The sequence below is a fragment of the Aedes albopictus genome, chromosome 3 (genome assembly GCF_035046485.1).
Source record: "Aedes albopictus strain Foshan chromosome 3, AalbF5, whole genome shotgun sequence".
NCBI classification, from domain to species: Eukaryota; Metazoa; Arthropoda; class Insecta; order Diptera; family Culicidae; genus Aedes; species Aedes albopictus.
In genome coordinates, this window is record NC_085138.1 from 153,774,061 (window position 1) to 153,846,149 (window position 72,089).

Consider the following 72,089-nt stretch of genomic DNA (forward strand, 5'->3'; position numbering starts at 1 on the left):
TTTCTTTTCTACTTTCTACCAAAGCTGTGGCACCACCAATGAACTGGGAACAGGATTTATAGTGTTGGGCAAGATGCGACAACGTGTGATCGGGTGGCAGCCGATCAACGCAAGGATGTGCATGTTGAGAGTTAAGGGCCGTTTCTTCAACTACAGCATCATCAACGTCCACTGCCCACACGAAGGGAGACCCGATGACGAGAAAGAAGCGTTCTACGCGCAGTTAGAGCAAACATACGATGGGTGCTCGCCGCGTGACGTGAAAATCGTTGTCGGCGACATGAACGCGCAGGTAGGAAGGGAGGAAATGTACAGACCGGTAATCGGGCGAAATAGCCTGCACGCCGTATCGAATGATAACGGCCAGCGATGCGTAAACTTTGCAGCCTCCCGTGGTATGGTAGTCCGAAGCACCTTCTTCCCCCGCAAAGATATCCACAAAGCCACCTGGAGATCCCCCGACCATCAAACAGAAAACCAAATCGACCACGTTCTAATCGATGGTAAATTCTTCTCTGATATAACCAACGTCCGCACATACCGCAGTGCGAATATAGATTCGGATCACTACTTAGTCGCTGTATGCATGCGCTCAAAACTTTCGACAGTTATCACCACGCGTCGAAGTCGAACGCCGCGGCTCAACATCGAGCAACTTCGTAACGTAGAAGTGGCTCAAGACTACGCGCAGCAGTTAGCAGCGGCCCTACCAACGGAAGAGCAGCTTGGCGCAGCTACACTTGAAGATGGCTGGAGGGACATCCGATCCGCCATAGGTAGTACCTCGGCTACAGCACTAGGCTTCGCGACTCCGAATCACAGAAACGACTGGTACGACGGCGAATGTGAACAGTTGAAAAACGAGAAGAATGCAGCATGGGCGAGAATGCTGCAACACCGTACGAGAGCGAATGAGGCACGTTACAAACAGGCGCGGAACAGGCAGAACTCAGTCTTCCGGATGAAGAAGCGCCAGCAGGAAGAACGAGATCGCGAAGCGATGGAAGAGCTGTATCGCGCTAAGGACACACGAAAGTTCTACGAGAAGCTGAACCGCTCGCGCAGAGGCTTTGTGCCACAAGCCGACATGTGCCGAGATAATTACGGGAATATTCTCACGAGCGAGCGTGAGGTGGTCGAGAGGTGGCGGCAGCATTACGATGAGCACCTCAATGGCGACGTTGCAAGTACCGAAGGTGGCGTGGTAACAGATCTAGGAGTATGTGCACAGGACGAAAGACTTCCGGCCCCTGACCTTCAAGAGATTGAGGAGGAGGTTGGCCGGTTGAAAAACAACAAAGCCGCTGGAGCAGATCAACTACCAAGCGAGCTTCTAAAATACGGTGGAGAAGCACTGGTGAGAGCACTACACTGGGTCATTACCAAGATTTGGGAGGAGGAAGTATTACCGGAGGAATGGATGGAAGGTATCGTGTGTCCCATCTACAAAAAGGGCGACAAGTTGGATTGCGGGAATTACCGCGCGATCACACTACTGAGCGCTGCCTACAAGATACTCTCTCAAATCTTATGCCGCCGTCTATCGCCGATTGCAAGAGAGTTCGTGGGGCAATATCAGGCTGGATTTATGGGTGAACGCGCTACAACGGACCAGATGTTCGCCATCCGCCAGGTGTTGCAGAAATGCCGCGAATACAACGTGCCCACACATCACTTGTTCATCGATTTCAAATCGGCGTATGATACAATCGATCGAGAACAGCTATGGCAGATTATGCACGAATACGGATTCCCGGATAAACTGATACGGTTGATCAAGGCGACGATGGATCGAGTGATGTGCGTAGTTCGAGTATCAGGGACACTCTCGAGTCCCTTCGAATCTCGCAGAGGGCTACGGCAAGGTGATGGTCTTTCGTGCTTGTTGTTCAACATTGCTTTGAAGGGTGTAATAAGAAGAGCGGGGATAAACACGAGTGGGACGATTTTCACGAAATCCGTTCAGCTGCTTGGTTTCGCCGATGATATTGATATTATTGCTCGTAAATTTGAGACGATGGCGGAAACGTACATCCGACTAAAGAGTGAAGCCAGGCGAATCGGACTAGTCATTAATGTGTCGAAGACAAAGTACATGCTGGCAAAGGGCTCCAGGGAGGAATCACCGCGCCCGCCACCCCGAATTCATATCGACGGTGATGAAATCGAGGCGGTTGAAGAATTCGTGTACTTGGGCTCACTGGTGACCGCCGACAACGACACCAGCAGAGAAATTCAGAGGCGCATTGTGGCAGGAAATCGTTCTTACTTTGGACTCCGCAGAACTCTACGATCGAATAAAGTTCGCCGTAACACGCAGTTAACCATCTACAAAACGCTGATTAGACCGGTCGTCCTCTATGGGCACGAAACATGGACCCTACGTGCAGAGGACCAACGCGCCCTTGGAGTTTTCGAACGAAAGGTGTTGCGTACCATCTACGGCGGAGTGCAGATGGAAGACGGGACTTGGAGAAGGCGAATGAACCACGAGCTGCATCAGCTGCTGAGAGAACCAACCATCGTCCATACCGCGAAAATCGGGAGGCTACGGTGGGCGGGTCACGTCATCAGGATGTCGGATAGCAACCCGACTAAAATGGTTCTCGAGAGTCATCCGACCGGTACAAGAAGACGTGGAGCGCAGCGAGCTAGGTGGATCGACCAAGTGGAGGACGATCTGCGGACCCTACGCAGAGTGCGAAACTGGAGACAAGCAACCATGGACCGAGTGGAATGGAGGCGGCTACTATGTACAGCAGAGGCCACCCCGGCCTTAGCCTGACCGGTAAGGTAAGGTAAGATTTTCTTAATGAGCCCTTGGAGGAATCCCTGGTGGAATCATGGAACGAATATAATATTCGGAATATTATAGAAATACCTGGAATGATAATAGGTCTCCTCCAGAATTTATTGAAAGAATTCCTCTTGCAATAACAGCCACTAGCGTAGGCAGCCTTTTCTAAGAAAAGCGGGATGACGGAGAGGACTAATCCTCCTCTTTCATCTGTCTCTGTCTTGTGCTTATTTAGGAGAGTGACAAGTATGCCAACGCTAGTATTTTCAGGTGAGATTTCTTCGAAATTAACTGCTGTGATTTCTTCAAGGATTTCTACGAGGATTATTACAAAAATGATCTTAAAATGTTCCCAGTAATTCCTATTGGAAATCAACTTTACATTCTTTAAGAAATTCTTACTGGTATTACTTCAGGAATATTGCTGGGATGTATTTATAAATTTCTGGTAGAAACCTACAGGAACTTTTGCTGGGATTACGCAGGTATCTCTCGCTGCAGATCATCCTGGAGTTCTTTCAGCTGAAAATGTTTAAGATACCCCAGCAGTAATTTCTAGAGAAGTCAAAGTAGTAATATCTGTTGCTATTCTAAGACATAGTCCTGAAGAAATTCTTGAAGAAATCTCTGGAGACATAACTAGAGGATTTTCTATAGGACCCCTTAGATAAATCTCTGGAGGAATCCTATGTAAAGGAACTATTGCAGACACCTTTGAAGCAATCCCAGCAAGTATATTTAAAATAATCCCATCAGGCATTTGTTGAAGGATTCCAAGATAATGTTTTCATAAATTTCTCTTGGATTGTCTCCAGAATGCTTGTTGGGTTCCTCTAGGAATTGCTACTGGGATTGCTGATACCCTCCAGGATTCTTCCAGGGAGTCCACTTGAAGTTCCTCCAGGAATTCTTCCTGTGATTTGTCAAGTGATTTCTCCAAGTATTTTTTCATGAATTCCTCCACGGATTTTTCTAAAACATCCTGCAATAGTTCTTCCAGTGGTTTCTCTATAGACACTTTCAGAAATTACTCTCGAAATTCCTTCATAAATTCCGCCTGTAGCTCCAATGATTCCTTTATAATTTATTCTTCAGATTGCTCCTGCAATTTATGCAAGGATACTTCCAAAAACTCTTCTGTCGATTTCGCTAAAAATTCTTGCTGGAATTCCTCCAGCGATACCTGTTATGGATTTCTTCAGAAACTAAGTACTCCTACTAGGAATCCTTTTCAGATTATTTTGGGAACTACTACTGTGATTGCTACTGGACTGCTGCTGGGATTCTTCTATAAATTTCAGGCTGGAATCCTCCAGGATTTTTTCTAAGTTTCCCACCTGCAGGAAATCATCCAGGAATTTCTGGAAGATTCTCAACAGTAATAATTGGAGATGCTGAAAATGCATGAAATTTTTCAAGAATTCGAAAAAAATTCAGAGTTCCTGAAGGAATTTCATCAGTAAAGACTGGAATACAATAAGAAATTCCTAGAGTTATTTTTCACAAATTCTCTGAAGAATTCATAGCAGAAATTTCTGAAAGAATTACAAGAGATTCCCTTGAGGAATCCCAGGAAGAGTTTTCAGAGACACCCTAGCAGACTTCCCAAATCTTTTGAGAAATCCTCTTGGAATTCCTCTAGAAATGTCTGATGGGTTCCTCTGGAAATTTCTGGAATTTCTCCATGGATTTTCCTAGGATTCCTCCGCAATTTGCTCCGGTCATACTTTTAGGGATTTTCCCAAGGATTTCTCCAATAATTTATCTCGGAATAACCTTAGAATTCCTGCACGGATTCATTCATGAACTTCTACCAGGATTTCTCCAAGTATTCTTGCTGAGAATTCTTAAGCACTCCTAGATGGCATTTCTGCAGTTTTTGCTCTTGGGAATCCTCCTGAAGTATTTCTAGCAGGAATTGCTTGAAGAATTCTAGCAACACTTCTTGTAGGATTCCCACCACGATAGCACAGTACCATTTCAGGACCACTTTCAACAGGAATTCTCAAAGAAATTTTCGCCGAAAACAATCGATGAACCACCAACACATCAATTCGCGGCGATTGAACCATCAATATCAAAAGAAATTTGAAGAGAATTTCCAGAATACGAAGAGAAATTCAGAGAAAAATCACTAAAGGAATTCGGCAAAAAAAGCCCTGGGTGAATTTGTGAAGAAATTATTGAATAATTTTGAAAGAAATTCCTGTAGGAATCATATGAAGTAATCTTGGCGGAAACTCAGCACGCATTCTTGAGTAATCTCCATGGTGAATTTTGGAGGTACTTTTTAAACATCCCTGTAGCAATCACAGAAGGAACTTCTGCAGGAATCACTCACTCACTCATGTATCCTCTGGGGGTACTTCGGGCCAACGTAAAAGATCTCCATCCTGGGCTGCTGCTGACTTCATCCTTGACCTGGACCCAGGTCAGGTTCGCCTTCTTTGATTTCCTTGTTGAGGCTTCGTCGCCACGGGCCCCTGGATCTGTCTCTGCTGCGATGTCCTGCCGGATTCCAATCCAGCGCTTGCTTGCAGATTTCGTCTCCATTCTTTCGTGGTGTGTGGTCGACTTCCTCCATTTACGTTCTTGAATTTCTGTTGATATCGGTTTCCAATGACATCGTCGAAGGAGCTCAGTACTCGAAATCCGGTTGTGAGGATAACAGGCCCGAATTATAAACCGCAGACATCGGTTGATGAAAATCTGTAGCTTTTGTATGGTCTCTGCTGACAGGTTTCGCTGGCGTACAACTACATATATTTCACGTTGGAATTGAAAATTCGAGTTTTGATGCGTTGACTGATCTGATTGGATCTCCATATATTTCATAGATTCGGAAAAGCAGTCCTAGACGTCTTGATCCGTGTTGATAGCCAACGATTTGGTCTTGCTGACGATGATGGAGCGTTCGATCTGGTCGTCGAGCTTATTCTGCATGTTAGAGCGTCGTTGGTCTAGTAAGCTCCATTACAATGGACTGCCAAACTAGCCTACGATTTGGTACATACTCAATCGCCCCCACCATGATCTTGTCGATTACGTTGAGAAACAGCGGTGATAGTACCAAACTACCCGGATGGGGTCCGACAAAGCTCCGTTGTGCAGGACTCTGCATGTAAAAGCCTCGTACTGCGCTTCCATGAGGTTGACAATTTTATTCGAAACTCCTTTGCGTCTCAGGGCGCCCCACAGATTTTCGGGGCTCAGACGATCGAAAGCTTTTTCGTACTCAATGAACAAAGAGGGACTCTTGGAATTCGTTAACTTGCTCCAGTATAATATGGAGCGTGACAATATAGTTAACACAAGATCTTCCGGCACGGAACCCTCTTGCTGCCGCCTCTGTTTTCTCCTGAATCCGATTCAGGATAACTTAAAGAAATATCTGGAGGATTCACAGCAGCACTTTTGTTAGTATTTATCAAAAAGAATTAATCAAAAAAGAAAAGACTGCCTACGCTAGTGGTTGTTATTGCAAGGCTAATTCTTTCAATAAATTCTGGAGGAGACCTATTATCATTCCAGGTATTTCTATAATATTCGTTCCATGATTCCACCAGGGATTCATACGGCATGCCTCATTGGCTAGTTGTGCCAGTTTACCCTGCAGGGCTAGGGTTAATACATTCCAAGTTCCAATTCTTGTCCGTTATTTCGCGCTAAAAGTCGTTGCCGTTGAATCAGTTTGTAATCTATTCTAGAAGGATATCCAGGGTAAAATCCTTAACATCCATCTAAGATTTTCTCAGAAATTCATTCTCCAAATTGCTTCAGCGATTCCTTCAGATGAACATTTTGAGATTCTTCAAATATTTCTTTCTGGCTTTTTTTTTTCTGAGATCCCTTATGAAAATCCCTTAGAACTCATCTAGCATCTCATCACAACTTCCATCCAAGAATCCAGAAGTAGTGAGGAAGATCTTGTTGAGAAATACCTGAAGAAATTTTTCATTGAATTGTTGAATAAATCTAAGTGCAATCTAGTAGGAATAACCAAAGAAAACATTTTAAAAAAATCAGATATATCCCTTTTGTGACGAACCAGCACGATTGTGCTATTGAGCGATAACAGTTTTCTCAACTGTTCAGACTTTGTTTTATGTGATGTGAACTGTTCCAATAATTCAGCCTTTACTTATATTACGTTGCCTGTGAGATTTACACCAACAAGGTAAACAAAAAGTGGACAAAAACCGTAAAACATGAAAAAGTTTTATTTGTCGCATATTTTTTTTTATTTCCTATTTAGGGTATGTGTGCCATAAGTAATCTCACGCTCCCATATTCATCCTATTCGAAAACAAGCGATTACGGCACCGATTGATTCCGTTCATTTTGTTTTCATGGGTGCTCACTTCTAACAAAATATACAAAAATTAAAAACAAAACAAACAGCGCTTCAATCTCTTGTTTTTCATAGAATGAAATTTGGAGCATGCTTAATAAGGGAACCAATACCCTATCTAGGAAGTCACAGTTATAAATGAAAAGATAAAGGGTAGTTTTTTCAAATGAGGAAAAATAACTGTTTTTTTGTTGTGAAATCTAAGAGTTCTGGCTGGAGAGCCAAAGTAAGCCATTTGTTTATAAGTTTTTACTTTTTTGCGCTCACTCACGAAAGAGATATATGTTTTGTAAAAACGAATGGTTCTAAAAAAACAAATACAGCATAGTATAAAAATTCCTGAAGAATATTGGAAGGACCATCTTGGGGAATTTATTAAAAAATACCTGCAGAATTCCCAGAACGAATTCCTGAAAATATCTGGGGCTTTTCGGGCACGTTTGGAAGTTAACCATCAATGTAAACTTCTTTTTCTGATCAGCCTAGATAGCTGTGTAATGTCGGTAGCGGTTGTCTCTATTGGTTAAGAATAACACTACGGACCGCCTGATCCAGTGGTAAGAGTCCACTAAACAGGTTGTTGCAATAGAGATTCAGTTAGGACCCAGAATATAATAATTATTAGAATTAAGACACAACAAACAAAATCAATAGAAAAATAGAATCACCGCTCGCTCCGTGTAAGCTGATCCCAACTGAAAGGCCTTTGTTGCGCGACGGCGCCACTGCCTGCAAAGCTTCAGGATTACACAACTACACCTCGCTTGCTAAACCAAGGGCTCGTAACTTGAATACGACCTCATTCTCTTCGCTCGACTGCAACGAATCGCACGGTCATACGGTCCCGAAAACCGCCATCGTGATCTTTGGGAATCAGAAAACGTGGCTGGTCAACCGACACGATTTACGGCGCCCTAAGAGTTGGGACAGGTAAAACAGCTAATACCAAGTGCAGCATATCGAGATTTCATTCCGTATCTTTACTCAGGAAGTGTCGACCAATTATCCACATTGAGAAGTGCTGGATTCAGATCCCCAAACGCCAACACGCCGTGGAAGACTCGGACGAATCAGCTACGGCGAGGTGAGAATCCAGAGACAAGTCACTGAGATAACGGGATTACTCTGGCGACCATGTTGCCGCCTGAATTCAGTGGTGTAAGAAACTGATCTTCCTTTCTCCGACTCTAGGGGGTCGTCAATTGGCCATACGACAGAAATAGAGGACGAAAGAACCAGTCAGGTTGCCACGTGTCCAGACACGTGCCGCGGGAAGTCAACTCTAGATCAACGAAAGCTCCACAAAGGGTGAGTTGCAGGGTGAGCAGCTGAAATACAGCAACTAATTTCGGCGATATTAGGGCTTTCGTTCATTTTCATTTATTTAGTTCACATCAAATTCATGATACTACTGAATCAACAATTTGCCGCCATAATACTCGATTTGCAGCTGCAGCTCTCCATCCTCGGTCACGCCCAACACTCGCCAGATCACGCTCCACCTGGTCCGCCCATCGTGCTCTCTGCGCTCCACGCCTTCTTGTGCCAACCGGATCAGTTGCAAACACCAGCTTTGCAGGGTTGTTGTCCGGCATTCTTGCAACATGCCCTGCCCACCGTATCCTTCCGGCTTTGGCCACCTTCTGGATGCTGGGTTCGCCGTAAAGTGCAGCGAGCTCGTGGTTCATTCTTCTCCGCCACACACCGTTCTCCTGCACACCGCCGAAGATCGTCCTTAGCACCCGTCGCTCGAAAACTCCGAGTGCTTGCAGGTCCTCCTCGAGCATCGTCCATGTCTCGTGTCCGTAGAGAACCACCGGTCTTATTAACGTCTTGTACATGGTACATTTGGTGCGGGGGTGAATCTTTTTTGACCGCAGTTTCTTCTGGAGCCCATAGTAGGCACGACTTCCACTGATGATGCGCCTTCGTATTTCTTGGCTCACGTTATTGTCAGCCGTTAGCAAGGAACCGAGGTAGACGAATTCTTCTACCACCTCGAAAGTATCCCCGTCTATCGTAACATTGCTGCCAAGGCTTGTCCTGTCTCGCTCAGTCCCACCTACCAGCATGTACTTTGTCTTAGCCGCATTCACCACCAGTCCGACCTTTGCTGCTTCACGTTTCAGGCGGGTGTACAGTTCTGCCACCGTTCCAAATGTTCTGGCAATAATATCCATGTCATACGCAAAACAGACAAATTGGCTGGATTTCGTGAAGATCGTACCCCGGCTGTTGAGCCCGGCTCGTTGCATAACACCTTCCAGGGCGATGTTGAATAGTAGGCAGGAAAGTCCATCACCTTGTCGTAGTCCCCGGCGAGATTCAAATGAACTGGATAGCTCACCCGAAATCCTTACGCTGTTCTGCACACCGTCCATCGTTGCTCTTATCAGTCTAGTCAGTTTCCCGGGAAAGCTGTTCTCGTCCATAATTTTCCATAGCTCTATGCGGTCGATACTGTCGTATGCCGCTTTGAAGTCGATGAACAGGTGGTGCGTTGGGACCTGGTATTCACGGCATTTCTGGAGGATTTGCCGTACGATGAAGATCTGGTCCGTTGTCGACCGGCCGTCGATGAAACCGGCTTGGTAACTTCCCACGAACTCATTTACTTTAGGTGAAAGACGACGGAAGATGATCTGGGATAGCACTTTGTAGGCGGCATTCAAAACGGTGATCGCTCGAAAGTTCTCACACATTAACTTGTCGCCTTTCTTGTGGATGGGACAGATTATCCCTTCCTTCCACTCCTCCGGTAGCTGTTCGGTTTCCCAGATCTTGACTACTAACTGGTGCAGACAGGTGGCCAACTTTTCCGGGCCCATCTTGATGAGTTCTGCTGCGATACCGTCCTTACCAGCCGCTTTGTTGTTTTTGAGCTGGTGGATGGCATCCTTAACTTCCCTCAGCGTGGGAGTTGGTTCGTTCCCGTCCTCTGCTGCACCAACATAGTCATTTCCTCCGCTGCCTTGGTCCTCCGTGCCTACATTCTCTTCGCCATTCAGGTGCTCGTCGAAGTGCTGCTTCCACCTTTCGATCACCTCACGTTTGTCTGTCAGGAGGCTCCCTTCCTTATCCCTGCATATTTCGGCTTGCGGCACGTAGCCTTTGCGGGATGCGTTGAGCTTCTGGTAGAACTTGCGTGTTTCCTGTGAACGGCACAGCAGTTCCATTTCCTCGCACTCCGCTTCTTCCAGGCGGCGCTTTTTCTCCCGGAAGAGACGGGTCTGCTGCTTCCGCTTCTGTCTGTATCGCTCCACATTCTGTCGGGTTCCATGCTGCAGCATTACCGCCCGCGCTGCATCCTTCTCCTCCAGAACCGCTCTGCACTCCTCGTCGAACCAATCGTTTCGTCGACTCCGTTCTACGTACCCGATTGTGCTCTCGGCTGCGTTGTTGATGGCTGCTTTCACTGTACTCCAGCAGTCCTCTAGAGGGGCCACATCGAGCACACCCTCGTCCGGCAACGCTGCCTCGAGATTCTGCGCATATGCGGTGGCGACATTCGGTTGCTTCAGTCGCTCTAGATCGTACCGGGGCGGCCGCCGGTAATGTACGTTGTTAATAACGGAGAGTTTTGGGCGCAGTTTAACCATCACCAGGTAGTGATCGGAGTCGATATTAGCGCCACGATAGGTCCTGACGTCGATAATGTCGGAGAAGTGCCGTCCATCAATCAGAACGTGGTCGATTTGCGATTCCGTTTGTTGTGGTGATCTCCAGGTGTAACGATACGGGAGGCTGTGCTGGAAGAAGGTGCTACGAATGGCCATGTTCTTGGAGGCGGCGAAATCGATGAGGCGTAGGCCATTTTCGTTCGTCAGCTGGTGGGCGCTGAACTTTCCAATCGTCGGTCTGAATTCCTCCTCCTGGCCTACCTGAGCGTTTAGATCCCCTATGATGATCTTGACGTCGTGGTTTGGGCAGCGGTCGTACTCGCGTTCGAGCTGCGCGTAAAATGCGTCTTTGTCATCATCAGTGCTTCCGGAGTGAGGGCTGTGCACGTTTATTATGCTAATGTTGAAGAAACGGCCCTTGATTCTCAACCTGCACATTCTTTCGTTGATCGGCCACCAACCGATCACGCGCCTCTGCATGTCGCCCATCACTATAAAAGCTGTTCCCAGCTCACGTGTGTTGCCGCAACTCTGGTAGATGGTATGATTACCTCTAAACGCTCGCACCATAGATCCTGTCCAACACACCTCCTGCAGCGCTACGATTCCGAACCCGCGGTCCTTCAGTATATCGGCGAGTATGCGGGTGCTCCCGATGAAGTTGAGAGATCTGCAGTTCCACGTACCGAGCTTCCAATCGCAAGTCCCTTTTCGTCGCTGTGGTCGTCGCCATTGGTATCGGTTCGCATTCTTCTCTTGTTGATTTTCCGGTGCTAGTCTTTTTTACGGCTGGCTCGCAGGGCCTGACACCAACCCACTAACCCAGGGAGCTGGGCTTACCTTCCCGGAAGCTACGGGTTCTGCATTGGCATTTCATCCAACTACAGTGCTAAATAGCTGGGCTCGAGCGCCAGTCTTCGCCGGGCGTGGTGTTTTTAATGGGCGCCCAGGAGATAATATTTTACCTGAGCTTCCACCCCCTAGGGTTTTCGTTTGGATGCCCTATTTAATGTTCCTAAGCAGCGGAATGAGATGAAACTTCCTCAAACCAACAACATAACTAAACCCATAACTTTCATTTTAGATGATTGTATTGTAGCATCAAATCTAAACTTTCCTTACAATTTAGAACCAATTCGGTTCGTTGGCTTTTTGTAGGCCATGCAGTTTCTTAAAACTAAAGCGCTTTTCTTAACATTAATTTACTCACGGGCCCGTGAACTACGTGACAACCTTCCCGCTCGCTCCACGTGCTGCGGAAGATGCTCTCCTCGTGCTGCTTGCCCCTGCGGCTCCGTGTCCGCCTTAGTTGAGGTCACGCCACTATCTGGTAGTGCTCCGGGTGGACCACTCCGATCCCTTCGTCTCTCCGCCTCCTTGTTCGTGCGCGACTCTATGTCTTCGGATCAGACCTTGTCCTTTCCACTCCCGAAGCGCCCGGTACCTCGACTCTCGACCCTAACTGTTCGCGTACGATGGATCTTCTTGGGCCGGTGCATCCGCACCGCTGGCGTGTGGTTCGTGCCGGGGTTCTTCCTCGAGTCTTCACTCCGTCGTTTCTCTTCACTCTGGCTCCTAATCGCAAAAGAAATAGGGCATCCAAACGAAAGCCCTAATATCGCCGAAATTAGTTGCTGTATTTCAGCTGCTCACCCTGCAACTCACCCTTTGTGGAGCTTTCGTTGATCTAGAGTTGACTTCCCGCGGCACGTGTCTGGACACGTGGCAACCTGGCTGGTTCTTTCGTCCTCTATTTCTGTCGTATGGCCAATTGACGACCCCCTAGAGTCGGAGAAAGGAAGATCAGTTCTGGAGCAACATTTGAAAAGGGCATACAAGCATTGGTAAACAATGACTTCAAACGTCGCTCCTGCGCCCCCATCAGCTTATTCACAAAAACTTAGACCGTTATCAGATAGAGCAAACATCGATCTTTCGAATAACGGTGTTCATTTGCGTGGGCGGGCTGCTGATATGCCCTACGGAGCGTTTTCGAAAAAAGACACAAGACCTCTTGGGCCCTTTTCAAATGTTGCTCCAGAGTTTCTTACACCACTGAATTCAGGCGGCGACCATGTTGCCCGAGTAATCCCGTTATCTCAGTGACTTGTCTCTGGATTCTCACCTCGCCGTAGCTGATTCGTCCGAGTCTTCCACGGCGTGTTGGCGTTTGGGGATCTGAATCCAGCACTTCTCAATGTGGATAATTGGTCGACACTTCCTGAGTAAAGATACGGAATGAAATCTCGATATGCTGCACTTGGTATTAGCTGTTTTACCTGTCCCAACTCTTAGGGCGCCGTAAATCGTGTCGGTTGACCAGCCACGTTTTCTGATTCCCAAAGATCACGATGGCGGTTTTCGGGACCGTATGACCGTGCGATTCGTTGCAGTCGAGCGAAGAGAATGAGGTCGTATTCAAGTTACGAGCCCTTGGTTTAGCAAGCGAGGTGTAGTTGTGTAATCCTGAAGCTTTGCAGGCAGTGGCGCCGTCGCGCAACAAAGGCCTTTCAGTTGGGATCAGCTTACACGGAGCGAGCTGTGATTCTATTTTTCTATTGATTTTGTTTGTTGTGTCTTAATGCTAATAATTATTATATTCTGGGTCCTAACTGAATCTCTATTGCAACAAAGTGACCCCAATCTCATGGTGTTATGCGACTTTATGCTTACCGTGCCAAGGAATGAATGATTAGGGGGGTCTAATAAAACCTAACCACGAACGGAGCCTGTGGAAAATTAGGGCGTCCTCCACAGTATTACGCCCTTACTGCGCTACCCGGAGCAATGGTGCAGTGGACCTTGCGTTTCTCTGAGATAATCAGTTGCCCTTCCTAAGTCTCAATATAGTTTCGCTTAATGCGTTTTCGCCATTGGCGTTTTTCTATTGACACCGATTTGGTTTGTCGTTGATGTTTCCTTTTTGTGCTGTGATTGTGAAGAGTGTAATCCTGTCTAGTTCGGATAAGCTACGGCTAGAAAACCTCAGATGAATTTTCAGCGTAAGAAACGAACGTAGTACAAAAAGTTCATTTTCATAGGGTAACTTCTGTATAGGTTACCTTGTGAGCCCAGTTTTGCTTCTTCATTATAAATGAAGTGTTGTGCCTCGAGCATGCTATATCTTAGAATAACGATAACAGTATGTTTCAACCTTTCCTTATGGATGCCTTCAAGCGTGCTCTTGTTTCCAGCATCTTTCCACTGATATTTGGAAGTATTACTACGATGATTATATCATCTGAAGTAGCTCAAACATTAGTTTGAGATGCTTCAGTTTGATGGATTACTTAAGAGTACAGTTAATGGATAACTTAACATAGAATTGCACCTAATAATAACTTAACATAGAATTACTCTACATGACCAGAATTTGTCACGAGTTGACTGATTGGCATGTGTCAGATTAGGAGTCTCCATTTGACCTTCTTTGCACTTTTGAGTGTTCCTTTGCAAAATGTGCATATTCAGGCGTCCCTGCTCAACAAACTAAGGAACCTGTACTAATTGGTTGTGACCACATTTTATGGATAACTCGCTTCCATTGCTAAGTATTCCAAGAGAGTTTAATTGTGGTTTTGTTACTACAACGCCCTCCATTGTGGTATACCATAACTATTGCTTTGAATGAAGCTTGTCCTCTGCGGTGTGTGCGGATCGCAAGAGGTATTCCTGAATGGAACTCTGATCTGTTCAGGTTCAAAATATCTTCGGATAAAACATTCTTTTGCATAGTTACGAATCTCTAGCTTCCGCTTGAGAATTATAGCTATATAATCCGCTTAGTGGGCCCTATGAAGCTCTGCTTACTTCAAATCTTTAGGAGCAAATGGGGTTTTGTCCTATTTGGGAGGGATTTGGGTATTTCAAACATGTTTTGAACTCTTGAAGTTTTGTATGGGATATTTACAGGGGATTCTCAAAATAACTGGGACATGTAAAATTTTCAATTTTCAAGAAATGTTCAACCAGCTGTAACTTTTCGAAAAGGTCAACAAATATTCTCAAATTTTTACTTTAAGTTTATCAACTAGTTGTGTATCAGTGGTCCAGTTTTGGAAAAGATTGGGCTATTCTACACGAAGTTAGAAATATTCTAGAAAAAGGTATAATTATGCGATAGCCAACTTTGAGATGTTATATCTCCGGATTCAACAAACCGAATGCAATGAAATTTTGATCATTTATGACTTATATAATTAGCTATTAAAAACTTTTGACTAAACTTAAAATTCTTTACACAAAAGAATATTATAACGATTAGATTATGTTTCTAATATAACACCAATTTATCCAAAATTTCATCATCGTTTCAAAATTCGAGATACATAGTAATTATAGTACATTTAAATTCCCTCTAATTGACTTGAATACATTTATGTTTCGAAGGAAAGCAACCAAATGGGCAGCATTAAATTGAAAAAGTAATGGGATGCCTATGAAAAATAGATAAATTTACTAAAAAAGCATAGAATAAATGAAATCGCTATAACTTTTTCTTCCTATTATTAATTTGAAATTTGAAACATTAGACTTATGTTTTTCAAAGTTCATTATAATCGTCACAAATGATATAAAATTTCATTGCATTCGGTTCATTGAATCCGGAGATATATGTAATAGTTCAAAGTTAGATATTGGATAATTATACATACCCTTTTCTAGAATCTTTCTAACTTCGTGTAAAATAGCCCAATCTTTTCCATAATTGGATTACTGATACACAACTAGTTGATGAATATTTAATGCCCTTTTCGAAAAGTTACAGCTAGTTGAACATTTTTTGAAAAGTGAAAATTTTACCTGTCCCAGCTATTTTGAGTATCCCCTGTACATGGCGTGAAATTACTTGATAGTTTTATCCCGAAAGGGTGCGTGCGTTGTATAAAGATGGAATGAGATTCAAATTTATCTGGTTACCTCGTTCTTTCTGAAATGCTTGAAACGCATTGTCGATTATCACATCTGTGATGTTCGTCTGGCTGACATGCCTATTCATGTGAACTCGCATGACTCCCAGTGACTCTTGTAGTTTTCGAGAAAGTGAAGTACTCGCTCAAACGTAGTTTTTGCTTGGGTGATTTCTCGAATATTGAGGATGGTTTCGATGACGTGTCATTCAATGTCATATTGAAAGTCGCATGACGTCACAAGCTACCTCCAATGTATAGGCTCTCTTTACGCTTATGCGTTTTACAGTGTCCTTTTTAGGGCACTGTTTAAACCCGTTGTGGTATGGGCTATGCGTCCATTCCCTCTTCTAGGGTACCCCTTCCTATTTCATCACCTTTCCCTTTCCTAATTCCCATCCCTTGACCCATTCTCCCTGAGGTAAATGATGAAATAGGCTTATATGTATGGCGATGGCACAAATGTCCCAAATGAAGGATATCGTGCCTCTGAAGCCGGCTTTCTGATACCTGATGGCTCGTAGCATTTCCAGAGACTCCCCCTACACGCTAAAATGCTACGTCATTTATGGATGATCTCTTAGACCGGCATCTCTCTGTGGTCAGGAATGCCTGATAATAGCCCTGCAAATTTGGGTCTCCAGTTAGCCTAGTGGTCAAGGCTATGGATCGCTAATCCGGAGACGGCGGGTTTGATTCTCGTTTCGGTCGGGGAAATTTTCTCAACTCCCTGAGCATAATGTATCATTGTACTTGCCTCACAATATACAATTTCATGCAATGGCAGGCAAATTAATAACTGTGGGAGTATGCCACAAAAGTTCAGCCTATTGGACGCAGTGGCTTAATTTCCCCAACAGGCGAAGAAAAAAAAACTGTGGGAGTGCTCAATGAACACTAAGTTGAAGCGAGGCAAGCCAAGTCCCAGTGGGGACGTAGAGTCACAAAGAAGAAGAAGAAGAATCTTGCAAGTTTGGTGTTTGCCATACAAAAAGACCTCTATGGGTTATTAGGACTGAAAGTAATAAGTAGTATACAATTAGATTTCATTTTTCCAACAACTCATTCTATAGTGTTCGTATATTTTCTGGCTTTGAATCCATATGGAAACATTGGATGAAAAAAGTGAAATGATACTGATGATCAAATTAGAATCGATTTACTAACATCGATATCTTAGCCAAGTTTCCCAATCGTCGGAAACAATTGACAAACATTATTCTGAAACCAGTTAGTTCCAAAAACTGCTTGTGCATCATACCACAGAATATTCAAACCCATTAGGACACATAACGGCGAAGCGCAGGTGCAATCAATATTATCCCCATCGTAACAGCATCCTGCTTGCATACACATTCAGGACAGCAGCTTTCGAGGTGCCCCAACCCCCCGCGTACGGTATGATCTCTCCAACGGTCATCAACCGCCAGGAAAAAAATCACTTCTTGTGCAAACTGTTATCTCACAAAACTTCCCCTCGCAAGCGAAGCACTTTTATCAATCCGCAATATATGTGTACACAGTACATGTAGGTATGTAAGTATGGAAACCAGTTCCGCGCGAACCACCAAAACCAAAACCTATAGTTAGTGGAGGAGCATGTGCCGAAAGGCTGAGAGCAGAGTTCAGTTGCGCGTGGCTAATAACAACCTTCGTCGAAGAGCCGAGCTGCAGCAGTCAGTGAAACCGAAAAATCTCTTCCAGAACTCGCGGGCGCAAGGTGTTTCCGGGTTTTAGCAGCAGCAGCAACAACAGCAGCACACACCTCACTCTCCCGCTGCGTTTGATGCCCGCGCAAATGGTCCGAAAATGTACCCAAAGTGTACCTATACTTGGTGCCGAACATATATTTATTCGATATCTGATACCGCTGCTGCTGCCGCCGAAGCTGTTCTTGCTGCGTGGAAACTGAGATTAACCTTCCGTAACTTGCGCGGTTGACTACCTGCGTCAGCACCACGCTAATGCTGAGTACAAAAAGCGAGATTTTTTCAACGTGTTGTACAAAATACAACAGCGCGATCGTTCGAGGGTTAAAGGCACAGAACCAGGTCTGGGCCTTTCTTTCACCTGGCACCATGAACCATATTTCGCCCTGATGTTGCTGCTGCTGCTGTGGGAAATGCGTTCGATTTTTAATTGAATCGAATAACAATAATTTTGACTCAATAGCCGACAATGGGGATTTCATGCTTTTCCTTTGCGGAGATCATGCATCGTTCTGATTTCCGGCCTTACTTTCGATCGACATCCTTCCCGGGGCGATTCGGAAGGGCAGGGATGCCATATGTGAAGACGTTTGGAGAAATCTATATATAAAAATGCAGTGGCATACGTGGGACCGCGCATAACTTGCGAACGGAAGGTCCGATTTTGGTCGTCTTAGTTTTGTTCTGTTAGTTTTCACCCAAGCAAGGTTTCTCTCTCTCTCTTCTTGGCGTTACGTCCTCATTGGGACAAAGCCTGCTTCTCAGCTTAGTGTTCTATGAGCACTTCCACAGTTATTAACTGAGAGCTTCCTCTGCCAATGACCATTTTGCATGCGTATATCTTGTGGCAGGCACGAAGATACTCTATGCCCAAGGAAGTCAAGGAAATTTCCTTTACGAAAAGATCCTGGACCGACCGGGAATCGAACCCGTCACCCTCAGCATGGTCATGCTGAATACCCGTGCGTTTACCGCCTCGGCTATATGGGCCCAAGTAAGGTTTATGAGGCCTAAAACATGGACAAATTGTGAGTTTTCGGAAAATCGACTTTCTATACCTCTTCCACCGGCGACTTAGGCTTGGCTAGAAACTTGAAACGTCAAAAAAACGCAGTAGGTAAGACAAAGTTTGCCGGGTGCAGCTAGTTTATTATAGAATCTCTGAAAACGTGTGAATCACATTTGAAATTCTTGTATTAACATTAAGCAATTTGGGCTGCAAAACGGTGAGTCGATAAGGAGAGCGTCCAATATAGCTCTGGTCCTCACAAGTTCCTACCTCATGCTTCCACGGGTCAAGCGATGACAAAGACCGCCAGCTAAGAGTTGTGTGCTTAGCTGGTAGTGCAGCCTGGGCACTGTTGTCCTTCTGACTTCAGCTAGATTGAGGAGGTACGATCCGAGTGTCTGTTCACCAAGGAGGTGCGGCTCAAACAGCGTCTGTTCTGGCATCCAGCGGCTGAGTAAGAAACGCTGTACCACGCCCAGCTAGATCCAAGGTGGTAGCCCCATCAGCGTGGTCGTCTCAGTGTTGGTTGGGACGTTAAACAGAACTGGCACGATGGCCCTCCGGCGAGACAGGAGTGTTGGCGTAGGCCCAATAAGCCACCCGTAAAAATCCCCATTGCGAATAACATAGGAGAAAATACGACTCGATACAATCGGCAAAGACCCACGCGACGAAATAAGGACTACGATTGGAAACTTGGAACATGGAATTGTAAGTCACTAGGTTTCGCAGGATGTGACAGGATAATCTACGACGAACTACATCCCCGCAACTTCGACATCGTGGCGTTGCAGGAACTTTGTTGGACTGGACAGAAAGTGTGGAAAAGCGGGCATCGAGCGGCTACCTTCTACCAAAGCTGTGGCACCACCAATGAACTGGGAACAAAATTTATAGTGTTGGGCAAGATGCGACAACGTGTGATCGGGTGGCAGCCGATCAACGCAAGGATGTGCATGTTGAGAGTTAAGGGCCGTTTCTTCAACTACAGCATCATCAACGTCCACTGCCCACACGAAGGGAGACCCGATGACGAGAAAGAAGCGTTCTACGCGCAGTTAGAGCAAGCATACGATGGTTGCTCGCCGCGTGACGTGAAAATCGTTGTCGGCGACATGAACGCGCAGGTAGGAAGGGAGGAAATGTACAGACCGGTAATCGGGCGAAACAGCCTGCACGCCGTATCGAATGATAACGGCCAGCGATGCGTAAACTTTGCAGCCTCCCGTGGCATGGTAGTCCGAAGCACCTTCTTCCCCCGCAAAGATATCCACAAAGCCACCTGGAGATCACCCGACCAACAAACAGAAAACCAAATCGACCACGTTCTAATCGACGGTAAATTCTTCTCGGATATAACCAATGTCCGCACTTACCGCAGTGCGAATATAGATTCGGATCACTACTTAGTCGCTGTATGCATGCGCTCAAAACTTTCGACAGTTATCACCACGCGTCGAAGTCGAACGCCGCGACTCAACATCGAGCAGCTGCGTAACGTAGAAGTGGCTCAAGACTACGCGCAGCAGTTAGCAGTGGCCCTACCAACGGAAGAGCAGCTTGGCGCAGCTACACTTGAAGATGGCTGGAGGGGCATCCGATCCGCCATAGGTAGTACCTCGGCTACAGCACTAGGCTTCGCGACTCCGAATCACAGAAACGACTGGTACGACGGCGAATGTGAACAGTTGAAAAACGAGAAGAATGCAGCATGGGCGAGAATGCTGCAACACCGTACGAGAGCGAATGAGGCACGTTACAAACAGGCGCGGAACAGGCAGAACTCAATCTTCCGGATGAAGAAGCGCCAGCAGGAGGAACGAGATCGCGAAGCGATGGAAGATCTGTACCGCGCTAAGGACACACGAAAGTTCTACGAGAAGCTGAACCGCTCGCGCAGAGGCTTTGTGCCACAAGCCGACATGTGCCGAGATAATCACGGGAATATTCTCACGAGCGAGCGTGAGGTGGTCGAGAGGTGGCGGCAGCATTACGATGAGCACCTCAATGGCGACGTTGCAAGTACCGAAGGTGGCGTGGTAACAGATCTAGGAGTATGTGCACCGGACGAAAGACTTCCGGCCCCTGACCTTCAAGAGATTGAGGAGGAGGTTGGCCGGTTGAAAAACAACAAAGCCGCTGGAGCAGATCAACTACCAAGCGAGCTTCTAAAATACGGTGGAGAAGCACTGGTGAGAGCACTACACTGGGTCATTACCAAGATTTGGGAGGAGGAAGTATTACCGGAGGAATGGATGGAAGGTATCGTGTGTCCCATCTACAAAAAGGGCGACAAGTTGGATTGCGGGAACTATCGCGCGATCACACTACTGAGCGCTGCCTACAAGGTACTCTCCCAAATTTTATGCCGCCGTCTATCACCGATTGCAAGAGAGTTCGTGGGGCAATATCAGGCTGGATTCATGGGTGAACGCGCTACAACGGACCAGATGTTCGCCATCCGCCAGGTGTTGCAGAAATGCCGCGAATACAACGTGCCCACACATCACTTGTTCATCGATTTCAAATCGGCGTATGATACAATCGATCGAGAACAGCTATGGCAGATTATGCACGAATACGGATTCCCGGATAAACTGATACGGTTGATCAAGGCGACAATGGATCGAGTGATGTGCGTAGTTCGAGTATCAGGGACACTCTCGAGTCCCTCCGAAACTCGCAGAGGGTTGCGGCAAGGTGATGGTCTTTCGTGCTTGCTGTTCAACATTGCTTTGGAGGGTGTAATAAGAAGAGCGGGGATAAACACGAATGGGACGATTTTCACGAAGTCCGTTCAGCTGCTTGGTTTCGCCGATGATATTGATATTATTGCTCGTAAATTTGAGACCATGGCGGAAACGTACATCCGACTAAAGAGTGAAGCCAGGCGAATCGGATTAGTCATTAATGTGTCGAAGACAAAGTACATGATGGCAAAGGGCTCCAGAGAGGAATTACCGCGCCCGCCACCCCGAATTCATATCGACGGTGATGAAATCGAGGCGGTTGAAGAATTCGTGTACTTGGGCTCACTGGTGACCGACGACAACGACACCAGCAGAGAAATTCAGAGGCGCATTGTGGCAGGAAATCGTGCCTACTTTGGACTCCGCAGAACTCTACGATCGAATAAAGTTCGCCGTAACACGAAGTTAACCATCTACAAAACGCTGATTAGACCGGTGGTCCTTTATGGGCACGAAACATGGACCCTACGTGCAGAGGACCAACGCGCCCTTGGAGTTTTCGAACGAAAGGTGTTGCGTACCATCTACGGCGGAGTGCAGATGGAAGACGGGACTTGGAGAAGGCGAATGAACCACGAGCTGCATCAGCTGCTGAGAGAACCAACCATCGTCCATACCGCGAAAATCGGGAGGCTACGGTGGGCGGGTCACGTCATCAGGATGTCGGATAGCAACCCGACTAAAATGGTTCTCGAGAGTCATCCGACCGGTACAAGAAGACGTGGAGCGCAGCGAGCTAGGTGGGTCGACCAAGTGGAGGACGATCTGCGGACCCTACGCAGAGTGCGGAACTGGAGACATACAGCCATGGACCGAGTGGAATGGAGGCGGCTACTATGTACAGCAGAGGCCACCCCGGCCTTAGCCTGACCGGTAAGGTAAGTAATAAAAATAAATTTCCAAAAAACATCCTAAAGGAGTTTCTGCAAGAATTCCCAAAATGTTGAAGCAAGTCCCATCAAAATTCCTGGAGTTGTTTGTAAATAAACTAGTGGGAGCATTTTTCGAAAAATTTCTGGATATTTTTCCAAATGAATTCATGACAGTATTTCTGAAATAAATTACATTCAGCAACTATAGATTTAAACACTTAAAGGACTCCTGAATAGGATGATTCCCAAAAACTTACGCAAAGGAATATCTGTAGCAATGGTTGATTTTTTTCTGATGGCTTCGCTGGTATCAGGTATCAGAAAATCTATTGGTTTATTGGGGTTTCCACACACATTCTCATGTTTGGTAATGTATTGCAGATTCTACTAGGAAATCATTCTGAGGGTTCACCTGAAATTTCATCCGAGATTCCTCCAGAAGTTCCGTTCGGGATTCCTCCAAGACTTCTTTTCAGGATTCCTCGAGTAATTTCTTGAAAGATTACTCTGGAACTTTCCGCCGGAAATCATCGAGGGGATTCCTACAGGAGAACCAACCAAATTTTTTTTCATAAGTTTCTATTCAGATTCCTTCTAGGCAAGCTTCCAGGAGTTTCTTTCATGATTTTTCCAGGAGTTCCTACTGGAATTCTTTCAGTAGCTCTTTCCGGGTTTCCTCCAGAAGAATCTTCCAGGAGTTCCTCGCAAGATTCATTCGAAAGCTCTTTGCGGGATTCCACCAGGAGTTCCTTCCGATATATCTCAAGGAGTTCCTTCCCGGATTCTTCCAAAAATTTCTTCCGGAATTTTCCAGGATGGAGCTTTAACCTAAATTCCACCAGGAATGTCATCGGGGATTCCTACTGGACTCCATCCCGGGATTTCTTAATAGGATAGTTCCTTCCAAGATTCGTCTGCAAGTTCTTACCGGCATTTATCCCGGGACTCCTCCTGGATTTCCTTCCGGAAATCTTCCGGGAGTTCCTTCACAGATTTCTTCAGAAGTTTTTTCCGGCGTTTCTTCAAGAGTTCCTCTCTAGATTTTTCCAAGAGTAGCTTCCAAAGTTCGTCAAGAAGTTTCTATCCAGATTTCTCCAGCACTTCTTTCCGGGATTCCTCCAGGAGTTCTATCATCGATTCCTCAAGATGTTGCTACCAAGATTGCTCCAGAAGTTCTCTTAGAATTTCTCTAGGAGTTACTTCCGTGATTCATCCAGTAATTTCTTCCGAGATTCATTCAGAAATTTCTTCCAAAACTCATCCAATAGTTTTTCCGGGATTCTTCTAGGAAGTCCTTCCGGGATTCCCCCACGAATCGTGGAAATTGATAAAAAAAAACTGCTTACCTTACCGATCAGGCTAAGGCCGGGGTGGCCTCTGCTGTACATAGTAGCCGCCTACATTCCACTCGGTCCATGGCTGTTTGTCTCCAGTTCCGAACTCTGCGTAGGGTCCGCAGATCGTCCTCCACTTGGTCGACCCATCTAGCTTGGTGCGCTCCACGTCTTCTTGTACCGGTCGGATGACTCTCGAGAACCATTTTAGTCGGGTTGCTATCCGACATCCTGATGACGTGACCCGCCCACCGTAGCCTCCCGATTTTCGCGGTATGGACGATGGTTGGTTCTCTCAGCAGCTGATGCAGCTCGTGGTTCATTCGCCTTCTCCAAGTCCCGTCTTCCATCTGCACTCCACCGTAGATGGTACGCCACACCTTCCGTTCGAAAACTCCAAGGGCGCGTTGGTCCTCTGCAAGTAGGGTCCATGTTTCGTGCCCATAGAGGACTACCGGTCTAATCAACGTTTTGTAGATGGTTAACTTCGTGTTACGGCGAACTTTATTCGATCGTAGAGTTCTGCGGAGTCCAAAGTAATAACGATTTCCCGCCACAATGCGCCTCTAAATTTCTCTGCTGGTGTCGTTGTCGGCGGTCACCAGTGAGCCCAAGTATACACGAATTCTTCAACCGCCTCGATTTCATCACCGTCGATATGAATTCGGGGTGGCGGGCGCGGTGATTTCTCCCTACAGCCCTTTGCCATCATGTACTTTGTCTTCAACACATCAATTACTAATCCGATTCGCCTGGCTTCATTCTTTAGTGGGATGTACGTTTCCGCCATCGTCTCAAATTTACGAGCAATAATATCAATATCATCGGCGAAACCAAGCAGCTGAACGGACTTCGAGAAAATCGTCCCATTCGTGTTTATCCCCGCTCTTCTTATTACACCCTCCAAAGCAATGTTGAACAGCAAGCACAAAAGACCATCACCTTGCCGTAACCCTCTGCGAGATTCGAAGGGACTCGAGAGTGTCCCTGATACTCGAACTACGCACATCACTTGATCCATCGTCGCCTTGATCAATCGTATCAGTTTATCCGGGAATCCGCATTCGTGCATAATCTGCCATAGCTGTTCTCGATCGATTGTATCATACACCGATTTGAAATCGATGAACAAGTGATGTGTGGGCACGTTGTATTCGCGGCATTTCTGCAACACATGGCGGATGGCGAACATCTGATCCGTTGTAGCGCGTTCACCAATAAATCCAGCCTGATATTGCCCCACGAATTCTCTTGCAATCGGTGATAGACGGCGGCATAAAATTTGAGAGAGTATCTTGTAGGCAGCGCTCAGTAGTGTGATTGCGCGGGAGTTCCCGCAATCCAACTTGTCGCCCTTTTTGTAGATGGGACACACGATACCTTCCATCCATTCCTCCGGTAATACTTCCTCCTCCCAAATCTTGGTAATGACCCAGTGTAGTGCTCTCACCAATGCTTCTCCACCGTATTTTAGAAGCTCGCTTGGTAGTTGATCTGCTCCAGCGGCTTTGTTGTTTTTCAACCGGCCAACCTCCTCCTCAATCTCTTGGAGGTCAGGGGCCGAAAGTCTTTCGTCCTGTGCACATACTCCTAGATCTGTTACCACGCCACCTTCGGTACTTGCAACGTCGCCATTGAGGTGCTCATCGTAATGCTGCCGCCACCTCTCGACCACCTCACGCTCGCTCGTGGGAATATTCCCGTGATTATCTCGGCACATGTCGGCTTGTGGCACAAAGCCTCTGCGCGAGCGGTTCAGCTTCTCGTAGGACTTTCGTGTGTCCTTAGTGCGGTACAGCTCTTCCATCGCTTCACGATCTCGTTCTTCCTGCTGGCGCTTCTTCATCCGGAAGACTGAGTTCTGCCTGTTCCGCACCTGTTTGTAACGTGCCCCGTTCGCTCTCGTACGGTGTTGCAGCATTCTCGCCCATGCTGCATTCTTCTCGTTTTTCAACTGTTCACATTCGCCGTCGTACCAGTCGTTTCTGTGATTCGGAGTCGCGAAGCCTAGTGCTGTAGCCGAGGTACTACCTATGGCGGATCCGATGTCCCTCCAGCCATCTTCAAGTGTATCTGCGTCAAGCTGCTCTTCCGTTGGTAGGGCCACTGCTAACTGCTGCGCGTAGTCTTGAGCCACATCTACGTTACGAAGTGGCTTGATGTTGAGGCGCGGCGTTCGACTTCGACGCGTGGTGATAACTGTCGAAAGTTTTGAGCACATGCATACAGTGACTAGGTAGGTAGTGATCCGAATCTATAATCGCACTGTGGTATGTGCGGACATGGGTTATATCCGAGAAGAATTTACCGTCGATTAGAACGTGGTCGATTTGATTTACTGTTTGTTGGTCGGGTGATCTCCAGATGGCTTTGTGGATATCTTTGCGGCAGAAGAAGGTGCTTCGGAATACCATACCACGGGAGGCTGCAAAGTTTACGCATCGCTGGCCGTTATCATTCGATACGGCATGCAGGCTGTTTCGCCCGATTACCGGTCAGTACATTTCCTCCCGTCCTACCTGCGCGTTCATGTCGCCGACAACGATTTTCACGTCACGCGGCGAGCAACCATCGTATGCTTGCTCTAACTGCGCGTAGAACGCTTCTTTCTCGTCATCAGAGGCGAGTTGTTAATTGTACTTATCGTTTGTTTGATGAGTTGCACCGGTGATGTCACATGCTACACGATAAGTTGTTCTGCAACAACCAGCTAGTTCATTAAAGAGGGCTTAGGCTAGTTTGATTGGAAAATTGCAGATGTAAATAAAAGCAAATTGAAATTTTATTTTAGACACTACGGCGGCTGAAAAAAGTTTATAGATCAAACGGAGGAATTGCTAGAACAGTGAGCGTAAGGAAGCCTCCCGTAAAAACGGTGAAGAATTCTCTCGAAAAATTTATGGAGAATTCCTAGGATTTGCCTTGAGATTTCCCTGGAAAAGAATGCTGGAAAAATTCCCAGCTGGAAAAAGTGAAAGATTTCGAAGTGGAAATTGATAAAAAAAAAATCCCCAGAAAGAATAGATAATAGAAATTGTGGAAGCGGTTGTGCTAGAAATTGCCATAGAATTCTCGAAAGTAACAACTGGAGGTATTTCTCAAGCAATTGATTTCGAAGATTTTTTCATCTGAATTCCAGATAACTCCAGGAATTTCTCCTGGGATTCATCAAGGAGATTTGATTTATCATCAATTTTACCGGGGATTCCACCGGAAATTCCCACCAGAGGATTCACTAGTAATTTGATCGGGGGTTCAACCAGGAACTAATCCAAAGATTCCTACTCCTCCTGGAATTCCTCCAGCCTATTTTTCGGGGTTTCTCCTTGGGATTCCTCTGGGGATAACTTCAGATATTCTTCCGGAAATTTCTCAAGGAATTCTTTAGGGATTCCTACAGGAATTCCTTAAGAGAAATTCTTTCAAGAATTTTACAGGGGATTCCAAGAGCAATTCTACCGGGAATTTCTCGAGGAGTTTCCACCAAAAATTATTCCAGGAATTTCTCCGGAAATTGTTCCAAAAAATCCTCCATGGATTCCTCCATGAACTCCTCCGACGATTCTTCTAGGACTTTCTCTGAGAATTCCACCAGGAGTTCCTCCAGAAATTCCTCTAGAAATTTCGCCGTGAATTCCTTCGGAGAGTCCTCCATAGCTTCCTACAGGGATTACTCCAAGGTTTCTTCCAGGAATTTGTCCGAGGATTCCACCAGTAATTCCTCCGATAATTTCGCTGGAAATTCCTCCAAGAATTCCTTCGGAGATTCCTCCATGGCCTCTCACGGGGATTCCTTCAAGGATTCTTCCAGGAATTCCTCATGGAATTCTACCGGAAATTCTTCCAGGAATTTCACCAGGGATTCTTCCAGCAATTGCACTGGGTATTCCACCAAGCATTCCTCCAGAAATTCCTCCGAAGATTTCTGCAGGAATTCCTTCAGGGATTTCTACAGGGATTCCAGGGACTCCTCCCGGAATTCTTTCAAAAATTTCTCCCGGAAATCCTGCTGGAATTCCTCCGGGTACCCTCTACCTTTTTTTAGGGATTCTCCCAAGAATTTCTCCATGAATAACTCCAGGAATTCCTTTGGGTTTTCCTTTAGCAATAGTTTTTTTGGAATTCCTCTGGATATAACTTCAGGAATACTTTCGGGGACTTTTTCCAGGAATTCCTCTAGGAATTCCTCCAGGAATTCTTATAGGGATTCCTACTGAACTTCTTCTGATGATTCCTCCAGTAATTCCTCCGGGGATTCTCACAGGAATTTCTCCGAGGATTCCACCCGTAAATCCTCCGGAAATTTCTCTGGAGATTCCTTCAAGATTTCCTTTGGAGATTCCTCCTGGGCTTCCTACGGGGATTCTTCCAAGGATTCTTTCAGGAATTCCTCCGATGATTCTTCCTGCAATTCCTCCGGTAATTCCATTAGAGATTGCTTAAAGAATTCTACCGGGATTTTTTTTCAGAAACTCCACCGGCGACTCTTCCAGGAGTTTCACTGGGGATTCAACCAAACATTCTTTCAGAATTCCCTCCGAATATTCCTCCAGGAATTCCTCCGGTGAATCTTCCTAGGATTCCTCCAGGAATATCACCGCGGATTCAACCAGGGATTCCTCCTGCATTTCCTCCGGAGATTTTTCCAGGAATTTATTCGGAGATTTCTACAGAGATTTCTCCAGGGATTCATCCACGAATTCCTCCGGTACTTTTTTAGCATTCTTTTCTAGGATTTTTCATAAACTTTTCTGGAAATAACTCCAGGAATTTCTTCGGGAATTCCTCCAGAAAGGATTCCTCCAGGACTTCCTCCGGGGATGCCTCCAGGGTTTCCATCAGGAAATTCACAGGGGATTCCACCAGGCATTCCCAACTGGTAATATTCCAACCGTAGATTCCGAAAACTCATCCTAATTTTTTTTCGGGAACTTCTCCAGGAATGCCTTCTGAAATTCTTCGAGAATTCCATCGAGGATTCCTGCACAAGCTCCTCCGAATATTGTTACAGCATTTTTTTTCAGGCATTCTTCCGGGAATTACTCTGGAGATAACTCCAGGAATTTTTCTGGGGATTCCTCCAGGAATATCACAGGTGACTTCACTAAGAATTTCTCTGGAGATTTCACCGGAAATTTCTCCTAGGATCCTTACGGCAATTTCTCCAGGGATTCTTCCATAAATTCCAAGGGGTATTTCACCAGGAGTTGCTCCGGGGATTTCTTTAGATGATCCGTCAGGGATTCCACTTGAAATTTCTCCGGAGAAACTCTTGGATTTCTCCCAGAGATTATTTCAGGAGTTCCTATGGAGATTCCTCCAGATATTCCTTCGGGGGATTTCTCCGGGTATTCCTCCAGCATTTTTTTTGGGATTATTCAAGAAATACCTCTGATGATAATCCTAGGAACTCTTTTAGGGATTTCTACAGGACTTCTACAAAGGTTTCCTTCAGAAGTTTTTTTCGGGGATTTCACCAGGAATTTCTCTAGAAACTCTCCAGGAATTACTTCAAATATTCCTCCAGCGCTTCTACGGAGATTTCCCCAAGGATTCTTCCAGGAACTTCTCCGGAAATTTCTCAAGGAATTCCGCCATAAATCACTCCAGGAATTCATACTGGGATTACTCCGGGGATTCTTCCAAGAACTTCTTCGATGACTCTTTTTGCAATTGCTCCAGTAATGCATCGTGCGGGTATACAGTTTACAGAAGGAACTCCACCGGCGGTTCTTCCTGGAATTTCAATAGGGATTCCACCATGGATTTCTCCAGCAATTCCCCCGCAGCTTCTTTAATCCGGTGATTCTTCCTAGAATTCCTCCAGAAATATCACTGGGAATTCATTCAGGTATTTTTCCGCAGATTCCTTCACAATTTTCTCCGGAGATTTTTTCAGGGATTCACTCGGAAATTCCTACAGGGATTCCTCCGGGGATTATTCCAAGAATTCCTTTAAGGACTCTTCCTGGATTTTCCACGGATACTCCCCGGAGGAATTCATGGAAGAATCCCCGAAAAATAATACTGTAGCAAAATCGAGATGAATTCTTTGATGAATCCCCGAAGGAATTCCTGAAGAAATTCCCGAAAAAAAAACCTGGAGGAGTACCCACAGCTATTGACACAGGTCCTTTCAGGGTATGACTTCTTCCAATCCAACAGTATTTATATCGTTTCGGTTATGCAGGTTCTCCCGAATGTCCGGTTTGTGCTGGTTTAGAGGAAACGGTGGAGGACACAACTCCGGACAATCTTGCCCAGAAGATGCGAAGGGATGAGTTTGGTTGGAGCACCGTTTCAACGGCTATCACCCACATCGTCTTGGGGTTACAGAGGATGTGGCGTGCGGCTCGGAGAATAGCTAGTGGATGTGGCTAGGCTAGAGGTGGTCCAGGGGTTGGAATCGGCTAAGTAGGTCATACCGGTGCTCTGCGGTCGCAATCAACCTTCACAGCGATTAAGTGGCCGCGGAGAGGAAGTCCTGGTAGCGTTGCTGTCGTGGCATCGGTCTACTAGGTTGGATCCTAGCCTGCGGTTGGAAAGGGGTCCCCGGTAAGGGCCAGGGCAAGTGTCAGGCCCCACTGTTAGCAACTTCTTCTGAGGCTAGCTGATAAGGCCTGAGCCTTCAACAGGTCAAATCACGTTGCACGCAAGTACCAGTTCTTGGTGCTTGCAAAACAGTCGGGCGTGTTGGTGGACCACTCGGGAAATAGGCCCCAAAAAGAACCATCGATGTTCGTTGCTGCATGCTACGCACCTAACCTTGTATGTGCGATATGCATTTTATCTGTTTCGAGAAGACGTTTGACCAAATCATTCCTGGCATCCCTGTCTGGACATCTTTCTCAGGGCTTCCGCTGCGGCGGCGGGAGCGAAAGGGAAGTGGCACGCAGATAATGTGCATCGACCGACCGACAGGCAGAAAGTGATAAGAACCTCCCTGTGAAAGGGAAATGGGCGATATTTTTTTTTCTTGCACGTCGACAGCGGAAGGCACGAAATTGCTCTTTTTGGCCCTGCACCAGATGTGGAACTTGTTGCACCACCGCCGAACCGGAGCAATCGAGAGGAAAATGGCCTGATAACGATCAGCCGGTGAACATCAACGGAAAGGGCGACACAGTCACTCGCTCTGGCAGGCATTGGCACAGCTTCCCTTTTGCTGTAAGAATGTTTTAATTTGGAGGAAAAATGGTCCTTGGTGGAATGATTGGAAACTGGTCCAGATTCTTCCTCGAGCAAAAGGGAACTGGTTTTTTTTGCTTCGCTTCTCGCTGTTACCTGTCCAAATTGATGGAGGGATTGATAATTGCGTGAAGGGCAGGTGCATTGTTCCCAATTTCATGCATTTAACAACTTTCTTCCAATCGTGAACTTTTTCGCCACCGCCGCCGCGCCGGAGAGTCATCGAACCAGTTTTTTCGGTATTGAAAATTACATAAAAATTAGTGTTAAGAGCATGTTTGGGCAGATCGCAGAAAAAAATGCTTGCTGGATGCTGTGAAGAGAATGCAGGGAACACGAAAAGTGAGATTCTGCAGAATGAGCGACCGCAAAAAAAAATAAACCGGACCCACACGATTTCTGAAGTGCCACCAATAAATCACTTCATCGCAAACCGGTTGGCAGGTATATATCTGGGATGCTTTTTTTTAGCGAGAACTTCATCTGGTTGATTTTTGTGATGCAAAGATGATGTTAAGTATTGGAGTACGCAATCAATGTTGCCCAGTTGTTTTAGATGCTAAAAAAAACTCTACTATGTTGACCCAATCCCCAAAACTTAAAGACTGTCGTGGCTTCTACAATACGGTGTTTATGTCCCCGCCCAAGGGCGTAGCCAGCTTTTTGGTCAGGGGGGGGGGGGGGGCAAGCACCCTTAGTAAAAATGTACCTTCTAGCTTTTATTACTGAACGCAACACGATGAAATTGAATATAATGACATTATATTCTAAAAGCTTTATTTATCCCTTAACCCTGTTGTATTTTGTACAATACGTTAACAAAAACTCGCCTCATCTACACAAACCAACGTGGTGCTGGTATTTTGCTCTGATTTTTTTTGTCAATGTCTACAAAACATTCATCAGAAATTATAGCTGAACTCTTTTGGAAATTACGAACTCTTTTGAGGATAAACCTAGAATTTCCTGGTTCTTGTATGCTTCCATTTATCTTCCAATACTATTTGCTGGAGAAATTCCTCCAGATTTTTTTGAATTTTAGAATTCCAGAAGAAATTCCTGTAAGAATTTCAAAAAATAAACCTGTATGAATTCCTGGATAATTATTATGGGAGGGATACCTAATGAAATTTCTGAAATGATCTCATGAGGAAATCCTAGATAAATTTCTGGAGGATTCCTTGGAGGAAATTCTGGAGAAATTCCTGGAGGAATTCTGGACGGAATCCCTAGTAAAATTTCATAGAAAATGTCTTTAAAATTCCTATATGAAATCTTTGAGAAATTTGTGAAGGAATCCTTGGAGGAATGCCTGTAGAAACTTCTTAGCAATTTCCTGGAATAATTCCTGGAGAATTCCCTTGAGCATTTTTTTTGGGTGAATTCTTAGAATCCCTAGGAGAATTCTGGGAGAAATTCCTGGAGAAATCTCCAGAGGAATTGCTGGAGAAATTTCTGAAAAAAAAATCCCTTGAGAAATTTTAGGAGGATTTCCTGAAAGAACCCTTGGAGGCAGTGCTGAAAATTTCATTTCGTCATATCTAAGTTCAATCCCCTACAGCTCATTTCAGAAGCTGAACCTGAGAATGTGGTATATGAAAAACTTGTGCGGCTAGACCAGTTCGGCAAGAAAGTCACGGAAAAAATGCCATTTTTCGAATATTTAAAGTAAATGTCACGGAGTACCTTTAAAAAATGCCAAATGATATTCACCGTGCATATCATTGTCATTTTTCGGAGGTCACGGTGTCACGGACATGTACCTTAAATATTTGAAAAATGGCGGTTTTTCCGTGACTTTCTTGTAGAACTGGATTAGTCGCACAAGTTTTACATATATAATATTCTCAGGTTCAGCTTCTGAAATGAGCTGTAGGCGATTGAATTTAGATATGACGAAATGAATTTTTCACCACTGCTTGGAGGAATTTCTGGAGGATTCCCTGGTGGAATCTCTGAAAATATCCCTCTAAAAATTCGTGGAGAAATCCCTGAAGTAATTGCTGGAGAAATCTCTGGAGAAATATCTGGAGGAATCCCTGAAAATTTCCTCAAAGTATTCCTGGAGAATTTCCTGAAAGAATCTCTGGAGAAATACCAAGAGGATTTCCAGGAGAAATTCCCGGACGAATTGCTGGCATAATTCCTGGAGGATGCCAGGAATATTCCAGAAGAAATTCCTGGGGTATTTCCTGGAGGCATTCCGGAAGAAATTTCCTGGCGAAATTCCTAGATAACATGCCGGAGCAATAAATTGAGGAGTTCCTAGTGGTATTCCTGTGGAAATTCCTGGAGGAATCTCTAGAGGAATTCTTGAAAGAATTTCTGGATGAATATATAGAGGAATCTCCAGAAGAATTCTGAGAGATTTCTGTTTCTATTTCTGTTATTTTTTTCTATTTTTGAAAGAACCCCTTGAGAGATTCCTGGAGGAATTTCAAGTGGAATTGTAAGTGGAGCTCCTGGAGAAATTCTCGAAGGAATTCCTGAAGGAATCCCAGGGGGGTTCCTTGAAGAAATTTGTGAAGAAATCCCTGGAGGAATATCTGGAGGAATCCCTGGTGGAATACCTGGAGGAATCCCTGAAAAATTCCTGAAGGACTTCCTGGAGAATATTCTTGAAGAATTTCTGAAGAAATCTCTAGAGGATTTCCTGGAAGAATCGTTGGAGAAACTTCTGGAGGATTTCCTAAATAAATCTTCAAAGAATTTCCTGAAGAAATTTTTCATGGAGATATCTCTGGAGGAATCCCTTCAAAAGGGAAATCCCCTGGAGGAATATCTGGAGGAATCAGGAAGCAATTCCTGATAAAATCTCGGGAGAAATTCCTGGAGAAATACCTAGAGGAATTGCTGACATAATTTCTGAAAGATGTCCAGCAGCAATTCCTGGGGTAGTTCCTGATGAATTTACTGGGGTTATTTCTGGAGAAATTCCTGGATAAAATCCTGGAGGAATACCTGGATGAATTGCTAGAGGTATTTCTTTGGGAATTTCTGAAGGGATCTCTGAGAGAAATTCTCGGAAGAATTACTGGATGAAATTCTTGAGAAATTCTGGGAGAATTCTATTTCTATTCTATTATTTTTCTGTTTCTGAAATCTTGGAGGAATTTGTAGCGGAATTTCTGGAGGAATTCTTGGATAAATCCTTGAAAGAATGCCTGAAGGAATCTCTGGAGGAATCCTAGAAGCAGTTTGTAAAGAAGTCCCCGGAGGAATCCCTGAAAAATTACTGATGGTATTCCTCCAGGAATTTCCTGGAAGAACTTATGAAGAAATCCCTAGAGTATTTCCAGGCATAATCCTCTGAAGGATTTCCTGAAGGAAACCCTGAAATATTCCTGAGGGTATTCCTGGAGAATTTCCTGGAAGAATTTCTGAGAAAATCTTCAGAAGAATTTCTGGAAAAAATCCTGGAGAAATTGTTGACATAATTTCTGAAGGATGTCCAGGAGCAATTCCTGGATCAATTCCCAGAGAAGTTTCTGGAGGAGTTCCTGATGAAATACTTGTGGTAATTCCTGAAAAATATCCTGGAATAGTTCTTGGAGATATTTCTGGATAAAATCTTGGAGGAATTGCTGGAGGTTCTCCTTTGGGAATTGCTGGTGGAATCCGTGAGGGAATCTCTGGAGGAATTCCTTCAACAACTTCTGGATGAATTTCTGGGGGAATCTATAGAGAAGCTCTGGGAGAAATTTCTGAAAAAAATTCCCTGAGAAATTTACGGAGAGATTTTAAGAGAAATCTCTTTAGGAAATCCTGGAGAAATCTCTGGAAAAATCCCTGAAAAAGTTCCTGGACGAGTTTTAGCGATTCCTGGAGGGAAAACTGGAAGATTTCTTGGTAGAATTTCTGGAAAAATTCCAGAAGGTATTCCTAGAAAAAAACCCTGGAATAATTTCTGAAGCAATCCCTGATTTATGATGGTGTTCCTTGATTAATTCCTGGAGGAATCCCTGAAAAATTCTTGAAGGTATCCCTGGAGAATATTCTTGAAGAATTTCTGAAGAAATCCCTAGGGGATTTAAGCAATTCCTGATGGAATCTCATGAGCAATTCCCGGAGAAATACCTAGAGGAATTGTTGACATAATTTCTGCAAGATGTCCAGGAGCAATTCCAAGAGAAACTCCTGGAGAAATTCCTGGGAGAATTCATGTAGAAATTCCTGGGGTAATTCCTAGATAAGTTCCTGGAGAAATTCCTTGAGAATTTCCTTTGGGAATTTCTGGAGGAATCCCTAGAAGAATTTTTGGAAGAATAACTGGATGAATTTCTAAAGGAATTCTGGGAAATTTCTATTATTATTCTATTATTTTTCTATTTCTGAAAAAATCCCTTGAGAAAACCCCGGAGGAATTTTTAGCGGAATTTCTGGAGGAATTGTTGTATAAATCCTCGAAGGAATTCCTGAAGAAACCCTTGGAGGAATCCAAGAAGCAGTTTGTAAAGAAATTCCTGGAGGAATCCCTAAAAAAATGCTGATGGTATTCCTCCAGGAATTTCCTGAAAGAATTTATGAAGAAATCCCTAGAGGATTTCCAAAAATAATCTTCAAAGGAACTTCTTGGGGATTTCCTGGGGGAATCTTCGGAGGATTTCCTGAGGGTATTCCTGGAGAATTTACTGGAAGAATGTCTGAAAAAATTTCCAGAAGAATTTCTGGAAAAAATCCTGGAGAAATTGTTGACATTACTTCTGAAGGATGTCCAGGAGCAATTCCTGGATCAATTCCTAGAGAAATTTCTGGAGGTATTCCTGAAGAAATTCTTAGGGTAATTCCTGGAGAATTTCCTGGAATAGTTCTTGGAGAAATTCCTAAATAAAATCCTGGAGAAATTGCTGGAGGTTATCCTTGGGGAATTGCTGGCGGAATCCTTGAAGGAATTCTAGGAGGAATCTCTGAAGTAATTCCTTCAACAATTTGGGGATGAATTTCTGGGGGAATCTCTAGAGGAGCTCTGGGAAAAATTTCTGAAAAAATCGCCTGAGAAATTCCCGGAGGAATTTCTAATAAAAATCCCTGGAAAAATCACTAGAAAAGTTCCTGGAGGAGATTTTAGTGTAAACCCTGGAGGAATGCCTGTAGCAATTCCTGGAGGGAATACTGGAAGATTTCTTGGCGGAATTTCTGGAAAAAAACCAGAAGGTATTCCTAGGAAAAATCCTGGACGAATTTCTAAAGGAATCCCTGAAGGATTTCCTGGAGTATTTCCTAGAGCAATTCCTGAAGAAATTCGTGGATGAATTTCTTAGGGAATTCGTATAGGAATACCAGAAATAATTCCTCAAGAAATCGCAGATGGAGTTCTTGAACAAATTCGGGAGGAATCCTTAGAAGAGTTTCTGAAGAAACTCCAGAAGGAAACCCGGAAGAAATTTCAAGAGGAATTACTAAGGGAATCCCTAAGTAGTTCCTGGAGGAAGTACTGAATCAATTCCTATAAAAGTTCCTTAAAAAATACAATGAGGAATTGCTGGAGGAACCCTTAAAAGAGTTCGTGGGAGAATCTTTGGAGGATGTTTAAAATAAGTTGTTTCAGAAATTCTTAGAGGAATCTCTGAAGAAATTCATGGAGAATTCCCAGTAAAAATTTCTGAAGAAATTGCAGATGGAATCCTTGGAGAAATCCTGAAGGAATACTAATAAGAGTTCGTGGAAGAACGCTTTGGGGAATCCCTGTAGCAGTTCCTGAAGAAACCCCAGGAAAAATCCTGGGGAATTCCTAAATAGTTCCTGGAGGAAGTATTGGATTATTTTTTGGAGTACTTCTGAAGGAATCCTAAAAAGTGTTCCTGAGGGAACCCTTGGAGGATTTTTTAAAATAATTCCTGGAGTTGTTTCTGAAATAAACACAGAAGATATTCCCGGTCGAATCCTTGGAGGAATGCTTGAAGGAAAATCTGGAGGAATCCCGGAAGCAATCCCATGATGAATTCCTTAGGAAATCCCAAGAAAGCTTTCTTAACAAATTCCTGGAAGAATTTCTGTAGGAAAAAAAATGAAGGCATTCATGTCTGCAAAATTTTTTGGACGAGTTAGTGTTGGAATTGGATGGAGAATGTTTTGTACAATGATTTAAAGAACTCTTGGAAATTTCTGGAGGAATTATCGAAAAATGCACTGGAACAATCACTGAAGGAACTTCTAAAGATATCCCAGGAGAAATTCTCGAAGGAATGCCTGGTGAAACCTATGCAGGAATTCTTGGAAAACTCTCTAAAGCAATCCATGCTAGAATCACTGAAGGAAGCTATGGAAAATTCCTGAAGGAATTCATCGAAGTATCCTTGCAGAAGTATTTGTAAAAACTGAAGGAATCGTGGCGGGGATTCTTAAAGCATTTCTCGGAACAAACCCTAAAAAAACTATCCGAACCCTGCAAGATGTCCATGGAAGAATTCACGAAAGAGAAACTTCTGGATATGTTCCTTGAGGAATTTCTAAAAAAAATCCTTGGAAAAGTTCCTGAAAAACTGCCTAAAGGAATTTCTGGAGATGTCCTTGAAAGAATTTGTAAAGAAATCCCAGGTATTATTATCTTAGCATGACGTTTGTTTGAATTGAATACAAATGGAAATTCGTTTAGCAATAGCATATAACTGCACTCTATAGAAGCATATAATTCTACAAAGTCCTTGTTTTTCCCTACCGAAAATTTGACATGCTGATTTTGTGTTCCATGAATAAACATCACAAAATTGTTATTTGGTTAAATTCTATGATAAGATTGAAGTAGATCTCTTGGAGAAATACTTGGCGAAATTTCTCAAGAAAAAAAGGTTGGATAATTGTGGATAAAAATCTCAATTATTAGAATAGTCTAGAAAAGAGTTTTTTTTTAATATTTTTTCTAAAAAAAAAATATGTTTTTTCCGGAGAGCGGACCTGGTGTGATGGTTAGAACACTTGATCATCACGCCGAGGACCTGGGATCGAATCCCACTCCCGACAAACTCGCAAAAATGTGAGTTCTTCCTTCGGAAGGGAAGTAAAGCGTGGGTCTCGATATGAACTAGCCTAGGCCTAAAAATCTCGTTAATACAGATTAAAAAAAATATTTTTTTTTCTGGAACACTTGAATTACTGACAATCTTTGAGCCGGCTTGAATTAAAAAAAATCTGTCGGTCAGAGGGGGGGGGGGCAACCTCCGACTCCTGTATTGACTATTACCTCATTCCAACGGAATCTCGTCTGCCTAAACCCATAGCCATGTTCCAATGTCACGTTCTGCAACCTGACGAGGATAAAATTATGATCGATGGTGGCAGCTCTTCCCGCACCACTGTCATCTATCAATGAACCCACATGTTCTTACTGTACAATTCTTCAATTCCTGAAAAAAGAGGTGTGCGAAAGGGTTCCCCGTCTAGTTGTCCACCCCAGCAAAGCTCCGATTTTTTCTTTCATTGTTCCTGACACGTACCCTCGCAATCCCAAACCAATCCTTCCGCATCCTTTCCTCAAAGCGCAGGTAATTCTTTCGCCATTCGAAAATGGCTCAATTTTGCATCACAATTCCCTGCCTCAAACCCGGGCCCGGAATACAGTTTGCGTAGAGGTAGATCGCAATCGCCGATTTGCAACCCCTTTTTAGCCGAGAATGTGTCGGTATTTATTAAAAAAGAACACAATCCGCACAAAAGACACTGCTTTTGTGCTCCGGTTTCTACCGAAAATGGGAAATTCAATCTCCGACAGCCAAAGAAGAAGAATAGATTATTGATTGCGATTATCGTCTCGGATGGGTTTGTCAGTAGGTAATGGAGCGATTATGAAAGTGCGGTTCTTCTAGCCCAAACTAATTTTGCCATATTTTCTCAGCCGAATATAGGAAAGAATCGACGATGTATCAACAAAGAGTGACACCCGTTTGTCCCCGGTCTTCCCCGATCCGTGCGTTGACTGGCTGTGAAATTTGTTCACAATATTATTAGAGGTGAAAAGTAGAGCAGACAATGCGAATAATGGGTCGATTTTTTGGCATTGTTTGGTCGGGAAAGAAATCGGGAAGGAGTTCGGTTTGACTTGGGTGTGTGTTCCCTTTGTATCCGGTGGGGTCGCGTGTTCGGTACAGAAAAAGTGGATTATTGGTTGATCGGGTTTTCGGGGTTTATTGAATGGCAAAGGGTTCCGAGGTTTGGGCGCGTGTTTCGATTTATGTTTCATAATTTGACACTTGGACAATGGTTGAACGCTTTATGTTTGACAAAGCGATTGAAACCTTTCATGAGCCTACGATATAGGAACAAAACATGATTATGTACCTGCTTTTTGATGATGACGTCAAGAGCAATCCCGAGCAGGAACGAATAACTGCCACATAGCTGCAGCATACCAAAATCAGGTATCATACCAAGACGAGGTATTGGGCAGGTACCCAGGTATTGAAAATAACTTATTTTGGTATTCTCCAGATATTGATAAAATACCTCGACGAGTTATTGGTTAGGTGTTGAGGACTGCTTGAGGTATTATTCAGTTATGGAAAAATCACTATTTGTATGAAAAAATCGCTGATTATTATTCAGGTATTGCCATACCTGGTGTCATTATTTACGTTTTATGCACAGAATACAAACCAGTTATTATTTTCAGTATTTTACTTCTTATGCAAGGCTTCTCAATACCTCATTCAGGTTGTAGGTATTAGGTTTTCCATACCTGAGTTTGTTATTCTTCAACTATTTTCTCCTGCTCGGGATAGCATGCAATAATAGGATCATGGTGAGATGACAGTAAAAAGACACAACCAATACAAGACATCTTAATATATAAAAATAAATTTCTGTCTGACCCTTATGGATTCGAAAACTACTGGATCGATTGGTTCTAGACAGGGAAGAGAATTGTCAGACAAAAGAGGAACAAAACAAGCAACAAAGAAGTCGCGGCGATTAATCTTTATCCCAACTGGTAACAGATAATGACATGATCTCGAAAATTTTTGTTGCAGACAAAACGGAAGCTGAATTTGTTGCGTTCTTTTCAACTCGTGAATAATCAATATTTACCAACCCAAAATCGAATCTTTTCGATGATGCATCTTCAGCAGCATTGCAGTGTTTACCGACTCGAAGTTACCACTCGAAAATCACAATGCAAGCCTTAAAAATCTCTAAACTCTTGGTGCACGATCTTTGTCCTATTCTGTTCAAGTTGGGACAAACCTATGTCGCATTGGGTAGAATGTCGCAACAAATTCAGGTTGCGACATTGTCGTTATTGTTGCGCGATGGTTGAATTTTGATTAACTGGTTCTAGAACACTTTGGGTTCAGATACGGCTTGAGTCTGTTTCCGTGCTTATCATCATTGATTTGATGTGTCGCTTGCATGGGTTTTGTACACTTTTACCGTCTACCCCCGTTGGTTTGCCGTATCTAATCTGAAAACTTTTTAGTTTTAAACCTGCTAATATGCACATCGTTCAGACTAAAAATTGTTCAAACGTCATTCTGCTCATGGAACGGGGTGAAATGGAACACATAACCAAAACAAAACAGTAAAAAAGGTTAGCTTCAGTTTGTTTCTCGGCGACTATAGAAATTCAAATTTAAAATAAATTCCGTTGGTTTGCATTAGAAGTCGTTCAAACCAACGGTATATTTGATTACTTTTAGTGGAACACCCGGAACCGATTCCGGAACGGCTCTGGTATGGTCTGAAACTGATTTCCTGTTAACCGTGCATAAGGATATCTAAAAAGCTGCTATTTGGTGTGTTGCATGCATAATTTTGGTTCACTTTCATATTTGGCCTCTACCGGTGGGACACCCGGAACCCGTTTCAGAACACTACCGGTTCAGATATGGTCAGAGACTATTTTCCTGCTTTCCGTTCATCAGATTATCGGAAAAGCCTAAACACCTAAATGGCCATAACTCCGGAATGGCTGAACCGATCCGAACAATTTTCAATAGGAACAAAGCGATTTAGCGAACATAAACTTTTCAGGGTTATTGTCCGGTATTCTTGAAATATACCTTGGTCACCGTATCCTTCCGGTTTTGGTCACCTTCTGGTTATTCGGTTGTTCGGTTCACCGAAGATTGCAGCGGTTTGTCCTTCGCCACCACATGTTGTTCGCTTCCAAGTGCTTGCAAGTCCTTCTCGAGCATAGTCCATGTCTCATGTCCTATATGCATCCTGTTCATGGTACATTTGGTGTGGGGTGAAGTGAAGTATCCTATTTTTCTTCCAAGAAACAATCATGTGTAGAAGGTGCTCATAGAAAGCTATCACATTCGATTCCTGCACCAGAATAACGCACAACTTGAAGGAACAACTCCAGGCGATCAATGACGACTTCGCTAAAAATTTTACGAAGTCGTGTACGAAATGGCTGTTCAATCCAGCTTTGGCATCCCACATGGAAGGATCGTATTACTCGGACTACGGCGGATAACAAAATGATAGCAAGTTCTGTTACCTGGTTATCATTCGTTTGATGATTGGGTTTGTTATCATTTAGATTGGATTAAGAGCCAACATAACAGAAATAATAACTCAAATTTACTCCTCGAATACCAAAATTATAAGAAGATAAGTTACCATTGAGTTCAAGTTGATAACTAATAGTGTCATACAATGTTTTGTTCAACATTACACTCAGTTATCATCATGGAAAAAGACAGCTGATTGATAACAGGTTTTGTTATAAATTAGGAATTTTAGGTGGTTTTCGACCGGAATACTTCTAGTATACATAATAACCGTTGAGTACCGTCAAGTACTGTAGTGTTCACCTGTGCAGTCCAGAAAATTTGTAAAAAAAACTATGGCGGCATTAAACCCTAAGACCAAAAACGGTTGACTGATTTTTCCCTTGATAAAGGCCAAACAAAACCAGCCGAAACGTCGGGTAATCCAAAACTAGCCGTTTAGATTGACCCTAGACCGAGAAAGCCAACATCTATATACTAATTATAAATTAGTAATTATTCAGAGCTGTTTTATCGACAAAATAATTAAAAACAAAACTTTACCGACACCGTCAGCAATTGAAAAAAGTTTCTTGTAATTAACAATCCATGTTTTTAACTCTTGCCACCAGCGGGTCGGGAACTATTGCCACCTCTGGGAAGTCTCCCTAGAATTCCTTTAAGAATCACTCCTGGAGTTTCTCTGGAAATCGCTTCAGAAATTCCTATAGAGAATTCTTGAGAAATTGCCTCAGGAATTCCTCTAGAAATCGTCCCAAGAATTTTTATAAAAATTGCCTCAGAAATCATTCTGAAAACTGACCTAGGAATTATTCTAGGAATTTGATTAGAACAAATGATTATTAGGAAGAATGATTATTAGGGATTCTATCATTCTAGCAGCGATTCTGCCATGAGTTCCCCTAAGAATCCATCTAGAATTTCTCTCAAGGATTTTTCTAAAAATTGATCTAGAAATGTATCAAGGAATTGCCCAAAAATTCATTTGGAAATTACCCTAGGAATTCCACTAGGAATTGTCCTGTTTCTATGTATTACTACAGGAATTGTCCTGTTTCTATGTATTACTAAGAAATCACTTTAGAAGCTGTACCACGAATTTCTCTAAAAATGAGCCCAGAAAATCCCATGGAACCTACCCTAGAATGTTTTTGTTGGAATTGCCCCAGGAGTTCCTTAAGGAATTCCTTGCGATTTTCTCTATAGATTTGCAAAGAAAACCTATGAAAACTCCTCAAGAATTTCCTCTAGAAGTTCGCCAAGAAGTCTCCCGGGAATTCCTCAATATATTCCCTAAGGAATTTCTCTAGGAATTCCCCTCGAAATTTCTCTGACAAATTTCTCTAGGAATTTCCCAGAAATTGCTTTGGAAATTATCCTAGGAGTTCCTTTGGAATTTTTTTTAAGAAATTTTCCCTCATGGAATTGTCTCAGTCATTCTTCTAAGAATTTCCTCAGGAATTCTTCTAAATATTACTTATCTCTAGAAATTTAACCAGGAAATACTTTAGAAAATGCCCCAAAAACTCAGTACTACATCTAGTGATTTCCCAATAAATTCCTCAAAGATCCTCCAAGTCTCTAGGACTTTCTCTAGATTTAATACATTAATGCACTAATTTATACATAAATATCTTTAAAAATTCCCCTGATATTCTTCTTGGTAATACCCCCGAAATTCTTTTAAGAACTGCCCCAGGAATTTCCCTAAAACTACCACAGCATTTTTTCTAGAAATTGACCCAGGAATTCCTCCAAGAATTTCATAAAGTATCTCTCTTGAAAATTTCTGAGTAATTTCTTTAGGAATTATCTAAGAAGTTCCCCTATCAATTCCTTTAAAATAATCTAAGCAATTCGTCTACAACTTGCCCCAGGAATGCCTCTAGGAATTGCTCAAGAAATACCTGTAGTTTAGGAATTGCCTCAGAACTTCCTCTAGGAATTGCCTCGAGAATTTCTCTAAAAATTGTCCAATGTTTTTTTTTTTCTAGGAATTCCCCCTGCATACTCGCAGTGATTCATCTAGCTGTTTCTCCAAAAATCTTTCAAGTTTTTCCCTCAGGAATTCTTTAAGGAATGCCACTAGAATGCCAATTCTTCTAGAAATTCCGCTAGGAAATCCATTTGGAAATCCTCTTAAAATTTCTATAGCAAATCTTCCGGAAACCCCGTAGGAAATCCTCCGGGAATTTTTCTAGAAAACTCAACAGGAGTTCCTACAGGAAATCTTTCGGGAATTTCTCCAGAAATATCTCCGGGAATTCCTCTTGGGATTCCTTTCAGTAATTAATTCATGAAATTCTAAGAAAAGTCATGTAGGATTCAAGAATTTCTCCAGGAATTTCCAAAAACATTATCTAGGAATTATCTTATAAACTCTTCCAGAAATTGCCCCAAGGTTTTTCTATACTACTCCCCCAAAGTGCAGAACTAGCTAGTAAGGTAAAAAAGTTTATCCCAGAAATACTCCGAGAATTCCTTTAGCAAATATCCCAGGAATTTGTCAGAGAGCTCTCCAAAAAATCATCTAGCAATTCTCCCAGAAATTTATTTAAGGCGAAACTAGAAACATTTCCAAATTATTTGTTTTTTTTTTTTGTTAGTAACGGAGAAAACATAAACACCTGTTGAGAAAGTATCCAGGTATCTCCTGATGGTGGAAAATATTTTCATTGTTGCAAAAAAAAAACATTTCTAATAATTTTGTTTAAAAATGATTTCATCAAAACATGGAACAAAAACTCAAGAGATACCTTGAAATGGATACAGTTTCACCTTAAGAATTCGTCAAAGAATTCTTCTTGAAATTTTCTCAAGCATTTCTTGCGTAACGAAACCATCATCAACATGTGTGTGTGGAATGTGTTGAATTGCTCTACTAATTTCTTCCAGAATTTGTCTAGCAATTGATTTATTATTCTTTTTTTGAATCCCTTTGAGAAGTTCTTCTACGAGTTTTGCAAAGAATTCTTCCAGGAAATCTACAAAAAAATGTTGAGGAACTTTTTGTCAGCATGGTGGAACGTCCTGTGAAGTAGTACAGTGGAAAAGCTTGGGGAACCCTGGGAAAAATTCTCAGAATAATGTCTAGAGGCACCTCTTCACTAGATTGGCTAAAAAAAACACAATATTCGAAAAGTTAAGGTGCTCAATCCCAAAATGGAAAATAAATCTATTTATAGCATTTTTGAAGAAACTTTCGATTTTCTTAAAAAATCATGTGGCGGTTCCGCCAGGGCAGTTTTTTTAGTTTTTTTTTTTTGTATTTGTGAATTTTAACTTAATGCTAATTCTTCACACATTTGGGGCAGTTTTTGAAAATGACCATTTTTCATAACACAATCTCGAAATTTTTTTTTTTTTAAATTCTTTTCAACTTCCATTTTTTAACATATTTTTGTAGTTTTCATGGACTACTAGACATTCACGAAGAGTATTGGTTATTTATAAATTGTGTTAATTTTGAACGCAAAATCATTTTTTTATACTATTTAAAGGACTATTTTTGAACATTTTTCATCCAAATTTGCCCGAAACATATATGTTCATTTTTTTATTTTCAATTACGAAAGTTTTATCTTGTATGTACTATTCTTTTGCGCCACTTCTCTTGAAAAAGTTTTAAATTATCTTAAAACTAAGACATAACGCTTTCATAACATGAACAATGCTTCAAACGTTTGCACATACAAGATTTTTTTTTTGCAAATTAGTCTTTGTGACAAAATAGTCTTTTAATCAGCACAAAACCGGTTCTGTCGACAAAATATTTAAAAAATCAATATCCTACATAAACGCCTAGCAGTCCTGAGAAAAATGCAAAAATATAAAAACAATGCAGAATTTGAAAGAAAAAATACGAAAAATGTATTTTTTTAGATTTTAGAAAAATGGTATTTTTCAAATACCCTTTGTGAAACCGATTAAAAAAAATAGAAATGATCTACAAAATGTATAATATGCATATCTTTCATGATAGAGTTGATACCTTGACTTTTCGAATAATAGATTTTTGATTCCATGAGGAATATCTGAAGAAATAATTACTTTCAGAACTACTATACAGGTATACCTTGATTTAGTGGACCATCGATTATATAGGCCCTTGATTTTATGTACATTTTACCTCGATTTTATGTACTTTTTTTAATGGCATTTTTTAATATTCAATCTGTTTAAATCTTGCTGTTTTGAGCATGATGACTTATAATGCAGGGGTTTTCAGCCTTTTGACACGCGGAGCACTTCACATCAATAAATTGTTTTGTGGAGCCCCCAAATTAGCGCCAAAGCATACCTTACGATATTCTTAGTTGTATATATTTACCGTTATCTCATACTTCCCTTTCTGACTTCATTTTTTATAAATACCCCTGGCTTTGTCGATGATCACGGAGTATACGGACTGACTTTCTGGCGATATTTTTCACAGATCTTCTAGAAATAACAACATTTTTGGCGGATGCATGCAAACTGCACATTCACCAGATCTTCCCTCAAAATTTTCTAATAAACTTTCTTTTCTGGAAAAACTTGTAATTAGAAAGCACGAAATGTTGCTAATTGACAAATTAAGAGATGAAATTTGTGAAAAAATCGTGTTCTGGTGGGATTCGAACCCACGACTCCGTATTCGCTAGACCGGCGCTTTAACCAACTAAGCCACAGAACAGGTAATGGACCTGCGGAATAGAAAGCCAAACTGACTCCAAAGCCACACCGTGAACACTCCTATTTCACAAACTCATCTCTCTTTTCGGCTTAGATGCTAATCCACAACATACTCCTGTTTGTGCCCGCTAACTACAAGTGAGAGCGAATTATTTTTATGAAGTCGAGACTTACTCTCGTAGGTACTCCGCATACCTAGCCACCAGTTAGTTTGTTTTGCTGGTGTCTAATTAGTATGCGTCGAAAGCTCGGCGCGGTCTGACGCTCAGACTTTCTCAATACTTTCTTTATCATTTCTAATGACTTCGTCACCGAGAATTGTATTATATTCCTGAGATTTTTTAGGTAGATGCCTGCTGATTGAGTTCCAAAATTTGTAGCGAATTCCATAAAAAGGTCATCGTAATCCTTCGGCTGATTACTGGTAAGATGTGTTATAAATTATATCCAGTGCTGTCATGGTAGAATCAGAGCTAGTTAGTCAAGGTTCCCCGATTTCAGCGTCCCTTCAGGTGCACATTTCCAACTCCAAGGATGAATTCCCGGAACAATCTTTCTTGAGGAGCTGCTGGAACAACTTCTAAAAGATTCCATGGAACAACTTTCGAAGAAATCCCTGCGGAAATTTCTGAAGTGTAATTCTAGTTACTTTGAACACGCATTTAAAGATAATTCCGAAAGTATCACTGAAGAAATTTTAGAAGGAATTTCCGCGTGATTAAGTCGCTTGTGGACTGTTGTGCTTTGCAAGCTGACATCGAGTGCGTGTCACGCTGGTGTAATGTGAATGGAATGCAGATGAACGTGTCGAAATGTAACGCGATCACGTTCACACGTCGCCAGTCTGCTACTACGTTTGTTTATTCCCTCAACAACACGCCACTAAAAAAGGTTAGCTCGATTAAGGACCTCGGTGTGGTGCTTGACAGTAAGCTTCGATTCCATGATCATGTCGCGGTGACATCTGCAAAAGCATTAGCGATGCTCGGATTCTTGCGCCGCAATACAGCTCAATTCGATAATGTGTATGCTTTAAAGGCCTTGTACTGTGCCTTAGTGCGAAGCGTACTGGAATACGGAGTTCAAGTCTGGGCACCATACTACGATGTTAATGTCAACCGTATCGAAAATGTCCAGAAACGTTTCATAAGGTATGCTCTACGGAATCTCCCATGGAACGACCCGGTTCAACTGCCTCCCTACGAGCAACGATGTGCACTAATAAGTCTACAACCGCTAGCAAGTCGTCGAATTATGCTGCAAAGACTATTCATTTTTGATGTCATCAAGGGCAATATCGCCTGCACCTCCCTTTCTCGAGAACGTAAGACTCTACGCGCCTACTCGTCAGCTCCGAAATCGGCAACTGTTGTGGATTCCTGGCCACCGCACTAACTATGGACTGTTTAACCCGTTGGATTTTTGTTGTAGATTGTTTAATCAAGTATGTGACGTTTTCGATTTTAATATAAGTAAACTAGTTTTTAAGAATAGGATAAATTTTTTTTAAAACAGTCTGTGTGACAATTTTTGTCAGAGATGTAGTAGCAAATAAATAAATAAATAAATAAATAAAAAATAGGAGAAAATTCTAAATAAATTCCTGAAAAAAGGAATATTTTTTAAAATTCATAGTTGGTTTTCTGAAGAAGCTCCGGAAGGAATACCTGCAAACCCCTTGAAATATTTTTGAAAAAAAAACAAATTCTGGAGAAATAAAAATCCTAAAAAAATTTTTTAATGAATTGTATGAGAAACCCATAGAGGAATTCTTAGAGGTACTCTCGGAGGAAATCCTGGAGGAATTTCTGATAAAATATGTAGAGGAATACCCGGCGGAATTTCTGATGAAATCTCTGCAAGAGTGTCTTCTAGCCTTTCCATAGCAATCCTCTGTAGAAGTCTGCAAAATCTGTAGAAAAATTCTGAAGTAATACTTAGAGGATTTCCTAAGACTTTCTTAAGAAATTCTTGGAGCAATTTCTGAAAGAGAAACGTCTTGAAGCCATATCAAAAGAAATGTGAATAAATTTAAGTAATTTCCTTAAAAATCTCTTGTAGAGTTCCTAAAACAACCCACAGAAACCCAAAACTTCTTCAAAATTTGAATCATATTCTAAAAAAAATCATGGTTTTTATTTGAAAAACTTCATGGAAGGTTTTCTAGATGAATGCTTTGAAAAATATCTGAAGGAATCTCTATTAAAGCAATCCGAAGAAATTCGTAGCTGAATTTCTGGGATAATCTATGCAAGATTATTCGAACCCATGCAATATTTTTGGAAGCTATCCATGCAAGATTTTCTTAAGGAGTACTTGGAGAAGTTTCAAAATAACCTTCTGAAATCTAAAGGAATCTCGAGAAGATTTTGTGAAAAAAAAAATCTGGCTGAATTTCTTTCGGATTTCCTGGATGATTTTTTGAAGTAAATCTATGAGCAGTTTTCCAAAGATTTTTTAAGGAACTCGTGAAAGATTTTTGAAAGAATCCTTGGACGGATTTCAGCTAGGGTCCATGAAAGAATCATCGCAAAATCTGTGGCAGTTTTTTTTTCAAAGTAATGGATAAATTTGTAAAGAAATCTCTAGAGCAAAATCTGGAGATATTTTATAAGAAATTACTAGTCGGATTTATAATAAAAGCCATGGGAGATTTTCAGCAGGAATCCCCAGTGTAGTTTCTACAGGAATCCCTGCAGAAAATTTCTGAATGGATCTCACATTTTTAATGAGTCCCTGGAGGAATTTCTAAAGAAATCCCAGGTAGTTTTTCTGACAAAAATTCAGATTAAAAAAAAACTCGCGAGAGCAATTTCTATAGCAAACCCCGAAGAAAGTTTTGAAATAAATCCTAGGGGGATCGTTTGAGAGAATGCTTTAACTTTAAGGAATTTCAGAAGAATTGCTCTGAAAAATCTAGAAAATTCTCAAAAAAAAAGGTAAATCTCTGAAGGATTTTCTGAAGAAACCCCTGGAAGAACTTCTATAAAAAAAATCAGACACAACTCTTTCTGAAACTTCTGGAGAAATCACTAGTGGAATTTCGGTAGAAATTGCTGTAGGATTTTTTGGTGAAAATCTTGGAAGATTTTCAAAAGTAATCCCAGTTAATATTTTTGAAAGATTTTTTGAATTTTTTTCTGAAAAATAGTGAATGAAGGCATCGCAGAAATTTTTAGTTTGGGCAATCTCTGGAGAAATTTATGAATAAATTCTAGAGATATTTCTGAAAGAATCTCTGAACGCATTTTTGAAAATAAAGTGGAGGAATTTCAAAAGAAAATCATAAAAGATGCTTGAAAATAATTCTTAGTGAAATTTATAGAATAAAAAAAATTCTAAACAAATCCCTGAAAAAAATTTCTAAATGAATCCATGTAACATTTGTTGAACGAATCCGTAAGGGATTTTTTGGCCAAATACTTGGACAAGTTTCCGCAAACAAAAATAGAAAGATATTTTGCATGAATTTCTGAAGAATTTTCGGAAGATTTTCCAAAGAAATCTCCAAGACATTCTCCAAACGAATGCCGAGAGAAATTTTTAAATAAATAACTAGAGGAATTTCTGAAGTAATCCCTGAGCGAGTTTCTCAAAAAAAATCTCTGAAATGATTTGTGGTAAATCATGTAGAAATTGGTGAAGCAATTCTTGTCGAATTTCGTTAAATAATTCTTTATGACTCTTCTGGAGGAACACATGGAATCTCTAAATTTCCGAACCCCTTGAGGGATTTCAGATGGGATCCCTGGAGGAATTTATGAATCAATTCGTAAAGAAATTCCAGGATAAATAAATCCTCAGAGAGTGTTTTTTAAAGGAATCCCTGAAAGAATTTCTGATTTTTTTTTTTTCATTTTTTGGGACATTTATGCAAATAACGTTTTTGTATTTATTCATTGCTCAAAATATTGGCTTAACAATCAACCATACATAGTTTTGGACAAAAGATTTCGATTGTAACAAAATAGCGAGATAGTGTTCATTCGTTACTTAGCGAGAATTACTAGTATATGCCAACAACTTCGAGCCTTTTATCGAAAACTAAATTGTCATGCAGTTTGTTTATGTTTTGACATATTTTGGTATAAAATTTATATAAAAACTAGCTGTACCCGGCAAACTTTGTCTTGCCTACTGCGTTTTTTGTGGTTTCAAGTCTATACCCAAGCCCATAAGTCCCTGTTCAAAATGTATGAAAACCCGATTTTCAAAAACTCTCAATTATCCCATGTTTTTTGCCTCATAAACCTTCCTTGGGTGAAAACTAACAGAACAAAATAAAGACGACCCCAATCGGACTTCCCGTTCGTGAGTTATGCGCGGTCCCACGTATGCCACTGCATTTATATATATATAGATAAAATAAAAAAAATTGCATCGATTCTGTGTAAAATTCGATTTTATAGACATTTCAAAAATTGAAATGTCCACTATATCGAGGTATACCGGTAACTCTCTCTCTCTTCTTGGCGTAACGTCCTCACTGGGACAAAGCCTGCTTCTCAGCTTAGTGTTCTATGAGCACTTCCACAGTTATTAACTGAGAGCTTCCTCTGCCAATGACCATTTTGCATGTGTATATCGTGTGGCAGGCACGAAGATACTCTATGCCCAAGGAAGTCAAGGAAATTTCCTTTACGAAAAGATCCTGGACCGACCGGGAATCGAACCCGTCACCCTCAGCATGGTCATGCTGAATACCCGTGCGTTTACCGCCTCGGCTATATGGGCCCTATACCGGTAACATGCAAATAGGATAAGACTGAAACTGTCCTATTGGTCACCATTGCGCTAATAATACTGGTACCTTCCCAGAATGACGATTGCGTTCATGGGTTCATGGGTGGCCAAGCCATCATATCATCTAACGTGTCATAGGTACCTTGTCTTCGCCATCGTCAGAAGCCAATAAGTACGTTTGATGGGAACCTTACTGAAAAAATATCACTTTTTTGTTTCGAGAAAATGTGAACTACTAGAACTCTTTTCTCTTACCAACGAAATTACCGTTCACCTTACGGGAAGGATCATGCAAAAGGATTATATTGCACAGTTTTACCCGAAAAAAAATTGATTATTACCACCCCAATCAGGGTCTAATTTCATGCGATTTTATTACAACACACTGCGAAGCGTCCGAGAGAGAGAACAAAAAAAAGGGTTTCAATTTTTATGACCTCAGTGAAGCCAATACGGAGCCCAAAGAAGGGTTACGCATTGCGGTTCTTTTCAAGCCTATTTGAAATTGTGAGCGGTGACAATAAAGCAATTAGAAATTCTATGTTTCTAATGGACAGTGTACGAAACTAAAGCGCTTAAGGTCAAACCGTTATTCTTGGAATTTATTGCTTAAAGAGTTATTCAAGGCAGTTAAATTACCCGGATGTAAAAACAAGTGGCACTATAGATCCTAATTTCTACCTGACAAGGTTTGGGTCCATCACCGTTTCACTTTCATTCCGCTACGGCTGTCCACGATTGCGTTATGTAACAGGACCTGCGCCTTGTGAAAAGGTCAACACTTGAGTGAATGAGCATTTAAGCTTTGAATGGTTTCTTGTCCTTGTACTCCTTTATCTAAACCGTTCCAAAAAAATCTCAAATTACAGGAGCTGTAAAAGAACGCGTGTTTGCAAAACGTTGAGCCTACCGTTACTTGCTTCCACGTTTACAACCAGAGCCATTGCTGGGAAGTTTACAGCGAAGGGGTCTTTTGAAAAGGGTCTCAATCTGAAAAGTGTGCAACTGATTTGGGGACAACCGAACGATTCCGGACTGGAAGCAGTTGTTTCAAACACCAAGCTGTCGTATCAAATTTATTCCTGCCGGGCCGGCATCAAACTGGGTGAAAATTTCAGTTGAAGACCTTATGACCCCAAAACGGATCTTCTCTCAGCTTTTCTTGTTTGTCAAATTTATGAGCATCTTGGTCTGGGTCCAGATCGAATACATAATCACACTCGTCCCATATAGCTGCAGCGTCCCATTCCGCTCCTTTTGCAGATTATTTCATTTTCTAAAATTCGCATTCACTGTTACATTTATGTTCTCTGCTGCATCAGGTACGAGCATAATTGTCCGGAGGGGTCTTTAGTCTCGTTGTTCCGCTATTCTCGAAGATTGCTTTCCGTTTCATTCTAAATTAACCTACTCTGGGATGGGCGCCATTTTTTGCCTCTTTACTGAAATCGTCTCACTTTTTTATAATTTTCACACTTTTTTGCCATTTACAATTTTTTTTTCAGTAGTTTGTCATCAACCGCAGTTTGTTTTGATTCTCGGTCAATCGCCCCGGGACCTACAAACCGAGTTGCATCCCAACAACCTGTTCGCTCGACTTGGCTTCACAGCGCATCGAGAAACAGCAACGAACAAAAAACTTCTTCCCAAAAGAAATGCTCGCATCCCAATCGTCGTCTGCTTGCCTCGTTATACTCGCAGTCAGTAGAACCAACAAAAAATAACACAGCGAGTTGTCAGCAAGAAAATCTCCAAAAAACTACCACTCAACTCAAGCCCCGAGAAAAATAAATATCTCGGAGTCACTTTTTTTGCTGCAGTTTTTTGAACCCGGCTGTTATGGATGGTGCGGAGAATCTCCGCTGTGAACTCGTTTAGTATGGGCATTTTTTTTTTGTTTTGCAATACTCACAGTGATCAAGTTCGAGGTTGCACCCTAAGTGACAAAACGTTTTTGAGAAAATTGTTTGGTTGATGATATTATTTTTCGAAAGTTTTTGAAATCAAGCATTTTAGTTTTATTCTAGGCTCAAATTTCAAAAAAAAGGAAAAAACGTTAGTTTGAGCCAGAAATATTTATAACAGGCTTTTACGTTAGATCAGCACTGTCATGGAAAAAAAATCGGAGTGCCCCCTTTACTAGTACGCCCCATGTTAAAAACTTCAATACTGCGCTTAATTGAGAATTATGTCGAGAAACCGTTCTCGAATTATTTTTTTTCACGATTTTTTTTTCTGTAATTATCGTGGAAGGGGCACTCTTACTGATATTCCTCATATGAGCTTAGCAAGCATTCTTCTTGAAATTTCTCAAGAATTCGTCAGGATTACCTCCAGGGACCTCTTTTGGACATCTTTGAAACATTATCCTTCAGAAATTCTTTCAGGAACTGTTCCAGTAGTTTTCCTTGGGACATACCAATTTTGAACTGTTATATCTCCGGATTCAATGAACCGAATTCAATGAAATTTTGACTATTTAAGACTTATATAATGAACTTGAAAAAACTTTTGACACAACTTAAATTTCTTTATAGGGAAGAAAATTATTACGATTAGTTTATTTTCCTAATTAAACACCAAATTTTCTAAAACTTCAACATGGTTGCAAAACTCAAAATGCTAATTATAGTTTATTTAAATTCCCTCTAATTATCTTTAATATAAATATGTTTTGAAGGAAAGTAACAACATAGCCTTCAATTAATAGAAAAAGTATTGGGATGAATATTAAAAATAGACCAATTTACTAAAAAATCATAAAATAAATGAAATCGCCATAACTTTTTCTCTTGTTAATAATTTAAAGTTGTGTCAAACGTTTTTCAGAGCTTATTATATAAGTCTTAAATGATCAAAATTTCATTGCACTCGGTTCATTAAATCCGGAGATATAACAGCTCAAAGTTGGCTATCGGATAATTATACCTATTCCTAGAATCTTTATAGTTTCGTGTAGAATAGCCCGACCTTTTCCAAATTTTGTCCACTGATGCACAACTAGTTGATGAACTTACAGTGAAAATTTGAGAATATTTGATGCACTTTTCGAAAAGTTACAGATAGTTGAATATTTTTGGAAAAGTAAAAATTTTGCCTGTCTCGATCATTTTGTCTATCCCCTGTATTTCTCGAAGGATTCAAAGTAATCCAAGAGGTCCCTCAAAATTCAAGAATTTCTCAAGGAATTATATAGTAAATTCCATCAAGGATTTCTACATAAATTCATGCTAGTATTCCTTCACGTATTTCTTCAAATATTTCCGAATAAATTGCTCCGGCCGTATTATCAGATTTTTTCCAAAAGTTTTTCTTAGGAATTTCTCCATAAATCATCTAGAAATTTCTCAAGAAATTCATCTGAGAATTTCTCCAGATGATTTTCCAAGAATGCCTCAGGTTCTCAGGTCCTCAGGTAGCTCCTTCAGGTAATCCTCCAGGTTTAAATTTAAATTCAGACCTTCTTTCAGGGATTCTTCCAAGTTTTTCCAGAAAATCTCACAATTTCTTCAGATATTGCTCCAGAGTCTATTCCTTGGCATTTTTCAAAGAATTATTCAAGAAATATTTCTATGAATACTGGCAGAGGATTCTCTGGTTCTTCCAGGAAATATTTTAAAGATTCTTTTCTAAGGAATTCCTTCTGATTTTATTTTTTGGTTTTGCCGGATTCCTCTCAGATTTTTTTCCAAGTAGTTCAGAAATTGCATTATTATTATTATTAATATTATTTTGATAATACATACTTCCAGAGGTATCTTCAAGGGTTCTTCAAAGGATACCTTCAAAAAATCCTCCAGGGATATGTCAGACATTCTTTGAGAGATTTGTTCAAGAATTCCATTAGTACTTTTGTCAGGGAATTGTGCAGAAATTTGTTAGCAGATTTTTCCACGAATTTTTTCAGGAAGTATTTTTTTTCTTAGGGGATTACTTGTAGAAGTCTCTCAAGATGTTTTTTTTTTTTTTGAGAATTAGGGGGTTTATCAAGATATTCAGGTATTATCTTAGACATTCATCCAGGAATTGCTCCAGAGATAGCTTCATATATTGCCTCATGATTTTTTTTTCAGCAATTCCTCCAGAAATTTTTCAAGAATTTCTCCAAGGAGTTACCAAAGCTATCTACGTGAGATTTCATGGAATTTCTTGAGACAATCTTCCAGGATTTTCTTAGAAATCCCTTCAGAGATTCGTTCAAACACTCCTCAGTATATTTTGTGCGATTTCTGGAAGATCTTCAAAAAATCGCTGAAGGTATATGTTCGCGAACATACGCTCCAAATGACGGCAGCAGCATGGTAAGCTGCGCGACCACCAACCATTGCATCGGACCATCATCGATCATCGTGACGAAGCACGCGCACTCACTCGAGCCGACGAAACATCAGCGAGCAGCAGCGAGAGAGTGAGTGCCGTGAGATTCTGCCGTGAGTGCATCAGCGAACCGCACCGCCGCAACCGTCATCATCGACTCTCGTCGTCGTCGCCCTGCAGGTAGCGTGATGGTTTGTTCCACACGCGTCGCGTGGGTTCTACGCGCGCGTAGAATATTCCACGTGGTTCTATATTTTTGGGTATAAATATGCGACCCGTTCCCAGTAGCGAGTCAGTTGCAATCCAAAAGTGAATAAGTTATGAGCGTTCGCGTGGCTCGAACAACGCGAAGTGAAATTATCCAAAGTGAAATGTAAATAGTAAGCTAGAAGAGAAATAAAGTGTTTAGTGTAGTGAAAGTGAAAGTGATTTTTCCCTCGCGGTCCGAAATTCCCCGTTCTCTCTTCTGCCGTGCTATACCCTCCCAATACAGTCCAGTGCTTCGCCTTATAATTCTTGTGTTCATTGCCGAACAGTATACCTGAATTAATTCTGCAGTGATCTCCAAAGACATGCCAGAAAATATTTCAAGTGAATCACAGGAACAGCTCCTAAAAAATCGTTGAAAGAATGTCTGCAGTTATCACTGAAGGATTTTCGAAAAAAAAAATCTTGAGTCTGTACGATGTATGTCGAAGACGGTGATATAAATAAATAAATAAAAAATAAATAAAACCTTTTAGAGAATTTGCGAAGAAATCCCTGTAGAATTTGTGAAGAAGTTTTTAGAAGAATTTCTGAAAAATCCTAGTGAAGCGGACCTGGTGTGGTGGTTAGAACACTTAAGACTGTCACATCGCGGACTTGGGATACTCACAATACTCACAAAATAAGGAGTCTTCCTTCCTGTTCAACTCAATTGCTGAAATTCCTGAGATGTCTCTGAAAATAAAAATATCTTGTCAAAGGAATTTCATAGGATTTGCAGAAGGAATTTCCGAAAGAACCCCTGGAAGGAATTTCCGGAGAATCCCTACACGGAATCGGAAAAGTACCAAAATTTGAGTTAATTTGACGCCCAATAAATCAAATTTGAGTAAACTCACAGTAGGTAGATTGCCTTTATCTTTAGTTAAAATATAAACTTAAGAGTAGGTTTTTTTTTGTTTATATTTATGTGTATTTTAACTTATAGCTAATTCTACACTTAAGAGTAGGTAATTTTAACTCAAATGTGAGTTTATTAAACCTTATTTTGACATAAACTGTATTTACCCAAAATTGTCTTATTGTGCCAAACTTGGATCGATGCACCTCGCTTTGTTTTTTAAAACATCGGTGATGAAGAAAGAGAAATCAATGAAAGTTTTGGGTAGTGAATTTAATCAATATACCTATTTTGGGTAAAATAAACCCAAAAAATTGGTAGGTTTGGTTTTCAGTGTAATCTTAGAAAGTATGTTTGAATGTATCTCTTGAGGAATATCTGAAGAAATTCCATGGAAACTCAAGATGGAATCTCGGAATCAGTTTTTCAAAAACTTCCTGGGAAAATACCTGGAGTAACTTTTCGGAAAACTCTTAGTGGATTCTTGAAAAAAATATGAGGAATTTATAGGAAAATTCCTGGAGAAATCCTTAAAAAATATTCTTGGAAGATTTTATGACGGTATACGTGAAGAATTCTGTGGACACATACAGGGGACGGCCAAAATGTTTGGGATAGGCAACTTTTTTTTCTCTCTCAAAAAAGTTCAACAAGCTATAACTTTTCATAGAGCGCATCAAAAAATCTCAAATTTTGACTGTTTGTCAACCTACTATGTGTGCACCATTGGTACAAATTTGGGCTCGATTGATTAATATTTCGCAAAGTTAGAACCGTTCGGGTAAAACACTATTTTTCAGACAACTCATTTTTAAAGTGTCATATCTCGGAAACCAGTGAACCGAATTGAATGAAATTTTGAACGTACACTAACAATATGTAAATGCTTCACAAACTATTAAAACATAGGTTCTTTTTAAACTTTGAAAAAAGTTATAATGGATTGACACTTTTTGGATTTTTCTCGAAAAAAAGTATTTTTTACATCAATTTCAATAAATTTTAGTGTTGATACCCAAAGATTTTCCACTTCCTTTCACAAGTTATCTCTAATCAGATATATTAGAGCCTATTTAGATTGAAGAAACAACACATTTAATAATTTTTGTGTGGTATTGTAAATTTGACTTATTTTCCTCTATATGGGTAAAAATTCCAATCCTGTATAACTTAATTCGCCGTGAGAAAATATTACATTTTAAAACGTCGTAATAAGTATCAATATATTGTTGATAAACGTTTAAAAATTCATTCAATTCGGTTCACTGGTTGCCGAGATATGACAGTTCAAAAATCAGTTGTCTTTATAATAGTGTTTTACCTGAACTTCGCGTTCTAACTTCGCGAAAAATTAATCAATCGAGCCCAAATTTGTACCAATGATGCACATATAAGAGGCTGACAAACAGTCAAAATCTGAGATTTTTTTATGCACTCTATGAAAAGTTACAGCATGTTGAAATTTTTTGTGGGAGAAAAAAAGTTGCCTATCCCAAACATTTTGGCCATCCCCTGTAGATAAGCGTCTGTAAAGATCCATAGAGGAAATTCTTGAAATTCCTGCTGGATTTTCTGGATAAATTCCTGGAGAAGTTGGTTAATTTTCAAAAATTCCTTCAGAAATACACCCAGAGATTCCTTCAAGGATTCTTAAGAAAATTACGTTAAGATTTCCTATAGAAGTGCATGTATTCCTTCATGTATGTCTTCCAACACTTCTAAAAAGATTCTCCCAGGAGTTTTTCTTTAGGATTACTCCAGGAAATTTTCCAGGAGAATTTTTGTTGGACAGATTCGGAGATATTTTTAGAAAATCCTCTAGTGTTTTCATTAAGAAATTTAGATAATTCAAAGTGTAGATTTTGTTTTGAAAATAATAATGGAATTTCTTCGGAGGTTCCATCGGGTATTACTCGATACTCAGGAATTCTTTCAGGCATTTATTTAGATATTCCTCTAGACTTCCTCCAGGAGTTTCTATTGAGGTTTCTTCAGGGATTGCTTAAGATTTATTCAAATCTTTCTTCAGGGGTTTCTTTCCAGAGTTTTTTTTATGATACTTTCTGAATTTCTCCAAAGGTTCTTTCAGCAATTCTTGAAAAAAAATACTTTAGAATCTATTCCTTGGCATTTTGAAGATTTTTTTTTCAAGAAACTCTTCTTTCAATTCCTGCAGATTGTTCTCCAGCTTTTCCAGGTATTCAAATATTCCTTAAAAAAATATCATTTTTACAATTTTCTTCAATGGTTCTGTATAGAATTCCTCCACGTTTTTTTTTCTGTAGGATATCCTTCAGAAATTTTTCCAGCAATTTTTAAGTGATTGCATCAGACAATCCTCTAAGAACTTTTTAAAAACTCCTTCAGAGATTCTCAATCAATGGAAAAATATTTAAAACAATTAGTACAGAAATCTGTAAAGGAATCTCAGGAGATATTTCTGACGGAATTGCAAAAACAATTTCATAAAAAAAGTCCTTGTACGCATTTCTGCAGGAGAATCTCTTAAAGAATTTCTCAAGGAACTATTGGAGGAACCCTCCCGGGCAGAGGAAAAGAGCTCAATAATAGAATATTTTATATTGAGATCAAAATGTGATATTGAATTGATTGATACAAAAGATAAAAGATCTGAAAATAATATCTAAAATTTACTCTTGAAACATCATCATCACATCATATTCAGATTTTGTAACATTTAACCAATAGCAGCAAGCTATTTGTTTGATCTTAAAATATCAAATTTTGATTTTTTTCTGATGTTTCAAAAACATTTTTCTCTTATATCAATCAAACCAATATCACGTTTTGATCGTCAGTACTGCACCTCTAACCGGATGTTTGGATGAATTTTGAAAGGAATCTCTGAAGATTTTTTTTCGTAATTTTTAGAGGAATTTCTGGAAAACTTCAAGGGAGAGCTTCTGAAGAAATTTCATGCTGAAACTTCTTAATAAATCCTTAAATTTTTGAGAAATTCTTTGAAGAAAAACTCCTTTGGAATTTCCAGAAAAGTTCACTGAAAAGTATTTCATGAAAATTCCTGGAGAAATCCTCTAATATTTTATTGTAGTTTACTGAAAGTATGCCTGGAGTAGTCTTACATGCATTCCTGTAGTTGCTGTTAAAAGCCCTTGAAAAAACTCTTGAGATATTTCCAACGGAATTTTTGTAGAAATTCCTACGAAATATTTTTGAATAAATTCCTTAAACAAATCGATGAAAAAATCATAAAGTAATGCTTAGAGGAAGTGCCGAAGATTGTTCTGGAGAAATACATTGAAGGATATCTGGAGGAAATCCTCAAGAAATCTCTGTGTGAACCTCAGTAGGAATCTTTGGAAGAATTTCTACGTGACTAACTGAAAGCAATAATACAGGAAACTCTGGATGATTCCGGGAAACATTCCTGCGGAGGAATTGTCAATGGAACTCCTAGATTAATGATGAATATCTGGTGAACTAATTTAAAAAAAATACTTGTATGAAGCAGACTCATTTAGGATATACAGGGGATAGACAAAATGATCGGGACAGGAAAAAAATCCAGTTTTCAAAATATGGTGAAATGGGTAAGAATTTTCGAAAAGTGTAATAAAAAGTCTAAAATTTTTACTTGAAGTTGATCAACTAGTTGTATATCAATGGTCAAAATTTGAGAAAGATCGGGCTATTCTACATGAAGTTAGAAAGATTCTAGGAAAAGTCATTATTATCTGATAGCCAACTTTGAACTGTTATATCTCCGGATTGAATGAACCAAATGCAATGAAATTTTGAGCGTTCATGACTTATAAAATTAGCTTTCAAAAAACTTTTGATATAACCTAAAATTGTTAACACGGAAGGAAATTATAGCGATTTTTCTGGTATAATACCAAACTATCGAAAATTTCAAGATTGGTTCAAGATTCGATATGTTAATTATAGTTTGTTTGAATTCCCTCTAATTGACTTCAATGTCAATATGTTTTGACAGGAAGTAACAAAATAACTGTCAATAAATTGAAAAAGTAATGGGAAGCATATTGAAATTAAACCAAACTACTAAAAAATCATTAAATAAATTAAATCGCTGTTACTTCTTTTCTTATTAATAATTTCAAATTTAGTCAAAATTTTTTCAAAGCTCAATATATGAGTCATAAACGCTCAAAATTTCATTGCATTCGGATCATTGAAACCGGAGATATAACAGTTCAAAGTTGGCTATCGGATAATTATGACTTCTTCTAGAATCTTTCTACCTTCACGTAGAATGCCCGATGTTGCCCAAATTTTGATCATTGATACACAAATAATTGATCGACTTCCAGTAAAAAAATTAGATTTTTAGATGCATTTTAAAAAAAAGTTATGGTCATTTCACCATTTTTTTTTTAATGTGAAATTACTGAAATTTTCGTGGACTGCCCGTGGTAGGTGAAAGTTTTCTACAATTTTTGCTGAGAAGTTCTAAAGTCTAATAATAATAATAATAATTATAAGAAAAGGAAGAAAAAAATATAAGAAGACAAAGAAAATTAAGAAGAAGTGAAACAAAAATGAATATGGAAAGTATTGGAAACAGCGAGATGAACTCATATTTTATATAAAAGACATTGCGTGTATTTTATCGAAGCATTCGTGAAGCTGCCCCATCCTTATCAATGTCCCGTAAGCCACCGTACCATCACACCATATGGTTCCGCCAAAACAAAAAAAGGATGCACATTATTCGAATCTCTCGCGCGAACGGAATGACGCATGAACAACATGAGATGGTTTTTCTTCGCTGGCTTCGACGACTCATTACAAAACACCGTACCAACCTGCGCAACACAGCCTTTTTTACCCCGTGTGGCTTGGTTTCATCAAGTTGAGCCAGCATTTGTTGAACCTGTTCCCGGGCGAAAAGTGTGTCCTTTCCGATCCAGACGAGCTGATTGCCAATTTTGCTGCCGGCCGGGAGCGAAACGATCCGATCGTTAAAATCACATTAAAAAAGCGAAACCATTTGATCTCATTATGGCTGATATGGTCCCGAATGTCAACATGAACTGGACGCGTTGGTTGTCGTATTTTTGCACAGCAAGCGGTTTCTGATCAGCAGGTTTCAATCGATCAGGTCAATTAAAATCGTTGAATTCAGCCTGGTGGTGGCAGTTTCGTGACGGGTCGTAAATCAATCATATGGAGGGTAGTTATTGAGTTACACAAGGTAGGTACGGTCGTTTTTATGACTTGACAAAATTATATTTTCGTTTGGTTCAAATTTCAGTTCTAAATTTAAAATAATCGCATGAGAAAGTCACGACTTAGTTCGCTAAGGGAAGAGAAAATTTTTCGGAAGGATCGTCTTACAGCACTAATAGCTATGATTACCTAGTTCGCTGCGCATCACGTCTTTTTGTACAGATCGGATTGCTCCCGAGAACTATTTTCATCAGGTTGCTACCCGACATCCTAATGGCGTGTCCCGTCTTCCATCTGCACTCCGCCGTAGATGGTACGCAACACCTTCCCTTTGAAAATTCTAAGGGCGCGTTGATCCTCTGCACGTAAGGTCTCTGTTTCGTGCTCATAGAGGACTACCGGTCTAATCAGCATTTTGTAATTAGTTAGAACACTTGACTGTCACGCCGAGGACCTGGGATCGAATCCCACTCCCGACAATCTCACAAAATGTGAGTTCTTCCTTCGGAAGGGAAGTAAAACATGGGTCCCGAGATGAACTAGCTCAGGGCTAAAAATCTCGTTAATACAGATAAAAAAAAAATAGTTAGCTTCGTTTGTCGGCGAACTATATTCGATCGAAGAGTTCTGCAGAGTCCAAAGTAAGCACGATTTCTTAGCCACGATGCGTCTCTGAATGTCTCTGCAGATGTCGTTGTCGGTGATCACTAGGGAGCCCAAGTACACGAATTCTTCAACCGCCTCGATTTCATCACCGTCGATTGAGATTCAGGATGGCGGGAGCGTTGGAACTTCACTGAAGGCCTTGGTTATCATGTAGTTTGTCTTCAGCACATTAATTACTAATCCGATTCGTCTGGCTTCATATTTTAGTCGAATACACGTTTCCACTATCGTAAACCAAGCAGCTGAACGGACTTCATGAAAATCGTACCACTGTTGCTTATCCCCACTCCCTATAACCATTGGCGTAGCTAGAGGGGCATCGAGACTTTCTTGGGCATCGAGTATTTGCGCGTCTATCAAACATTGCACAAATTCAAATGTTTATTGACGCATACTGAATTAGACACCAGCTAACAGACTGCTTGGTGGCTATGTATGCGGAGTGCGAGACTTGGCTTCAAGTAAACATAATATTCTCTCTCTTGTAGTTATTGGGCACAAACGCGGGTGTGTTGTGGATTGACATCTAAGCCGAATAAGAGATGGTTCGGAAAAAAGGACTGTTCATGGCGAGGGCTCGAGTTCAGTTTGGCTTTCTATTCCGCAGAATCATTAGTTGAATCATTAGTTGGTTAAAGCATCGGTCTAGCGAGTACGGAGTCGTGGGCTCGAATCCCACCAGAACGTGATTTTTTCACAAATTCATCTCTCAATTTGTCAATTAGCAACATTCTGTGCCTTCTAACTACAAGCTTTTCTGTTACCTAATGATTTCTCAGAGATAATTGTGAAAGAATTCCTGGATGACTTCTTGGAGAGTTTCCTGGCTCCTATATTCCTCAAAAATTATCTTAAACAGCTCCAATAGATAATCCTCTGGAAATCCTTCAAGTTGTTTAAAAAATCTTCAGGTAATCCTGAAAAAAAAAATCTGGGTGAATCCCTGGAAAAGATGATGGACGGAAAACTGAAATTTCTGAACGAAACTCTAAAATTTTTTTTAAGAGATCCCGAGAGCAATTTCTGAAGGAATCACTCCAGGAACTCCCGGAGCAACCCCTGAAGGAATTCCTGGAGAAATCAATAGAGGAATTCCTGCAGGTATGCCTGGAGTAAACTCTGTAGGAATCCCTGGATGAATTTCTAAAAAAAAACCTATGGATATAATTTCTCTTGGAAATACATCTGAAGAAACCGTATCAGGAATCTCTGTAGGAATTCCTAGAAAAAAATCTGGATGAATCTTTGGAGGAATTTCTGAACGAATTCCTAGAAGAATCCCTGCAGGAATTATTGGATGAATCACAGGAATTCATGGATAAATTTCAAGAGGAATATCTGGAGGCAATCCTGGCGGAATCCCTGGAGCAATTCCCTGGGTAATTTTCTAGATGAATTCCTAGCGGAATCTTTAGAGGAATCCTGTGAGAGATAAGAATTCCCGGAGCGATCCCTAGATGAAGGAGGAATTCAGAAAGGAATACCTGCAGGAAAAGCTGGAGGAATTCCAGAAGAAATTTCTTTAAGACTCCCTGGAGAAATTGCTGTATGGATTCCTAGAGCAAACCCTGGAAGAAATCCTGAAGGAATCGCTGCATGAATTCCTGGAGGATTCCCTAGTGGAATTCTATGAGGACTCCCTGAAAAAAATTCTGTAGAAATCTCTTGAGGAATTCGTGGAAGAATTCATAGAGTAATTTCTATATAAATTCTTTAAAGAATCCCTGGAAGAATTCCTGAAAAAATCCCTGGAGAAATCCGTGAAGCAATTTCTGGACTGACCTTAGGAGGGATGCATGGAAGAACTTCTGGACAAATTACTGGATAAATCCCTAGAGGAATTCTTAGGAAAATTCCGTGGAACTATCCCTGGAAGAATTCCTGGAGGAATCTCTAGAGGAATTCTGAAATAACTAAAGACATTCTTAAAGAATTTCCAGGAGGAATACTGGAATAAGTTTCTGGATTAATTTCTGGAGGAATTACTGAAGGAATCCTGGTATATTCCTGGAGGAATTCCTGGGAGATTCTTGATGAATCCGTGAAATAATTCCTGGAGAAATCTCTGGAGGAATCTCTGGAGGAATCCCTGGAGGAGAAATTCTTGGATTAATTCCTAGAAGAATTTCCGGAGGAATCCCTGGAAAAAAAATCGTGGAGCAATTCTTGAAGAAATTGCTAAAACAATTTATGAAGGAATCTTTGGAGGATTTCCTGCAGGAATTTTCGGAGGAATTGCTATAGGAATTTCCGAAGAAATTCCAGGCGGGATTTCTGGATCAACTCATGGAAATGTTCCCGTAGGAATTCCTAAAGAAATACCTAAAGTAATTCCTGGAGGAATTCCTGCAGGAATGCCTGGAGAAATGCCTGGAATAATTCCTCTATGAATTTTGGGAGGAATTTCCGGCGGAATTCTGAAGAAATCCCTGAAGGAATTCCTAGAATAATCTTAGGGGGAGTTCATGCAGGAATCCCTGGAGGAACTCTTGAAATAATTCCTGGAAAAACTAAGGGAGGGATTTCTGAGGGAATTTCTGAAGGAACGGCCCCCTCTAAAATTTCCTGCAGAAATCCTGGAATCCCTGAATGAATTTCTTAAGGAATCTCTAGAGGAATTCTGGAAGCGATCTCTGAAGAAATTTTTGAAGAAATTCCTATATAAAATCTCAGATGAATTTTTGGAGGAATTCCAGGAGGAATTCTTGGATAAATTACTGAAGTAATAATCGGAGTAATTCTTAGAGGAATCTCAGAAAAAATTCTTGAATGAATTCCTGGTGGAACTTCTGGAGGAATCCGTGAAATAATTAATTAAGGAATCTTTAAAGCAATGCCTGAAGAAATCCCTGAAGTAGAAATTACTGGATGAATTCCTGTAGTAAACCCTGAAAGAGTTTACGGAGGAATTCCCAAAGAAATTCCTGGATCAATTCCCGAAAAAAAGTTTGAAAATTCTGTTGTAATTCATGCCTGGAGGAATGCCAGGAGGTATTCCTAAAGGAATTTCTTGAGGATTTTCTATAGCAATTCTCTAGAGGAATTTCTGGGAGAATTTCTGAAGGAATCCGGAGGTTTCCTGAAGAAATCCATCAAGGAATTCTTAGAGGAATCTCAGGAGGAATTTATGCAGGAATCCGTAGAGGAGTTCTTGGAAAAAATTCTGGATGAACTTCGGGAGGAATTCCTGGGGTAATTTCTGAAGGAGTCCCTGGAACATTTCCTGGAGAAATTCCTCGAGAAATTGCGGTAGTAATTTCTGAAGGAATTCCTGGATCAATTCCTGGAATTTCGGAAGGAACTCCTGGGGTAATTCCTGGTGGCATTCTCAAAGGAGTTCCTGGAGGAGTCCCTGATTGAAATCCTGGAGGCATTTCTGGGAATCCGTGGAGGAACTACTGGAGGAATGCCTGGAGGTGTTTATAAAAGAATTCCCGGAGGAATTCCTATGCCAATCTCTAGAGGATTCCCTAGAGGAATTCTGGAAGGAATGCCAGGAGTAACCCCAGGATAAATTCCTGGAGACATACCTGTAGCAGTTCCTGGAGGAATCTCTAGAGAAATTCCTTGAGAATCCTCCAGAGGAATTCCTGGAGGATTCCTTGCATAAATTTCATAAGTATTCCCTAGTGAAATCCAAGGAGAAATTTCTAGAAGATTTCCTTGAAGAGTCACTGGATCACTTTCAGGAGGAATCCCTGGCGGGATTTCTGGAGGAATCCCTAAAAGAACATCTAGAGGAATTCCTGGAGAAATTTTTAGAAAAACTCCTATAGAAATCTCTAGAAGAATTCCTGTAAAAATCACTGTGAGATTTTTGAGAGTAATCCCTGCAGGAATTCTTAGAGGAATTCTTGGAGAATTTCTGGAGGAATCCCAAAAAGATTTCTTGAAGAAATTCAAGGTTCAATTTCTGAGATAATTCCATGAGTAGTTTCTGAAGAAATTTCAGGGGAAGTACTAAAGAAATCGTTGAAATTCCTGATGAAAATCTAAAATCCAGGATTGATTCCTGGAGGAGTTTCTGAAGGCAGACATTTTTAAAATAATCCCGGAAATTCTTCCTGAAAGAATTACAGAAGAAAATCCGGGGTGAATCCCTGGAGGAATTTCTGAAGAATCCCCATGAGGAATCCCGGATGCAATCCCATGGGGAATTCCTTAGAGAATTTCAGAAGGACTTTCTTAACTAATTCCCGGAAAAATTTCTGTAGAAAGCCCTGGGTAAAAAAAATCTGAAGAAAACCATATCTGCGTGTCCATAACTACGCGTAAAACACTGCTTTTTCGTCATCAGGTCTCCCTTCGTGTGGGCAGTGGACGTTGATGATGCTGTAGTTGAAGAACCTTAACTCTCAACATGCACATCCTTGCGTTGATCGGCTGCCACCCGATCACACGTTGTCGCATCTTGTCCAACACTATAAATCCTGTTCTCAGTTCATTGGTGGTGCCATAGCTTTGGTAGAAGGTAGCCGCTCGATGCCCGCTTTTCCACACTTTCTATCCAGTCCAACAAAGTTCCTGCAACGCCAAGATGTCGAAGTTTCTGGGATTTAGTTCGTCGTAGTCACATCCAGCGAAACCAAGTGACTTGCAATTCCTTGTTCCATGTTTCCAATCGTAGTCTTTATTTCGTCGCGTGGGTCTTTGCCAATTGTATCGAGTCGTATTTTCTCCTGGTTCTTTGTAATGGGGTTTTTTACGGGTAGCTTATTGGGCCTACGCCAATGCTCCTGTCTCGCCGGAGGACCATCTTGCCAGTTCTGTTTAACGTCCCAACCAACACTGGGATGACCACGCTGATGGGGCTACCACCATGAATCTAGCTGGTCGTGGTACAGCGTTTCTTACTCAGCCGCTGGATGCCAGAACAGACGCTGTTTTAGCCGCACCTCGTTGGTGAACAGATGCTCGAATCGTACCTCCTCAATCTAGCTGAAGTCAGAAGGACAACAGTGCCAGGCTGCACTACCAGCTGAACACACAACGCTTAGCTCACGGTCTTTGCCATTGATCGACCGTGGAACTAGTGAGTATTTTATATTGAGTACTAGTGAAGCTGCTATTCAACATAACAGTGTCAGCCATTCTACGTTACACAACGAACTTTCGACTTGGTCCGCCCTGTTTGTCCACAGTGCTCCACATGTTCTTGTACCTTCTGATCCCATAGCAAGGTAGGAGACTAACTTTATTTAATTCAATTTGTTGTACTAGGCATTACGACGAAAATGGCCTTAAATGCTATAAAAATACCTCTAATACAGAAAAAAAAACCTAATCTCTTTGGAATCAACACCGCCGATAAAACGCGGCGCATGTCAGGAAAACCACGTGCTAGCTCGCTGCATTCCGCGCACCCTCATCTCATAGCTCGAAGGGCGGCCGGCACACTCTAATGGAGCGATACAAGATATACCACACCACACCAACCAAGAGGAGTGAAAAATCACCAACTCCTATAGGCACGAGGAGGAAGGCACGGGGCAACGCAAAAAAAAGAGTAAACCTCATCATCAACGCTCCTTTTTATCTCGTCTGGCAGCAATGCAACGATGTTTAAGCGTTTCGGTTTTTTGTCTTCTGTAGCAGTTTTCTAACCAGCCAATTGCCATCTTCTCGGCGTCGTCGTCGTCGTCGGTTAAGTGAGTGTGATGGGCTGTTAGCGCGTGCCATTTCTGTGTGTGTTTATGTTACAATTCTGCATCAACATGTCTAAAGGGTCTAACTCGTTTTGTAAACAAACATTGTTTCTGTCGCTGTAGGGCTCATCTCGATCCACCCACGCATTTGGGGGCCGTTATCAGAAAGATCAATCTTCGCTCTTTCTGATAACGGCCCCCAGATGCGTGGGTGGATCGAGATAGACCCTACAGCGACAGAAACAATGTTTGTTTACAAAACGAGTTAGACCCTTTAGACATGTTAATGCAGAATTTGTTTTGTGCGTTTTTTTGCTACGATTTTAACTTCTTTTTTTGTCTGCCATTCCTCCATTTAACTGTGATTCCACACTATTTAGGTTCTGGCTGGACGACGGCGGTGCGTTCCTTCGAGAAGACACTTTTTTCCTGCTTTGATTTCCTAAAAATCGTTAAACCGAACGGCTATACAAGACAATTTACTCCGTCGTCGGTCTCGGACAACAAGGCGAAGGACCCGAGAAAGGGAAAGGCGAATCCCAAAACGCAACGTGATGCAAACAGTACAGAAGGGGACACGGAAATCAAATGCGGTGGCATCTTCTCGGCGTCTCGCCGCCGGTCGAACCAGGGGAGAGTCGGTCAACACAGCTTCACCGAAGAATCTTCAGTCATTCCAGCCAGCCAGTGCCAGGCAGTTTTTTTGTTTTTTTTATTTATTTATTTTTATTCATGAAAACTTAAGACACTGTCTTTTATGTTTTAGATGCTCAATGATAATATGAAGTGCGTTGTTGTAAAACTGAGCAATAATTATTAATTAAATAATGCACTTTTTGAACAAAATCTTTAACTAACTTGCTGTAAAAATGCTTTCTTGAAATGCAGAGGAGAAACAATATTTTGTAGTTCAACTGGCAATGAATTCCAATTACATATACTTCTAACAAGTAGAGAGTTTGCATAGTGTGAAGTCGTAGCTCGTGGCATAGAGAATTTAATACCCCTTGGACTTCTCAAACGAATCAGTTTACTATATAGATATAGGGGGCAGTTCTTGAATATTACTGAATGTAAAATAAACACAGATCTTACTACCGGAAAGTTGTTGAATGTACAACCAATCAATGATTTGTGCAGATGAGAAACAGGAGAATATCTATCTAAATTGTACACAAATCGTACACAGCAATTAAGAGCTACTCTGAGTTTATTCATAATGTAAGCAGATGCCTGGGTGGTTACAAAATCGCAGAATAATAAATGAGGATAGATCAAACTCTTGAATAACTTCAGTTTTGTATCTTGTTGTAAAAAATCAGCGGTATAACGTAATGTGCGTAAAACTGAATATATCTTCCCACATTGTTTTAAAACAAATCCATCCCATTCGAAATTACTTTGAATGGTTACACCTAAGCTAACCACTGTCTCTGAGTATACAATAGGAATGCCGTTCAAGTTTAAATCAGGTTTCTCATAGTTTCGATTCGAGCGTGTGATATAACAGGCCTGTGTTTTTCGAGCATTCAACTTTAACGAATTTTCTGACGCCCATAATGAAATATTAGATAAATTATTGTTGATCAAATTTGCAGCAACATCCTTTGTCATACCAGATACATCTACATAAATTTGAACGTCGTCTGCAAATAAATGGATTTGACAACCGTTAAGCTTCAGCGGTAGATCGTTTATATAAATGGAAAACAGCAAAGGCCCTAACACAGATCCCTGTGGAACTCCGGATAATATTGGACGATATTCGGAAAAGCAGTCATTCACGAAAACAGTTTGACTTCTATCAGAAAGGTATGAACGTATTACTTGAACCGCATCATATGAAAAACCGAAGTTATTCTCAAGTTTTTTGCATAACTTAATATGCGAAATGGTGTCAAACGCTTTTGAAAAATCAAGCAGCAAAAGTATTACAGATCCTCCCTTATCTAGGACAACACCAATATCATCGCAAACCTTTATCATAGCTGTTTTTATGCTGTGTCCTTTGCGATATCCTGATTGAAACTGTGATAGAAGACAGTTTTCAGACAGATAACAGGTAATTTGGTTTTTTACCAATCTTTCAAAGACTTTAGAAATTGCGCTTAAAATACTGATTGGTCTAAGATTCTCAAGTGTGTTATCCATGGGCTTTTTCTTTATGGGTATAATTTTGGAATACTTCCACACTTTGGGATAGATACCGCTTTTGAAAATACTATTGAAAATATGTTTCAATGGCTTCAGAAGTAGGGGGAATATCATTTTTATAAATTTAATGGGTATATCATCAAGCCCAACGGCATTAGACTTAACATCGTTAATTGCATTAACTATATGAAAATCTTGAACCTCACTGAATCGGAATGATGTAGAGCACGAGCCATTATTATCTGAAAAGTAAGTTTGTACAGGTGAACTGAAATTCTGAACGAAATGTTTGTTGATGTCATCAGGGCTACAGCTCAAAGAAACACTATCATTCTTTTTTGAAATATTCAAAGACTTTAAGTTCTTCCATAACTCTTTAACTGTACCAGAATTAGAAATTTTAGCGTTCCAGTAACGTGTTTTGGCATTTGTGATAATTGAAGTAGTACTATTTCGCAGTCTTTTAAAAACTACAAAATCGTCATTATTTCCTGTAGTTTTCCATTTTCGAAAAGCAAGGTCACGATCGACTATTGCTCTAGATACCTGATTATCAAACCATGGATTAGAGTTTTGTTTCCTTGTGTAGTTTTTCACAGGTATAGTTGAATCGTACATACTTCTCACATGTTCATTGAAAAATGGAAGCAAAAAATCAGGATTATTTGTTAGGTAAAAATCATCCCAGTTGATGTTGTTGAACACAGATATAACGACGGAGGGATTAAAGTTTCTGTAGTCTCTAAAAGTTGTTGGTTGTGTAGATCGTAAAACATCCACATCTAAAGACGCAAATAGTAAATCGTGATTCGACATGAATGGAACATCAATTTGGTTAAAACGAAGCACAAGTTCAGTTTTATTAGTAATCATTAGATCAATTTGAGATGATCCTGTCCTATGGAAATGTGTCGGAGTATCGCCTAAAGAAAAAAATGAGAAATTTTCCATAAATGACGTAAACCTCCGACTTCTATCACTTTGCGAGTTGAGTATATTTGTATTAAAATCACCCATTAACAAAATGTGCTCGTATTGAAATTCAAATCTAGAGAACTTTTGTGTTAGCAATGGTGAACAATCAAATTCAGGAGGATTGTAAAAGAAACCTAAAAGAATTTTTTGTTTGTTGATTTGAAGTTCTAGAAAAATATATTCAGTTTCACCGGCGATATAACATGATTTTTCCAAAATTCTGAAGTGGAAATGTTTTTTAATATAAACGATTATGCCACCACCCAGTCGACCCAAACGATCATTTCTGATAACCGTGTAATTATCAATATTCAGGACATCATCAGATATTTTCTCATTCAACCAAGATTCGGAAATGCTCATCACATCAACGTTAGAAATATTTGCTATTTTCTTTAGCTCTTCAAGCTTAGACATTTTCCTTGCACAAATGCTTTGGCTGTTCATGCAACAAACCGAAAGTTTATCTCGAACCAATGCAGACTTCATAACGATTCCTGGCGTATTCCAATTATTAGAAGTATTGACGTTCAGGTTATTAGCCATTATGCTGAACAAAAAGCAAGTTACAGTTCAAGAAAACAATTTAAAAGCAATTAAATCTAAACACTTTAAAAAATACAATGTTTTTAATCAAACGCAAACTTATAATTTAACTATTTAAACAACGCACCAAACAGTAATTAACATAATTTTACAATTGTAACAATCTTCCTAATGAGACTACATGATTTTCCATCAGCAGATCAAACAAGCAGCAGTAGCAGCAACAACAACCCAACACCCCAACAGCAGCAACAGCAACCCCCAAAACTTTCAGGAGAGGAAATCATGGACAGCTTATGGAGTGGATTGGAAGGATAGAGAAAGCAATAAAGGAAAGGTTTAACGTTGATGAAATCGCTGCAGCTCTTCCATAGACTTGACGACGACGTTATCTTCGCTGTTCAGCTCCTTGACGTAAATCACACCACCTTTGGAGAAAGCATACGCCAATTTCCCTTGCTTCTTCAACTCAATCGCCTTCGCTTTGATTTTCCTAGCCGCTGGAGTCAAACTCTCGTTCACATACACTCGTTTGTTCGCTTGAAACCCGATTTGCGCCAAGTTCAAGGATCGCATCGCAAGATATTTGGAGAAAAAGTCATTTCGCTGGTTCGTGAAGGCAAACTGCATCAAGATGAGACAATTGCTACCAGCATTCAACGGTGATCTAGTCAGGCGCCGGATGTCAACTAATGGGACCATATTATCAGCATATCCCATAGCCAAACACCAACAACGAAAATAGCGCTGCAGATCTTCTCCAACGGTGTACGGGACGCCACTGATCGTGAGGTCATCAGTCAGTAGGGTCCTAGCAATGGATTCAGCATTACCTTCCTGTTCTGCTTCAACCCTACGGAGTCTGGTGTTAACATCGGACAACTCCGCCTTAATTTCGTCCAATCCCTTCGAAAGTTGGCTATGCAGCTCATCTTCCAGCTTATCCATACGAGCCTGCAAGATTTTGTTTTGATTGGTAATCATGCGAGCCAGCTCATTGTTTGTCACGTCAGATGTTGGTGAATTGGAAGGTTCATCAGGCTTTATCCGTTTCGTGTTGCTAGTAGACTGTGACATGCTATTCGTTTTGCTTCG

At 41.1% G+C, this 72,089-nt stretch overlaps 1 protein-coding gene across 1 annotated transcript; it reads right to left on the minus strand.

Annotated features, from left to right (window-relative positions):
• Nucleotides 1-12,858: 12,858 nt before the first annotated feature.
• On the minus strand, nt 12,859-54,756 carry LOC134290405 (uncharacterized). Its single transcript, XM_062857544.1, has 3 exons — nt 54,686-54,756; nt 13,048-13,323; nt 12,859-12,989 (listed from the first exon to the last, which is right to left on the minus strand). The coding sequence occupies exons 1-3, from the start codon at nt 54,754-54,756 to the stop codon at nt 12,890-12,892; spliced, it is 447 nt and encodes a 148-aa protein (XP_062713528.1). The 3' UTR covers nt 12,859-12,889.
• Between the last annotated feature and the right edge of the window lie 17,333 nt (nt 54,757-72,089).

Excerpts from the sequence above, each read along its gene's own strand:
- LOC134290405 (XM_062857544.1), bottom strand. The coding sequence starts at position 54,756 with ATGATCGATGATGGTCCGATGCAATGGTTGGTGGTCGCGCAGCTTACC. Across the intron at positions 13,324-54,685 it reads CTGCTGCCGTCATTTGGAGC|AAAAATAGAATCACAGCTCG; the intron begins GTATGTTCGCGA and ends CAAAATCAATAG. Across the intron at positions 12,990-13,047 it reads CGCCCTAAGAGTTGGGACAG|GAAGTGTCGACCAATTATCC; the intron begins GTAAAACAGCTA and ends ATCTTTACTCAG.